Source organism: Poecilia formosa, unplaced genomic scaffold, assembly GCF_000485575.1.
Source record: "Poecilia formosa unplaced genomic scaffold, Poecilia_formosa-5.1.2 Scaffold112, whole genome shotgun sequence".
Classification (NCBI taxonomy): Eukaryota; Metazoa; Chordata; class Actinopteri; order Cyprinodontiformes; family Poeciliidae; genus Poecilia; species Poecilia formosa.
This window is the reverse complement of record NW_006800051.1, coordinates 598,955-665,963: the sequence shown is the minus strand read 5'-3', so window position 1 is coordinate 665,963 and position 67,009 is coordinate 598,955. Positions and strand designations below refer to the sequence as shown.

General features: G+C 38.9%; 1 protein-coding gene across 1 annotated transcript; it reads right to left on the bottom strand.

Annotated features, from left to right (window-relative positions):
• Positions 1–8,604: 8,604 nt before the first annotated feature.
• On the bottom strand, positions 8,605–51,481 carry erf (Ets2 repressor factor). The gene is made up of 5 exons (XM_007559986.2): positions 50,797–51,481; positions 23,279–23,513; positions 16,143–16,258; positions 12,238–13,109; positions 8,605–11,919 (listed from the first exon to the last, which is right to left on the bottom strand). Exons 1-5 carry the CDS (start codon positions 50,816–50,818, stop codon positions 11,326–11,328), a joined length of 1,839 nt encoding a protein of 612 aa, XP_007560048.1. The 5' UTR covers positions 50,819–51,481; the 3' UTR covers positions 8,605–11,325.
• Positions 51,482–67,009: the final 15,528 nt, after the last annotated feature.

Genomic DNA, 67,009 nt, shown 5'->3' with positions numbered 1-67,009 from the left:
GGTCATTAAGCTTGTTGCCATCAGTTTAACCAAACAGCGGAGAGTAGTATGGCAAGTCCAGTTACCATATTATATTAAGGCTCAGAAACGGACATCCACAATTCAAATTATATCATACATAAACTTTGAGCTTTGTAGTATCTACTAGTTACATAAGATAAGATAAAATAAGATAAGATAAGATTTTTTTTATTTGTTGGTGCTGCACGTTAGCTGGACTAATGTTTATGATAAGTTCTTTTTATTTTACCTAACTTTTTAGCTAGCAGTGCCCACCACTGGTGAGACTTTATTAAAAACAAATACTAATGCCAGGATGACTTAAATTTCCTAGAACGTATAAATAGAACAGCAGAAATCAAACTGATGTTCAAGTTCACCTAGTGTTAGCATTAGCATCTACTAATAACTAGAAATTTAGAAAATCAGAATTTTCATAACTTATGTGATTGTATCTGTTTCATTTGCCACTTAGGAACCATTTTGGCTAAAAACAGTTGTAGTGAGTATGTCTAGCAGTTTTACCAAACTGGACTCGATTCACTTTGCTAGATTTAGCAGTTTAGCATAACCATACTATGCTGATACGGTATGGTAACGATAATGGAACTAATGCTAATGATTACTTCTTTAGGGTTAGTGCAGCTAACTTTGTAGCTAGCTGTGCTCACCACAGGCTATAATCTATTATGAGCAAAAATGTTAAGGTGTCAGGATGAATAAAAAAATCCAACTGTTTTTTCAACATGGAATTTGATGTTATTGCATTTCAACTCCTTTCCAAGAAAGCTACAAATATCTAACTGATGTCCATGTTCACTTGTAGATAGCGTTAGCGTCTCAGCACAGCGAGATTTTACTGGAAGATAGAAAAGCAGACATTAACTCTACATATGATAGTTTTTGATCTGGGAACGATTTTGGATTAAAACTCTTGTTGCGAGTAAGTCTAGTACTTTTTCCAAACTACACTCAAAGGTTGGTGTGTAAAGCTATAATGGAAAAGCTGTAACTTGGCAGCACTCGCTTTAGAGACTGCAATGAGTTTTCTAAAAACAAGTGATTACTCACTTATTTGTTATGTAACTCAGATTATGTAAGTATATTGTATGGTGTACATTAGGAAGGAGTTGGTAATTATTCTGATGCTGTATGTCTGATTATTTGAAATTGTCATTATTACTCCTATAATTATTATGGGTTGGTCAATTTTCTTGTCCTATAATGACAATGTCCTGTAATAATTTTGTTGTATATAATATAAATTATTTGAAGGTTCTGTAGCTCAGTAAATTGAACAGGCATATGAACACAACAGCATAAATTACTTGTTGTTCTAGGAATGCGCCGATATAAAAATTGTGGGTCGATATCCGATATTAATATTGCTGTTATGGCCAATAACCAATATTTACAGATTATTATATATATTCTCTTCTTTTTTTGACACTTTTAGAAAAAAACAACAACCAGGAACAAATATCAACAAGATAAAGCAAATAGCAGTTGTTAGTATCGGCCTGGTTTTCCTTATCGGACTGAAACTGATATGTTAAAAGACTGATCAATACTGATGTTAGTGCTGATATATCGTGCATCACTGACATGTTTTCTCTTGTCTGTCTGGTTACTTGTTTTGTTAGTTTTTAAAAACTTGTTTGAAATAAATAAATAAATGAAATAAACAAATAGGAGTGAAGTTTGATTATATGTTACAAAGCTTGCCGTAAACTGGGGTTTTTGGTTTCTGAAAAAGTTAAACATCAACATTGCGGATCCTCCAGACATTTGTACTCCTGCCTGTAGGGCTGGGCGTTTACTGTATCGTTTATCATTTACCGGGAGGAATTTCTTGTCATGATAAGAATTCTGATTTATTTATTTCTGATAAATTCTAATTAATATTTGAAACTCCCCAAAACGTTTTTTGATTATGATTGAAAAAAGTATTTTATATTTTACTTTTACTTGCTAAATAAACAAAGAAACACAATATTTTAATGAAATAAGCAAAGCAGTCACATTTCTGTAGTTCTTTGTAGATCTAAAACAAAAAAGGTCTTGCAGTTTTGCCAGATAAAAAACAAAACAAAACAAAAACCCCAGCAAACTATATCCTAAATTTTTTCATCTTTGACTGGATTTTTATGTGTCTTTTTAAAGAGAAAGAGAGTTTATGCCCCACTCTTTGTTTATTTTCCAGGTTTATTAAATGGCCTGGATGTTTTTGGTCCCCATTATTGATTAATAAAATTTAAAGTGTGAATACTTTTGGAAATTCCCTTATTGTCACTATGCAAAAAAGCACAACAAACATAGCAATTCTGGAAGGCAATGCAAATAAATAAATAAGTATTTTCAATAAACATAAAAATAGAAACAGAAACAACCAGGATGTTAAGGAAAAAAATAAAAATCAATGGTGACCAGAGTTTGGATCAATTTGCAAACAGCTGTTTTTTGTTGCATGTTTCCATTTTAAGATATTAATCATCTGTACGTTTTCAAACCTGGCATGAGTAAAAATCTCACCAACACTGATTCTAAGATGTGGATCTGCATCAACAAGTCATTTTTTCTTGAACTGGCGATCAAGGACCACCCTAAAATTATTCAGAGGGCCACAAATGGCACGCGCACCACACTTTGGACACCGATGCACTATACAGAATACAACACAAACAGATGAAACACACCCTGCGCGTTGTTTTGTTTAGCTCACAGACGGTGAGTTTGCTCAGCGATGAAACAGAGCTGGCTGGTTGCAGCATTGCAGTCTGCACACACACACACACACACACACACACACACACACACACACACGCTGTAGTTATAACACGCCTGAGTGTTACATAAGCTGTACGTGTATCTGAGCACGCGCAGCCTTTCCTGCATACAGAGCAAGCAGACATGTTAGTCCGGCAATCACCCACTGAAAACATTTTAAATACCGTAAGAGAAATGTTAAATCTGTAAACACACACACACGCACGCACGCACGCACACACACACACACACACACACACACACACACACACACACACACACGCACAGAGTCTGACTGATCATTCATAACTGCATAGTTGAATGCATCAACAGTCAGAGTTGGGAAGTAACCACTTACATTTAATCAATTACTTTTACTTTGGGGAACTTTTTTTTAAATGTACTTTTAGAAGTATTTTTACTACTTTTACTTGAGTAATTTCATAATGAAGTATCTCTACTCTTACTTCAGTAAAATTTCTGGATCCTCTACCCACTGAATGAGAAACAAACATTTTTATTTTTTTTTACCAAAAACAGACACACCTGCAGTTTCTGTTAAAGTTTCATGAGATTTTTTTATTGAAAGTAACTGATTTGGAAAACAAATTATTTAGCCTGATTTTGTTAGTTTTTTGTTACTTACAAAATTATTGTAATTTTCATCTTTAAAAATTTCCAAAATTTCAATTAACCTTATGGTTTGGTAATTTTTAAATATTAAGTTATTAATAATTAAATGAGCTACTACTTATTACCAAATAAATTTTTTACTCTTAAGTAATTTCTTGGATGGCTACTTTTTTACTTTTATTTGAGTAAAAATAAAAGTAAAAAGTAGCCTTTTACTTTTTACTTTTATTGGTCTTAGTACAATATTAGGGTTTTATACCGGCCTCTGATAACGGTGAGGATGGAGGAAGCCGAGCCGTTTGTGAATGAGCTCTGTAAATCCGACTGGTATTAACACTTCCTAAGAATGAATCATGAAGCTGCAAGCTTTAATTCTCTCCCTCACACACACACACACACACACACACACACACACACACACACACACACACACACAGAGACAGAAACAATCCCAGTCACTTTACACTAAACCCATTACAGCCACTTAACTCCTGAACCGCTCCAGAGACCGCAGACTCCAAGGGGACTCATCGCTCTAAACGCGCTGATTGAAGTGTGTATTTAAAGACCTCACTGCTCTTCTCCAACATAAAATATATATTCAAATGGAAAAAATGAACAGTGGATTTGACAGCATAATAACATTCAAGACCCTTTTAACATCAGAGTTGGACCTAAATTAGTGATTAAGATGTAAGAACCAAAGGGCCACATTTCTGTTTTTTAATTGAAACTGGAATTATTTATTTCTAAAGTAAAGTTATTTTTATGTCCTCAATAGCATAATAAACATACTGAATAGTAAAGTAGTCTAGATTTTGTAGAAAATGACTGAAATATAAATAGTGTCTTACGACATTTTAGATAAAAAATAATAATTTTGCTAAAAAGTCTCCGTGGATTTCTCATTGTAGATCGAAAAAAGGGAGTAAATTTCTGCCAAAAAATATAAAAATTTCTAGAAAAATATGAGAAGAAGTTTTTGAAAGGTTTAGAATAATCTTTTAAATTTTCTTGAACAAAACTTGGAAAGTTCTGAGTTTCAAAAGTCAAAACGTTTTGACTTTTGAAACATTTTCAACTTTTCAAACTCAGAAATGAAAATGATCTGCCAATGAAACTAATACTTTAAAAAAAACAATATTAAGGAAAAATGTATAACAAGCTCCTATTTCTGGCTGAAAAGTTGGTTGTAAGTTCGTCTTTTATCAGGTGAGCTAATATATTTGCACTATTGAGATAAGTGAAGTAACTCATGATTATATCATTATTAGTCCACTGAATAATTATAGTTTCCAAAAAAATATACATATTAAAAAAAAAGAAAAGTAAAATCCAGGAAACCAGTGACTGCAATGATCATTACAGCTCAGCAGAGGGCGCTGTTTCACATCCCATAAACATCTGAGCTTTAAGTTTAGAAAAGAAACATTTTAAAAAGTTGGAAAATATAAATTTTAAGTCAAATCCTGACTCATTTGGTATGTTTACGGTTATGTTCATGTGGAATAAACACCTTAACAGAGCTGCTGCAGGTAAATCCTCCACTGATCTCACTCAACAAGTTGGCTTTAAAGCAACTCAGTTATTTTTAGCAAATATTTAAAACATCTTTGATATTTTTCGTGTGACAGCCTGTTTCTCAGACTGAAATAACCAAAAGTATTCAGATGATTGCATTTTGGTAATCTGTTAATTGCTAACTGAACTCTAAAACAGTCATTTGCTGAACCCCCCCCCCAACATATTCAGAGCAGAAATTAGGCCAAAACTGAACAAAATGTAAATACATTTTGCACTTAAGATGGAAGCACCTTTGTCTGTAAGTATATTTTACTCTAAAATACTTACAGGTGGCAGGTTTAGCTTCAGATTAGTTAAGAAGTAGCTTAAATACAGCAGATAGTCCCATAAAATATTTGTTATTTATCAAATAATAAATAACAGCCAATAAAACATAATAATCAGGAGGATGTCACCGGGTTTTAACTGAAGTTTCACTGCGACCTGTTGGTGAAAGCAAAAGGGTGAAGTCCCAGCAGGACTCCTGCAACAATACTTGATAATTAGCCTTCTGTTGTGATCCGCTTTGTGTCTCCAGACTGTGACCTCTGACCTCTGTTCTCAGCCAGACAACAACCCCTCTCTGCTGGAGGCCCAACAGGCTGTGAGTCGGCCTGCTGAACGGTTCAAACTGTCACAGCAGAGAGGAAGATGACAAAGAGGAGGAGGAGGAGGACTGGATGCTGATTTCATATAATCAGGAAGAGTAAAAGCAAGAGAAGAAAGTAAACAAAATACCAAACACAACACAAAATGAGTGGTTTGGAAACTTCTGCTAACTGCAGAACATTAAGCTAACACTCAGGTTTTGCCAAACTGATCCTCTCCAGAGTTTCTCTGGAGAGGATCCAGAGATCCTCTCTTATCTAGAGGATCTCTTAACCTGCAGATAAGAGATCAGATCTCCAACGAGGTTCTTAATAAATTTGGCTAAAAATTATAAAGGACAAGATAATAAGCTGTTGGCTAATTGAGTTGGACTAAAGCAGACCCAACCCAATAAATCAATGCTAACACTGATTACCAAAACTAACTTTGTTGAGCAGAAAAACTTGCACTCACAATGCTAATAATGTAGTTGAACTGTAAGATAGATTTTCAACTCCATCATGTAGACTAAAACATTCAGACCAAATGAGAATGCTAATGCTGATTCACAAAGTTAATTATTTTGAGCAGAACAAGTATGCTAACTTCTAAAACCAAATATTGTGATGCTAATGCTTATGTTCTGCGACAGACTGGCGACCTGTCCAGGATGTACCCCGCCTCTCGCCCGGAACGTTAGCTGGAGATAGGCACCAGCACCCCTCCCGCCCCCACTGAGGGACAAGGGTGTTCAGAAAATGGATGGATGGATGGATAATGCTTATGTTGTAGTAGTGTAGCAGTGTACCAAGCCACCACAAGTCAAAATAGAGCCAGATTATCAGAATATGCTTTAGCCAACTTCCAAGGCTGTGTGATTAGAAACTCTAATGCTAACATGCTTAGCCTAACCTCTGAAGCAAACTACTGTGAAAAAAAAGCTAATGAGGTTTTCAACTCCTTCAGGTAGACTGAAACAGGTCCAACGGACCAAAAGAGAATGCTAATGCTAATTCCCAAAGCTAATTACGGTATTTCGAGCAGAACAAGCATGCTAACTCTCAAAGCTAATTGTTATAAGACAGCCGTTTCTGCTACTACGTTTTAGTGTCTAAGAGACATTTTAGTGTATAGATGTTGTACAGTACATGACATAAAAAACTATAATTGATCAATTTAATTAATGAGAAATCTTCTGGACTGCTCTTACCTCTCAGTTACGTATCAAATATTTGTCTTGCTTTGCGTCATAGCTTGTTTTTTTGTTTTTTTTGTTTTAGCAAATTTCTGGAATCAGAATGTTTACCATTTCAAACTCATTTTTTCTTTGAGGATTTATCTTCTAACTTAGGCCTAATTTGTTTTTACAGCCAATTTTCTGGATAGATATAACTACAAGAAGGGATTGGTCTTTTCATCTTTGTCAACTCTATCTAGTAAAGTAATTTTAGGGAACTTTGATCATAAAGCTTCAAAACTGAAAAGTTTCCTTCCCAAAGCTGACATATTTAAAAAGCTGCCGTGGTCAGCATCTCAAGTTTCCAGCTTCAGATGGGAGGCAGATGTCAAAAATCTCATCTGAATTTATGTAAATTACATCTAAAGTTCACATGGATACACTAATATTAAAGAGCCTTTTTATTTTCCCCCACACCCTCCCACAGCGAGGCTTTCCCTCGTCCAAGTTTCCAGACGAGCTGAACGGCCGGTCTAGACTCAAACTCGTGTTTACAGTTTTATGTAAACAATCTCCAGGAAAAGTCAATTATAAAACCATTCTGCGTTCACGAGCCAGATTCCCCCTCCATCCCCACCAAAGCCAACAGAGCCGCTTGGCAAAGCTTGGGAAACTGAGCTGTAGTACCCAGAGATGGCAGCAGGAGGCGCCAAAGATGTAATTAAACAAGACATCAGAAACCGAGTAAGAAGCTTTGAAACTTTAGACTAGAGTCAGAGACATTTGAGTTAAAAAAAAAACCTCACTACATCAATTACTGGAAGTTTTTAGTGTGTGTGTTTGCGTTTTAAAACTTAAATTAAATATAAAAAATATCATAAAGCCCTTTTACCTTTTAACCCTTTTCTTGAATGACTGATTATTTTAGTCTGTAAACTAAATTTAGGGCTTCAGAAACATTTATTTAAAAAGAGCCTATAAACATGTTACTTCTTTGAAAACAGATTGTTCTAAGTGAAATGATCTACTAGAACATATCTTAGCATAAATACATGATGCAGGTTTTAATGTGTTACATATAGCATAAGTAAAAATAAGTAGAAATCTGCTTGAGACCAAGTTTGAAAGGATTAAATGTAATCTAATCTCCTTGTTAACTGATAAATTGCAAGAAATAATCTCAACATCCCCCTCTGTAGCTGCTCATCAGGATCTCAAGATGTTTCCAGGTAAGAACGGACAGATGGCTCAATCTTGACAGGTTTTGTCACTACTCAGTGCTCCTTTGGGATAATGAAGACCTTTTACTATTGAGAAGCAGTGACTCTACTTCAAACTTCAATGGGGTAAAATGGACTTTTTGACGCAAAGGAGCAGTGCCTCTACTTCCTCAACAGGAGCCCCTTCGATGTTGAAAAGCAGTGACTCTACCTAGAGCTTTAATAGGATATGATGCACTCGTCCATGTAGAGGACGGACCAGAGCCCATTCAATGTTGAGAAGCAAACTTCCTTGGATAACGGAGCCCTTTTGATGTTGAGAATCAGTGACTTCTCAGTGCATCACTTGGACAACGGAGACCTTTCAATGTAGAGAAACAGCAGCTCTACTTTGAATAGATAAAGTAGCTATTAGACCTTTTGATGCAGAGGAGCAGCAGCTCTAGTCCAAACTTTCCTATGATAATGGAGCACTTTCAGTACAGAGGAACAGTGACTGTACTTAGAGGTTCCTAGAGGCAATAGTCGCTTCAAAACAAAGGAAAAGGAGTGAAGCGGCATCTTCGTTGTTGGAAAATGTAAGACTTTGTTACTCTGTCCATTGCTCATTCCTGAAGAGGAAATCAAGATGTCAACATTAAATAAAGATAGAGGAAGTGACCATTTTCACCTTTTTAATGAACCCTGATTATTGTTTAATTACAAATGCAGATGAACAGATACAGAATGGAAACAGAAGCATGATAAAATAAAAAGCTCCGCCTCTCCTCCGGAGTGAAAATAACAAGAACATGAGAGGAGAGACGGAGAGGATAAGAAAAAAGGTGTCAAATAATACAAATGTTAAAAATGTTAAACAGTACAACACTCATTTTTTGTCCTTACAGAATCCACCATAATGAAAAATATATATACAAACAACTAAAAAAACAAAGTTAAAAAGACTTCTTCCCCCTGCTGTATGAGTTTTATCCAACCCTCCTCCTGCTGCTGTCTGCGGGTAGAAAGAGTGCAAACCAGTACAAGAACTCATAAACTGGGAATTCATGGGGAAGAGGTTGGGCCGCGGCACAAGGGTACGACATAATCATAAAGTAGTCATGTTAATAATATAAATCATTACAGGAGTAACAGTAATGCATGGAGGAAAGAGAAGAGGCTGTAAGGCAGCACAGGTCCAACAGTTCAGGTGGTTTAGTCCTGAAAACGTCTCCGAACGGTTTGGTGAAACAGGAATGAGGCGACGAACTATTTAAAAATGACAAATGTTGAGCCTTTTTCACAAAAAAGCTGGATGTTTGTAGACGGGGTAACCACAGAGCGCGCACACATGCAGAATGAGGGATTATGGGAAGTCCCTTGTCGCTCTGAGGTTTCCTCTGTGTGTGTGTGTGTTTGGGTGTAGTTTCTGCGACTGCGTAGGCGTCTAATGTCAGATGTGATGTCATGTTTCCCTTTATTGTAACCGCACTAACCAGGACGCTGCATGGTGTAGCTGCTCAAGTCTCAAACCAAACTCCCGACCGTCCAATCAGAGCGAGCCGCCGGATCTGGGTCGCCGCAGCTGCATCAGAATATATATTTATATACACATCTTTGCTATTAAAAATAGGAGGATTTAGCTAATTCGTATCAAATGACCATATTGAAATAGAATATCTGATTCTAATATATATTTGAATAAAATATATACGTTTAGTTTTACAAAAAGCCGAAGGCATGGTGGTTTTCTGAGAGATAATACATGTTCCTGGGGGAGAAAACTGACAAAAAGGCACAATTTTTTTTAAATCTGATTGATAAAATGGGCACAATCTCTTTTTATATGTTAAAAATATACTTTTTTTTTCATATCTCAGTGAAGGTTTGCCTGAGTTAGCCTTGATGCTCCACATTCATTATGTTTCCCTCCCTCCCCCAAAAGACAGTAATCAGTTTATCGTCTCTGCAAATGCCCGAAAAATACTGTCCATTTAAATCCAGAGGAAAAAATAAGTCTTTTTATTTTATATATATGTTTATATATATATATAAAAAAGATAGGAGAAGCTGATGATGGGTAAGGTTGAAGGCAACAACGCTGAAAATGCCCTCGTTGGCGAAACTGGAGAGGAAGATATAGTCTCTTCCAGACCAAACCAATCGATGCGTCTTTTCTTCTTCTGCATTTATAATCTGCAGTGACGGGGCGTCTTCCAGGCACTTCTAGAATCTCTGTACAGGCGGCTGATCTTCAGTAACATCAGGATCTGTCGGCTCCATGTTGGGTTAAAGAAGAAACATACAAGAACCGGAGGCGACTCCCAACGTCCGGTCGCCTACGTCGAACATTTATCGACTGGATTTGGGCACAATTGTGATCAGAAGTGGACCGAGAAAACTCTGTAGTTGGGTTAAAGTCTGAGTTTTAGTGTTAAAGAAGTGATGATGTGTCCCAGAGCCGGTCCGGCTGGATTCACCAAGCAAACACCATGATTTCTACATGATTCTGTGCCAACAGCTCGTTTTGTTCCCTGCTTTTCTCCGAACGGGTCGCTGCGTCACACGGAGGAAGATGATTTGTTCATTTAGCTCAATTAAAAACTTTTACCTAAACTGTCAAGTTAAAAGTAATTGAGGGCCATGAGATTGAGTTTTAAAACATTTTAAATTAGAATTATTTTAAATACTGCTAAATGTTAAATTTTTATCTGTGGGCAGATTTTGTATTTCTGCAGTGAACACAAAATTTATTAAAATAAAGAAATCTGATTTAATAGAAGAGGGAACTGCGACTTATTGTAGATCTGAAACATGAAATCTATTTTAAAAAATGTAAATTTTAAATGATTGTTTTTCTATTATCTTTGGATTTTTTGTTTATTCTGAGCAATGAAAACAGAAAACAGGTTCTCAGTCTTTAAAAATGTTTGCATTAAAGTGTTCAGTAAAAATCGCTAAATATTTGTGGTTCTATTTACCATAACTTTAATTAAATGCATACTTTGTGTTGCACCTTCCATATTTAGGAGACTTTAAATATCTTTTTAAAAATGATTTGTTTAACTGCATGAACCTCCAACACTGAGCTGGAATATCAAGTTTGTGCGATTTTTTTGTATTTTGGTTGAGGGCCACACAGAATCACTTTGCGTGCCACAAACGGCCCTCGGGCCACACTTGAGACACCTGATTGGGCTAACTGAGGCCAGAATTTGTGAATTATTGCATGAATCTTCCTGCAAACGACCCAAACGAGTTCAGACAAAAGCAAAGAACAAAACAGTTGGTTCTGGTTTTTTAAAACATGATATGAAACCTGCTACGTTTACCAACGCCAGACTTTCAGATCGGTCCGAACGTCTAGATCTGCAGAACCTGCCATGTTGGGATTGTTTTTCAGCAGCCGGCGTTTTCCAGCGACAGCTGCGCCGTAGCTCTCTGCAGCTCGGAGCTTGCTCTGCGTTGGGTCGGCGCCGGCGGCAGCATCAGGCCCAGGATCACTCCTCTTCCTCCTCCGTTCTCCTCCTCTCCCTCTCTCTTCCCGTCTTCCTGCTCCTCCCCCTCTCCTCTCACTTTCTTGTCCTCTGCTTCTTCCCGGTCTCCGTCCGCCTCCATCCGCTGGTCTTCGCTCCAGCGGCGTTTGAAGCGCAGTTTGAGCGGGATGCAGCGGGTTCCTCCGGGACTGACGGGCGCCACCGCCTGGCCCGGCTCAGTCTTCAGGCCCATCAGCGGGAAGGCGCCGCCGCCGCCGGGAGGTGGAGTGGCGGGAGTTTTGAACACCTCTTCGTCATCGTCGGGGTCTTCCTCTGGATGAGGAGCGGATGGGCTGATGCCGCTCCCGTTCTTCAGATGGTGATGATGATGACGGCTGTGAGGAAGAGGGGGAAACATGTCTCCCTCCTCATCCTCGCTGTTGGGGTTCAGCTCATCTTCTTCGCTTATGTCGGTCACCTCCACGTCTTCCTCGGACAGGTCGGAGACCGGCTCCACCTGCAGGCGAACGACAGATCAGCGATAAAAACAGAATCTCAGAGTTTTTGATTACAGAACCGATTTTAATAAAACTTTTTATCCATTTGTAGCTTGGCCCTAGTATCGTGTTGTGACCTCAAAATCCAAATAAACAGAAGCTGTAAAACATGTTTGCGAAACAAGATGGCTGCCCTGGGCGTGCTGACATCACTCTGAGCTACGGAAACACGAGGTGTGCATCAGTTAAAAAAGTGTCTTCATTTGTATAAATTACAAAAACTAATAATTGTATTAATATTCCAGCATTACTCTGAGATGCAACCAAAGCCGACTCACCTTGATCTTCGGCGGCGCTCCACCCACAGCAGGCCCGACGTTCGGACCAGCGCCGGTAAACGAGGAAGCGTGGTTGGAGGAGGAGGCGGCGGCGGCCAGAGAGCTCCCTGCCTCCCTCTGCTTGCGGCCGAGCGGCGGCGGCTGCAGCTTGAACTTGAACGGCGAGGCGTGCGCGTCGTCGGCCTGCTGCTGGCTGAGCGGCAGCGGCATAGGCGGGGCCTGCAGGTGGTGGGGGGCAGGTTTCTCCGGGGTGGGGCGGTGTGGCTGGGGGACGACGATGTTGGGGTAGTGCAGGAAGGCCCGGGGGCTGAGGTGGTAGTTGTAAACGGACTGGGTGTGGGCCTGCAGGTAGTGCTTCATGTCCTCCGGGTTGAAGGAGAAGTGGGAGCCCATCATGGGGGACGACAGGGAGGGGGACGGGGTGTAGGCCAGGTGGGGGGTGGGGGTCATGGACAGGGCGGGGGACAGCAGCCCTCCAGGCCCGGGCAGGGGGGACACGGGGAACGGGGACAGAGGGTCGGCGTGGACCCTGGGCGCGGGCCTGGGTAACCCCGCTGGGGTCGGGTGACCCCCGTAGAACCTGAACAGGGACTCGTGAGGCAGGCGGGGGGCGAGGAGCCCCCGGAAGGCCCGGTCGGGCCCGATGGCGCGCTCGTCTGCCGCCGCCGCCTCCTCTAGCTCGGAGTTGGTGGAGGTGCCGTCGCTGCAGTCGCTGACGGAGCCGCGGGCCATGCGGCGCGCCACGGTGCTGAACACGCCGGGGCTGCGCAGCTCCTCGCTGGAGGACAGAACCTCCGACGGGGTGGAGGGCGGGAAGCGGAAATGTGTTCCTCCGGTCGGGACAGGGGGCGCGCTCTGAGGGACTCCACGACCTGCGACGAACAAGAGAACAGTTCAGACTCACTTCCTGTAGCGGTGGACGTTTATAAGCAGTAAACTGTCCCATAACTTATCACGATAAATCATAATGTTGTTGTTTTGAGACCACAAGATACGGCCATGGTAATAACAGTAATGGTATAATAACCATTATCGTTATATTAACGGTAATAGTTGTTACCGTTCTCAGAGATCAATAAACTTTAAATTCAAATTAACATTTGACACCGGAACTGGAAGACATTTTAAATATCCAAAATAAATAAAACAAGACAACAAAATGAATAAAATAAAATGAATTATGAAGTCTCAGTAAACAAAATTGTCCTTCAAAAGAAGTTTTAGTTGAGATCAAAGCACCAGACTGATTCCTTCCTCGTTTTCCCAAGACATGGAGAGGATGGTCAGGGTTGTCCATAGTTTTCTTAATTTTATGAAGAATCTGCCTTTGCATCATCATGTCCAGAAATACGGTTTAATTTCCACAGTCGTCTCCAGAACAGAACCGGCTTCTATATCAGGTTGTTGAGACTTTTTAGGTCCCTTGCTCTGATGCTGTGGCAGAAGAAATGACGTTCTCAACAACAAACTTGTGGAAGATCTGCAGCATCTTGCTGCAAACCTCGACGGGTCTTGGCTTCCTCCAGACGCTCCGTTTCTTCTTACAGACGCTTCTCTGCTGCGTTTCCAGTCCAACCTGTTGTCCAGATGAACACCGAGGTATTCATCTTCCTCAACCACCTCCACTTCTTCTCCCATGATGGAAATAAGGTTTGATTTAACCGTCTTTCTTCTGAAATCTACAATCCTCTCCTTTGATTTGTTTACATTCAAGATGAGAGGAAGAGGATTCTTATGTTTTCTCTTTGACTATAAGCCTTAGAAGCTGAGAGGAACCAAGAGTTTAGGCCGAGTCCTGATGAGCTCCTCATGCCTCCCCATTCTGAGCCTGTGGCACTGCAATAAATTCTTGGCATCTGAGCACATGCCGGGATTAAATATTGGAAAAGTCGACCCGACTGCCATTACAAACATGGGCTGGGTTCCTCAGTTTTTTTTTCCAGCGCCTGTCGTTTAAAAAAAGAAAAACACATCTGTGCCATGTGTGTCAGGAATGACGGCTGGAGGAGAAGCTGCAAGCGCGTACGAAACCATCGTATCACAACATGTCAGTGTGTGGGCCACATCACACAGAGGCTATAATTAAAGTTTCGTGCTTCGCTTATGTCACCCGGTCTCCAACGCTCCATATGGGCCGTGTTTACGCTGGGTGGCCGGACCCAAAGCGGCTGCGCCCCACGGAGGAGGGGAAAAGCGCAGACGTGGCGCTGGGGTCTGGAGACGCACGCGGTCGGTTACCGGGCAGATTAAGACGAATGTCAGAGAGCAGCACAAACGCCTCCACACCATCAACATGTTTCTGATTTGTCCCACTAATGAAACAACATCTTCAGGGGGGATTTTTTTCTGGCAAACTGAGCCTGTGGAGAAAAAAGCTGCTCAACAGCTACCTCTAAAGGTTGTTGGAAACAAGAAATAAAACTTAAAACCTGAAATCTGAGTCAGTTTTGACAAAAATGAAGCTTAACATCCACTAAAAAAAAACTTTTTATTTAGCTCCTCATTGGCTCGTATTTTCTCTCCTATTACAGCAGAAAGGTCCAACAACGGTGAAGCTGAAACGAGAATATTTCAGCTAAAACAAAAAAGGTCTTTATAACTCTACCTATTAGAGTAATAAAGGTTGTGACCCCTGCCGTTAGACGACGGAGTGAGATTTATTTGTCCCATTAGCTGTAATTGAATAACATGCTTGCTTCTCTTTTCCATGTTTAAGAGTGGTTAAGAGAAAAGTGACATCATGTTTATGTCCAGGTTGTCATCCCTTCTTGAATTACATCCTGACCTGTAGCCTGAGCTCCAACCATTATACCATTTAAATTGAAAAAGCGTTTGTATTTTATTTTTACATACAATAATTAAAAAATGTTTCAGAAATGTGAAACTTTGAAAGAATTTCTCTTTCGTGTAAAACATTTAAGCTCATGTTTGATGAGCGTAATGGCGGTGCTCAAAGTCAGTTTTGATTTATTACAAACGGTAAAATATCTCTTTACAGTAATTTATTTCAGTGCTTATTCTGTACACATCTGTGGGTGGCTACTTCCAATTCAGTAGACAAATAAATAAATAAAATCAGTAGCTGGGCCACCCCCAGTGATACGCTACCCTGGGCAATGAGCCACATCAGAAACCACCAATGTTATCATGTAAGGGAAAATGGGACTCATGGATGTAAAAAACTCTGAGTGGCTTAAATAAAAATTAAAAGAGGCATCAATTATTCCTAACTACTGTGGGTATTTCACATTCTACTCTCATCTACTCTTCTTACAGTTTTTGTTTTTAAACTGCAGCAGTAAACTTGCTTTAAAGACTTTTATGTGTCTTTGCCAGAGGTGCCAATAAATGTACAGTAAAGGGTGTAGTAAATGCAATGTAAAGGCAATTAAAAACAACAAAGCCAGTCTGCAGTTTTTTTTTTTAACTGGATTTTATATGATCCAAAAGTTCCAAACTATTTAAAATATGCATACAATAATAAAAGTTATGCCATTTTCAAAAACAGGGTTAGAAAATGAATCAAAAAGAAGAAATAATCTTATTTTTGTGTCATCTGTAACCATAAGTACTCTGAATCCTTTGCATCCATTTCCCCAATAAAAGTAGCAGATGTTGGAATATAAAATAATAAAAACGTGCATAAAAACAAGAAAGCTTAAAAGATTAAAATGAAACTGAATAATCTATAAAACCTGAAAGATCACGAAGTTGAACATCGGATGAGTAGAAGGTCCAACAGCTGGATCTCGTTTTTCATGTTTCATATTAAAATCCGACACAAACCAACAGAACCTTCCCCAGAAGGAGGTGCAAAACTTCCCTTCCTCGCTGTGTAAATCACCTCAGCGCCCTTTAACACCGAGCGGCCAGCAGTTTTCACGTTGCTGCGAATGTGTACCTACCAGAGCTGCCCATGTCGATGAAGGGGTAATTGACGAGCACCAGTTTGTTGAAGTTGAACTTGTAGGTGAACCTCTTCCCTTTGGTCTTGTGGAGGATCCGCTTGTTGTAGTAGTATCTGTGCAGAGAGAGGAGGACAGGAACGTGTCATCACCTGCAGGTTATGCACTATGGAGCCAGATTTACTGAAGTTAGCTGCAGTTTAAATTCATCATGTGGAAATGGAAACCTTAGGAGAGACTTTCAAGCTTATGCAACACATTGGACATATTGGAAATTAAATGCAGACTTAGAAGCTACTCTCAATGCTACTTGACACACCATTTCCTGGTGTTTGTAAATGCCAATCCAGCAGCTTTATTTATTTTCTTTGAAGCTGATTGGCTGTACCCCCCAAGAGTGGGGATAACTTAGTCTGAATTAATTAGCTTCTACAATATCAAACCAATCAATCGAAATTTTATTTTTCTAGCACATTTCAGCAACAAACTGCTTCACATCATAAAAACACAAAAAATCTTGGTCAGCGTTTCATTTATATTGTTTCAAAAGCAACTCTAGTTTTTAGTCTAGGAACTCAGCGTTTCGGCTGTTTTACAGTTTTCTGGACGTTTGTTCCAGATTTGTGGTTCATAGAAGCTGAATGCTACTTCTCCATGTTTGGTTCTGGTTCTGGGGATGCAGAGCAGAACCAGAACCAGAGCGGTCTGGAAAGTTCGTACAACACCAGCAGATCCTTAATGTATTTTGATGCTGCACCATTCAGTGATTCATAAACTAACAGCATTTTAAAGTTTATGCAATAATGCCAAGATGGTTTCTAATATGTGTATTTATGCATGCTGAGTGTTTGAATTATTAAAATAAGCAGTTATAATTTTTTTTTTTTTAAAGTTTTGCTGTGTCAGCAGCTGTTGGTCTCCAACTCTCATGAATACTTGAGGTCCACTGTAAAAATTTAAACATTTTTATTAACATATTGTGACAAATTTGTCACAATATGTCCTCTTTAATATTTATATTTAAGAGGACATATTATGCTTCCTTTTAAGTAAGTTAGGAAATGTCTGTGGGTTATAAAAACACAGTCATTCTCATACAATGAGATTTTAGCTCCTCAGTTCTGCTGTTTATGAACTTCCAGAATGAGCCGTTTTAGGGCTCTGTCACTTTTATGCAAATAAGCTGTTGCTGGCCACGCCCCCAAGAGCCCTTTAGACTCTTGAAAATGGCTGCAAATGGCTGTAAAACCACACGTTGATGCTGAAGAGGCACAACCATCAAGGATGCAGCAGAGGTTTCTGAATGTTAAGCAGTAAAACCAACTGACCAATCGGGCTCGTCTTCAAATATTGAAGTGGGCGGAGCTCCGCTTTGGTTGCTAGGTAACTGGGCTCTAACCAGTTACCTAGCAACTGGACTTAATCAATGGGTTTTTGAAACGGCTTGTTTTCAGACAACAAAACCCATCAACTTATTGGTAGGAAATGGTTACATGGAGTTGTTTTTAGTGTTGAATGGTTTCTAGAAGCAGTAAAGACCAGGATAGAAGTATAAAAACAAGCAAAAAGTGAATTTTCCACATAGATCCTGCAATAAACTAAATTATTTTTTCTTAATAGAGTCCCACCACAACTTAAAACCTAATTAGAAATTCACTAAAAATGACCAGTTGTCATTTTTTCCAAAAGGTCATGTGATATTTGTGGCTGTAAGCAATTTATAAATCTGGATTGAGGGTAAAAGTGACTCTTTGGATCGTAAAGGTTGTGAACCCCTGATTAGAGGCTCGACACTTTGCTTTTCTCCACGTGCATGAAAGCACAGACTTATAAAACATCGTCAAAGGTTCTTTGATGCATAAATAGGAATAATAATTCCTTCCTTCCGTTGTATTCAAAACTACAGCCTCCATCAACGATACTGCAGAACATTTCTTTTCTCTTTTATGCTACAATCCTTAGAATAAAACCCCACACAGACCATCAGGTGGGTCAGCTCTCAAAGAAATAAGCCAGGAAAAGCCTGTTTGGTGCAGAAAAGAGCAAACACACCAAACAAAATGGGTAAAGATACAATGATGCACAATGAGACTGATCAATACAGCTTAAAGAAACAAAATGCTGTCAAAGGAGGGGAGTTCTTGATGGAAAGAGTGATGTAAACCTCCATAAACAGGCCGCTTCCTGACTGAACACAACGCTTCAATTCAAAGCCTCACTGTGAGCCTGAAGGAGGTGAGACATCCATTCAGATTTAGTCTTATCCAGGCGGCTCCATTAGTAGGAGTGCATTAGTCATCGTCAGCACACAGAATGATGCAAAGTGTGAATAGGCAGCTGCTGACAGCTCCTCCAAAAGACAAGAAAATGGCTCAGTGTGACTCACCAACAGCCACATTCATACTTCTTTACACAAAAACAAGTAAATCGTAGAGCCTCATTCAGCAGGGACCGGCGACTTCATTCTGGGAAATGTAATACGCATCATTTCCAGTTACATGAAGCACAGAGGAGCTCGGTGGGTGAATCTGCACATGGATTTAAGGATGGATATCTGGTTCACACTGCAAAAACACAAAATCTTACCAAGTATTTTCTAGTGCAAATGTTTTATTAAACTTGAAATAAGATAAAACTGACCAACATTTCAGCAAGATAAAGGGGCTTGTTTCAGATCAATAATTCCTTATTATTGATTAAAAAAATGCTACTCCACTGGCAGGTTATACAACTGAAAATATCTGCAGTGGAACTAATACTTTTTATTAGGACTGGATTAATTGTGATTAATCGATTATTGAAATAATTGTCAACTAATTTAGTAAGTGATTAATCGTTAACAGACTTGAAAAATGGCTATTTGCTGGGAAACAACATACAAAATATTACATTTTGCATTTAATATGAAAAATATGTAAACCTGTTCAACCCAGAACTCCTCAAATGCCTTTTTTCCCCACTTTGCATGGAAAAATATCTCCCATTATGCCAATTCAAATATTAATCCCAAAAGAAACAAATTAGTAGACAGTATTTTTATTTTTTGCAGTGCAGGCTGAAAGAGATTATAAAAGCTTGTACAACTGCGCCCTATGCACCAATCAATTCATTTTTACACATCCATCCATCCATAAAGATCAATACTATTATTTACGGACACATGCGTAACAAATATTCATTCTGGCACAGGAAGAGGGATGATTCATCTTCAGGAAACTGAAGGTAAACATGAAGAAACGACACAACTTGAGGTGATCGGTCACATTAGGAGCGACGGTTACAGAAATCACACAATGGTGGGGATATGAGTCATTCTGCTCAGGCTGAATCCAGCGTGGACACGATATTCGTCACGGGAGTTTTTCACAAAGGAGGGAGAAAGCAGGGGCTTGTCGAGCCCCTCGGTGACTCAAAGAGTGAAGGGCCTCTTCTGAAAGAAACGGCTGCAATGAACTCCCACACTCTCGCATGGAGAGCGGCCGCACAAAGCGGCAAACGGAGAAAACCGGCAGGAACTGTGAGCAGGGGAAGTAATCAGATCATGAAGAGCTGAGGTCATTTAATCACTCAGGAACAAACAGGTGGGTACAGCAGGCAGGCCGCCTTCATCAGTACTGATCAATAATAATGGACAATATGAATCCTGATGATTGCAGGTGTGGATCTTCCTTCCTAGATGATTCCAAGCACAAATGTCTGACTTTATAATCTTAGAGAAGATCTTGGAATCAATATCGTACATTGACACTTTAAAGTTGTTTTGTTTTGTTCTTTTTTGCAAATTTCAACATTTTGACAAAGATTAATCTTGAAATCTAGAGTTTTTTTTTAATTCAGTTTGAAATGTACTCCTTTGTGACTATATTGTTTCTTTTTTCTTTTATCTAGAATAATCTAAAAACTATTGCTGACATGATAAATCTGAACTAATTGTCAGCTAATTTTGTAATCAATTAATAGTTAACTAGGGAATGGAGACTCAAAAAGAGACAATTTGATGGAAAAACAAGAAATTAAGAAATTCTCTTTACAAAGTTCAAGTCTTCATCAGAAAAATGGCTTGAATGTAGTGAAATGTTTAGTTTGAGATGTTCAGCAACGTTAAAACATTTAGGGCTGAAATGATGAGTCCGATTAATTGTGATGAATCAGTTATTGAAATAATTGTCAACTTATGGTATTGATCAAAATGTGAATTGTGAGTCTTTTTATAGAACGGTGATCAGGCAGAAGATTGCAATCTGTACACTCCTACATACTTGCACAGACTGCACTCCTAGTAGGTTGTCAACAGGTAGTAGGTAGTTGTTAACAAAATCAGAAAGATTTGTAAACTTCTGGATGAAGTAAATATTCCAGCTGGGACGTGGTGAATCACTCAATGTGAATCTAAGCAGAGCACATGGAGGACATGTGGTGAATCCTTTCCAAACAGTAAACATCTGTGTTTTTAGCAAAGGTGCAAACCGGAGCAGAGCTGTGAAAGAAGCAAACACCAGGAGGAAGAAGGCGAGTTTAAAATGCATTGACACATGCCTCTTCTTATCAAATACCTTTGTTTAAAATAGACAGAGGAGTCATATTTCATCCATAAAATGCAGTAACATAGCAACACGTGCATACTGTACATGCATGAATGAAAGCACACGTGTGCACCACTGCTAGCTCACTTCAAAAGACGAAGAGAAGCATCAAAGATTAAAGGAAGTTTCTTCAAACGACGTCAGAATCAATTAACGGCCTGCGGTTCGTATAAAAGCTCCAGAAACCACAAGAAAGAAACTCACAGAGTTCGGTTCCAGCTTGTCGTTGATGTGAAACGCTCAGATCAGAGAGAAAGTAAGACTTCATCTTTAAAACCGATTGTTTACGTGCTGATAAAACTTTAGACGTTCTGAAGAGTCTAGGACAGACTGACTTTCCAAATACAAGCACTGACACTAAATACCACCTTAATGTCCTGCAATCAGTGCTCCAAAGCACCAATTAATTAGGAATTTATTGTAAGTGGCCAATTTTCCCAGTGACCAGCAATCAGCAGGTCAAATACAAAGAGACGTTAGATCCCATCCAAAACTGAAACATTTCACTTCTTCCTGCACCTTAAAACAGCCTGCATCTTGTTTCAGTCAGACAGATTGTCTAGCAATTTATGGCGCATTTGTGTTAATAGATGCCAGACATGTTTGCTTATTCAAACTATCCATTAAGGTGAAGCTTTGTTTCTATATCTGAAATGTGCTATATAAATAAAATTAGACTGATTGATTGATCTGTGCTATATGTAAAAACGCCCCACCAGGTTCATGGAAGTGCCTGAAACCTGAACATCTCTGCTCTTCATTCATGCATCGCGTGGTTTCAGATCAGTCCAGATAGTTTAATTTTTGATGCTAAATCAGTGCATCATGAATTGCTTAAATTTAGAATCACATGTATGATAAATTATGTTTTTTATAAATATTTAAATGGCATAAAATACAATTTTCTTGCAAGAAGAAAGTTCATAAGCAGACAGGACAGATGGGCTGGAGGAGGACTGACACGGAGCAGGGTGTTAAGAGTGTCTGTGTGTGTGTGTGTGTGTGTGTGTGTGTGTGTGCGTGACTGTGCGTGTGTGTGTGTAAATAAGGATGAGAACATACTGGTGGCTAAATAAAACCCAGCAGCATCCCACATGTGCTCCGCAGTGGGTGAAGGTGTGTGTTTCTAAATTGGCCGTCACCCTGGAGCTTCGGCGCGGAGAGCAGAGGCTGCTTCAAAACATGACAGGCCCTTTTAATTACACAACACAAACAGCCAACACCACGACCCAACACAACGAGAAAAGATGGAGAACAAACCTGAAAACCACTCCTGTCTTTCCCAGATGGCCTGCAGTTTTCAGGTCAAAGTTTCATCAAAGTTTCGTCCTTTCATTACCACAAATTTCTGGAGTTTTCTGTCCTTTTAGTCAATTTTTAACAATAAAAGTGTAGCATGGACCAATGGAAGATGTTTCTACAGACACAAATGTAAAAGAGACCAGAGGAAGAGTGAGGGTGAATAATGAAAGGTTAAAAAAGGAAAGATGAAGGGATGACTAGACAAAGAGACACACGGATAGACTGATAATTGGACGGACCGAGAGATAAATGGACCAAGGGGTTAGGTTGTGAATGGATGGATGGAGATAGACTGACAGATACACATAAAGAGTTACGGAGAAACTGATAGGTAGATGGATGGATGGATGGATGGATGGATGGATGGATGGATGGATGGATGGACATGTGGATGGATAGGTAAAGAGATGGATGGAAGGATGAAGGGATGATGCCTGAATGGCAGAACAGATTTAGACAAAGTCTTATCTCGATCTGGAAAACACTTCAGCTAAATCCCAGGCTGAAGCTTCTTCACTTTCACGTAAACATATGCACTTCTTTTTATTTTCTACAGTTTGAAGAGTAATACTGAAATATAGATCTTGAAATAAAGATCAGGATCTGATTTCTGCATGAAGGACAGGTGTGCTGAGGGAGGATCTATGAAAAGGTGTCCATCTCAAAGCAGGCTTGTCTAAACACTGACTTAGCCGCATTTTAAAACAACCTAAGCACTAAAAATAAACAGCCTGTTTTTTGGCAGTAAATGGATGTTTTTTTGGTGTCTGGAAAATGAGCTGTTTCAAAAATGTACCAATTGTTCAGTGGCATTGTGCCTTTACCTAGCAACCCCAACCCGTTACCTAGCAACCCCTGCCCGTTACCTAGCAACCCAAGCAGAGCTGCAGGACATTTGCTCAGCAGGTTTTATGGCTGTTAGAAAGGACAAGTGTTTAGTTTTTGACTTACCATCCAGAAACCACTTGCTGAATTCTTGCTGAGTATGCAGGAGGCTCCACTCCTCCTTTTCAAAGATGTACGGTTGTAAAATTGTACATCTAATTACAGTCATTTTCACGTAAAATTGTAAATGTTGAATTGGGGGGAGGGGACACATAAGTGGCCACCTTTAATTTAAAAAAATTATTTAAAACCTTACTGGAGAGGAGAGAAAACTATCTAAACATGCCTGGAGAGTAAAGTCGAGTCTGAACTTCTTAACCAACCCGAGTTCTGGTGAATTAAAGAAGAAAAGGCAGAAAGCTTCACCTCAGAGCCCGACTCAGCTTGTCATAGTTCATCTGCGGTTTGCACTTCCGGGCCCCCCACAGGCGGGCCACCTCGTCCGGGTCCTTGATGACGAACTCGCCGTAGTCGCCCTGCCAGGCGATCACATCGTTGTACTCCTGCTTCCTCAGCAGTTCCAGGATGAAGTGCCACAGCTGGATCTGCCTGGAGCCTGGGCTCGACTCCGGCTTGTAGGCCCACTCCGGGAAGGCGAACCCTGCCGGAAAAACACAGAAAAAAAACATCTTAGTGATGTTTCACCACAGAAAACACTTCATGTTCAGTTGCAGGGCTGGACGATAAATCCAGTTTTGGGTTTTTGAAGTTTTTATTTTTGGAAAATCTGGATTCCCTCCCCATCAATGTTGTTTGGTTTCCATAGTTTAGAGTGAAGTCAGCACATCCATGGCGGCCATCTTGTTAGACAAGCATGTTTTACAGTTTCTGTTAATTTGAACTTTGAATTCAGGTCAACAATGACGATGAAAAGGAGAATAAAGTGGTAATTTTATGAGAACATAAAATTAAAATGAGGAATGTTGAGCATATTGTGAAGTTCTACAAGTTTCACAAATAATTCTGAGTAGAAATACTTCCTCTGTTATCACATCAGCATCAAATCATTATCAGGACTTTGAAATGATTATGTAAAACAGACCATTTCGAAGAAAGAACCACAAACTGAGCTGGTCATGTCAAACTTTTTTTTCTTGTAATTTTTTTTCCTATACATTTTTTTTTTTTGCCAATATTGTGCCTATATTCTTGTTAATTAAGTGAACTGGCTCTGATACTCCACTGTATAAAACAGAAAGAACGATTGAAAAACTACTTTTCTGTCATCTGTAATTTCTTTCTTAGAAAACTAGCAAAATGTAAACCCCAATCATTGTCGCCTCAAGCTGCAGCTGATGATCACTCCGCTTGAATCCGTTCCCACAGACGGCCGATGTATCAAACCACTGCCCCTATCAGCATCAAAGCTGGAAAATCAACACTGTTTTAAGAGATTATCAGGCCTTGAAACACGAGCAGACTAAATATGAGATACGGCCTGATAACTACTATCAGGACACACTCTGCGAGCCACACACTATTATGCAAAGGTTAAAAGTATGGGCTTCATGCTGCAAGCGCAGTAAAAGACTCAACACTACTTGTGCAGAAGGCCAGACTGAAAGGCTGGAGAGCGGAGCTGTAGTGACACACACACACACACACACACACACACACACACACACACACACACACACACACCGTGTTTCTTTTGAGGAGATGTGCCTTGGCAATCAGGCTGAGAAAACTCAGGCTGGGAAACATATGGGCACAATATAACAAAGCTTAATTCTCTCTCTCTCTTTCTGTGTGTGTGTTTATGCAACTGCTGTAAAAAATCTTGCTCGTCTAAATACCAAGATTACAATTTGTTTCCCACACTTTAAAGCCCCTTGTATGTGTGCAGCGGCGGCGTACATGGTCACGGCCGCCACCGCCACGCCGTCGTTCTGCGTCCGATTGATCACAGCAGGATGATGCAACACGACACGCCTCAATGTATGCGGTCTTTACCCGAACACGCCATATGATGCAACTGTACTTTTTACTCCTTTTATCCTTTACTGCTTTCTGCGTTTGATAGGAGGAACTTTATTAAGTTGTGGAAGATCCACAAAAAAAACGTAGACGAAAAACAGACGTGAGCTCCTAACTCTGTATTTTACAGGAAGTCTGGACTGTTTAACACACGTTTTAGGAATATTTACTTTTCTCGAGCTCTTCTTAAAATAAAATTCACTTTTTTAGTCCGACATAAAGAAGTGGAGCTTTCAATTAAAAACGAAACCTTGAAAAGTGGGGTATATATTCATATGTTGCCACCAAAATAATATCCAGTGCAAACAATCGCCTTCAAAGCCAGCCAATTAGTAAATGGGCCCAGCTGTGTCTTAATTGAATCTCAGAATAAATCCAGATTTTCTGGTTCTGGTCTCAGAGGTTCTTTAGCATCATAAAGACCAAAATTCAGCAGACACTCCTGGAGAACAGGAATCCAAGCAGAACAAAATAATATATATATTTTTTGTATTGGGGTTTGTGTAACTGTACCATGCTGTCACAGTCATACAATTACACTAAAAAATAAAAGTAACAGTTCATTTCATCACTTTCAATTGCTATCCAAACATTACCACAAAATAATGTGATAAAACTTTAAGTCAACATCGACTCCCTCTCAAACGGCACCACTCCCTCCCTGCATCCTCCATTTTGGTTTTACAAAGCGTCATGAAGAGAGCGCCACCTTTCTGCAAATAACCTCCTCCGTGGATGACAACATTGCAATTTACATTCACTGTGTGCAAATATTGCAAGCAGTGATGCCCAGTCTTCCCTGGTATTCGGTAAAAATCAAAATTGAGTCCAAATGTTTGCCTTCAACACAGATTGAGCCAGATGAATCTCTCTCTCTTTTTTGTTTTCGCTTTATTGTGTACAATTAATCAAAATATGATTAATTCTCGACAAATGGTTTATAAGATTAAAATTACTTCCAATTGATTGATTAATATCCTATGCTTAGACCTTTTTTAATGTTGTAATCTGGCTGCCAGTTAATACAGAAATAAAGGTGGCGGGGTCATACCAGAATGGGATGCGAATGCACTTTATGCAGTTCTGTTCTGAAATATAAACACTCAACAACCTCCTTAAGTTTCACTTTAACACAACTCAAGCAGTGTCAACATATGGAAAGTTTTACCCTTTACGTTACGGAAAGGCGGTTGGCCCTCTAGATACAAAAGAAACTCAGGTTTTTTAAGTAAATGGCCACTTATCAACTTTAGATTAACTGATAATTTGCACCCCTAATTATATATGTACTTCCCAGTAACGTCAGATGTCCAGCGTAGCAACAAAATGGCGGTTGACAAACAGCGAATTTGTTTTATTTTTTAATTAATTCTGAATCATAGTAAATGAGAATCTGAATTCTTTTGTGAAATAGGAGTGTGCTTTTCTTGGCACACTCCTATTTTTAGTGTTAGGATGGTCAAGTCAAAGTCCAAACCTAAACACAATTAAGAATCTGCAGCAAGACTTGACTACTGACCCTCACTAGATGCTCTCCATCCAATCTGAGGTCGAAAACATCTCTACCTGTAGAGACACCATAAAAGACGTACAGGAGAGGCGGCTCTACAAACCAGAATGAGCTGAGTCACCTCAGAAGGCAACTGGCTGATTTTTTATAGGACAATGAGAGTAAAGTATCACTTCACTTCAAGGTTGTACTAATTTGTGTCGTTTTATTACATAAAACACACAAAAGCTTTTGCTTGCAAAAAGATAAAGTACAAAAAAGTTTAAATTGCAGACCTAGTTTTTCATTAGAAATGAGTTTGTGTTGCCAATTAGATTTTTAAAAAAAAAATATACAATAAACCAAATGGGTAGTAAAAGGAGCTGTTTGGTTGTTTATTTACAAATCTGCACGTGCTCATTGGTTAATTTAACGCACACTTTCTCTAATCTCCACCCAGACTGACAGCATTTACACCTGCTGATAAAACCCAAAGTGAGTCATGCAAAAAGAGAGCTGGGGAGAACACCACCAAAGTCCAGCCCTGAATCTGTGAAACGCAGCAAAGTTCAGCGCATGCAGCCGGCAGAGACCTGGCAACAATCCGGGTTTTAATAGCAGCTCCTGTCAAAGTAACACATTAAACAGAAGCCTGTCATTAAACTAGAAACCCACTCAGACAGGAACAAACTATTCAGTCAGATTTTAGTGTGGCTGCTAGTGAACAGCGTTGCCACATTATAGCCAAAGGTCAAGTTCAAGGCTGTGGATCTACACTGTATCAATATTCATCAATATAGTTACACAATTTAGAGGTTAAAGACTAACTATTGAACTCTTTGGTTGCCTTTGAAGTTGAACAGAAATAAACACTGACTTTAAAAAACACCACAGTACTGAACTTAATAGCTTCAAACTGATGTTTTCCTGCAATACCAATGATCCTTTCTTATTCTGGCCTTTAAAAATCATTAAATAATTTGAACCTTGGAAAACTTGAGTTTCATATGAAAAGCAAAACTAAGCAAACGCATGCCTAGAAAGTAAGCTCGTTGCAATAAGCAATGAATCAAATAATAATCTAAAAAGAGTTCAAGTGAATTTCCATTCTGATGATTAATGTATTTTGAAAGGCAACTTTATGTACGTTTGTAATCCAGTTTTATTTATGGTTTCAGTTGGTGTGGTTTTTACTTCCTTTGTATTAATCATTTGTTGTTTTATTTTATTTTGAGTATTTAAAATATCTTCCAGTTCCAATGTGGATTGTTTTGTAAGAAATTAAAGTTTACTAGACTATGAGAGGGTGTATTTGCATTATTATCCCATTGATTATGATTATAATAATATACAGACTCTTAAAAAGCTTATTAAAAGAACAGCTCAGCCAGAGTGGTAATTAAGACAAAACTAAAATATATGTATTTTGAATTTCAGATTACAAACTCTTCTTTGTCTGCAAATCTTTTCTACTTTAAGCTCAAGTTGCATTTTTAGCGTCACCTGGTTCAGATTGTGTGAATAAAAATCTACTATATCAATCTATTTCTTAATCCAAAAAAATGATCAGTAGATTGTATTTTTCCTTTGCTACAAATGACTAAATGTTCACTAAAGGAATGCTGACATTGCATTTAAGCAATAAACTCTTTATTTTCTTATTTTTTCAAAAACTAAATTAATTATTTGCATAAATGTGTAAAAAAAAAAGCTTGAGTAGTTAAATAAAAAAATCTACAGAAGGTGCCAATTTGTAATTAACTAATCGTCAGAGTAATCATTTACTATAATAATCGTTTGTTGCAATCCGAGTTAGATTTATAAAAAGAAAAAAAAATTAGAAGGAAAGTTTTGAATAGAAACATGTGGTGATGCAAAGCCAACAGCTGCACAACATCCTGCAACACATTTCCAAAAATTCAGAGCATGGAGAAAAACTTGTGTCTGGAAAACTGGAAAAACTTTATACTACACATAAACCCTGAATACATCCTTTATATATGATAACAATGCAACTTTCTTGCTTCCCTTCATGTTAATCTAATGGTCAAAAGCATCAGATGCAGCAACTTTGTGTTTTAACCAATAAAGATTTGAGAAACGGCGTCATAAATCCAGGAAAACCGAATCGTTCCTGATGACTAATGGACCACATGCTGCATTCAGACCTCCTGTGGAGCTCAGAGGGAACGCCAACTGAGACAGACAAGCTGGCTGAGATAGCTAGCAGGCAGATTACTAATTTGGTCTGAGCATATGATTCATACTTCAGACAATAAACCGGGTGTCACTGGGGACAGGTGAGGCGCCATGACACAAAAAACGCTGCTGCTAAACGACGGGGCGTGTAGGAAAGTTCGATGTGTACAGTCAGGGTGTTTTAAACTAAAGTAGGTGAGCTAATATTTCACCAGCACAAAGTACAAAGATACACGAGACAGGTTAGTGAGGAGGTAAGTGGGTTCATGCGTGGGTGCGCAGAGCACACAGACAGAACGCAGGAATAGCAACCATGCCCACTGCGTGTGCGCTGCAGATGTCCCCGCTGACTCATAGCTCGTTCGTTTGTCGTTAAGCTTTCACAGATTTCGCCTTTCTCCCCCTCAACGCTGCTGCCGTTTCTTTCTTTTTTCCCTTTTCATACGGGTCCCTCCCTCGCTCAGCCTCTCCTAAGACAAACCGTGTCCTAGCAACCGGAGCTTTCAGCGCCGAAAATAAACAGCAGAGTCACGACAAACGAGACAAAATGAGATTCTGTAACGGAAAAAGTTGCCACGGGAGTTTGAAGTTTTGGGCCGCCTGGGTCCAGATAAATGGCAGTGGTGGTATTATCGGTTTATTGCTGCATGATGCTGGCAAACATAAATGATGCTGCTGCGGTTCCGAAATCCTGTCTTGGAAACATTAACGGAGAGAATCTAGAAGGACAGGTGATGCTGCAGCTAAGTTATTAACGTTTGTCGTTTGATCTTGTGTACTACAGCTGCTCTAAAGTTTGCATTAACTTTATAATCTGATGCACCAGATACAGATGGCATCACCCAATATAAATTATGGCTGGTTTTTATGTTCCTAGTGGACTGGGCCGATGGTCACAGATGTTGAAGATCTGACTGCAGCAATAGTCTGCTACTTAAAGATGGGAATGAAACTAGAAGAAACCAGAAGTACACCACCCAGCTTCCTGGCATCTGTGCTGTTATTTTAGCTTGTACTGGTCTGGAAAATAATTTATTTTATTTAGCTAGTTAAAAAAAGAGAGAGAGAGAGAGAGAGAGAAACTGGACTGTTCAGATCTAATATACAGGACAAGTTTAATCCCTTGTCCTTTTCTGCTACAAGAAATGTTCAGAAAGCGATTCAGGCTGCTTCCACACCTAATAGACTTGGTTTGATTAGGAACTAAAATTGAAACATTTGTTACATTTTCAGCTGCTGTGGTTCTAAAAACTTTGAAAAACTTATTCCCCTCCTCGCCTGTGAGGGCGCAGCACCAAAAAAAGCCACTGAAGGAAGCACCACCAAAACCTCTGAAGAAGACACTGAGCACAACTTTCTTCACGAGATGTAAACAAAAACGGAGTGGCATTGGATTTTAGCGGTTGTAGGATTTCTGTTTTGTGTTTGGTGAAGGATTATGAGTCATTTCTGCTGCTAGTGCTAACATGCGCGTTTGTGTTGGTTAGATTTGCCCAGAATGCCCTGGGCTGTAGTCTACATGATGTTCACACATGCATTTGAAACGGACCAGAGTTCACTTTAACCAAACAGAGGCTGAGGTTTGTAAGTGGACCAAGTTTGCTTCTTTGGTCTGAATCAGAGTTTGGTTTTGCATTCACAGCTCCCTGGACTTTCTAGGCAAACAAACAAGAGTTTGATTAAAGTGAACTTTATTTTTAAATCGCTCTCAGAAGAAGTTTTAGCGCTACAACAGAATGTATGAATGGATCCTTTAAGTGACTTTTACTCAGCCTCAACACAGCAGCAAATGACTAATTTCAGTGAGGAACCAGTCTATATTTAAACACAAAGCGCGACCTTGTCCGTGTGTTTATTAGTCTTTATTGAAGGAAAAATGATTTTAGGCCCTGTCATTTCCACCAATAGTAACACCCGGCTGTTGATCACGTGACGACTGTGATGTGAGTAAAGTGAACCACCTCAGCCTAGCACAAAAAAGTATAAAAAAAACAAGTTTTTGCAAAATTGCCGTGTTTCCATTAAGCAAATTTATTTTTGTAATTTCACTTTGCACAATTTTGTGATTAATGGAGTGTTGTACAGTTTGTTCTGGTGGCTAGAACTGTCAACTGACTAGGGTTTGAAAACATTTGCAAACTTCAAAAATTTGTAACAAGAAAAAGAGGCATCTATTTATCACTTTCTGAGAAAGACACTACATGGAGTGAAACTTTCTGGTTTGATAGAATTGATTAAGAAGCACCACCAAATAATAAAGCTAACGAATCATAATCATCTTTGTTAAAGATTATTTTAGTCAAATTAGTCTTTAAAGACAGCTGTGCCCCTCAGTGATCAGGTAATTTTCAGGAAGTGTACAAGCAAACACTCAGTTCTCACGGGACAAAAGCCTTTGTACAATAAAACAAACTCCGCTCCAGACAGGAAGAGGTGAAACGCAGCATTTCAGACCTCGGCTGAGTCTAAATATAGAAAAAGAGCAAAGCAGAATTCCCCATTAGCCTGCAGAACCGAGCCACCTGCGTTCTCCTTTCCAAGAGAAACACGGCAGCAATCAGTGAGTGTGCAGGTTCGACACGCAGCTCGGCTTTCCTCGGGGAATCTGACGTCACGGACGTTGGACCGCTGCTCATAATAACAGATTAACATCACTGGAGTATTGTTAGAGGGGGTAAGAGCAAACAGAGCCTCCAATAGAAAACTGTTTTCTCTAACAGAAAGAAAAAAGTTTCTGCAGCACGCTACTTCATCTATCCATCTATCCCCCGTTTATTTTTCCCTCCCTTCCTCTCATTCTTTGCCGGATCTAAATTTAGCCTGTGGAAAGGTCGGTGTGCGTTGCAGGGGCACGCAGAGCAACGCGCGGAGGTAACAGGCCGGCTGGGATCTGAATCGGGTTTATCGGCGCCGGGATCAGGACAGCGCAGAAAAGCAGGAAATAAATGGGTACAGAGCAGGAAACGGGGAATCTCTGCTGGGCGGGTTATATTCTGGGGGGGAAAAAACACAAATAAACACCCTGCTGCAAGCTAGGAAATCCAAAATAACAAACAGTTTACAATGATCAACTTATGGTCATCTTCATCAAACTGTCTGGTTTCCATGTTTACTTTACAATAACCATCCCTCTGCCACACTGGAATCACAAAAAGACAGCCTAACGCCGCTTTAATGAGGAGGTCTGAGCCTCAAACTGCTGTTTAAAAACAATCTTCTCCTCACTGAACTGAGCTCATAATTGCCCTTAAAGGATGGAGTTCAGATGCGAGGAGCCAGGGGCTTACAGCAGGGAGGAGTCGGAGGCGGCACGAGGAGGAACTCAGGTGGAAACATAGAGATGAGGATGAGACGGAGAAAGAGACAAAAAAAAGATCAAAGAGAAACGAGGACAGCGTGAACCCTCAGGTTTCACATGATCACTTCGGCTTAAAGACACACATCCTAGGTTAGAGGATACCAGCTAAAGAGAACTGAGAATAATCTCCAACCAGGATGCAGACAGAAGCTTTTAAAGGTGAGCTAGAGTTACCTTTTCAGCCGCAAGACAAACGACATGAGACAGAAGGGCATGAAGAGAGACGGGAAACGTTCCAGGAAAAGCAATAACTGTACAAAGAAAAGCTTGAACACAAAAATCTGATGACATTTTTCTGATCTATTAAAATAAAGTTGTTGGAAAGAGACTAGATGAAGATTTTAAATTGTATTTTAGGGTTTTTTCCCACCTGATAATGCAGTAGACTCAATTTATTTCTTACATTTTCAGCTGGTATGGTTTGCTTTCACACTGCACTGCATCAATCTAAACCAATTGAAAAACTTGTTCCCCTTCTCGCCTGTGGGGGCGCTGCACCAAGAACCACTGAAGGAAACGACACAAAATCTCCAAAAAAAGACATGAACGCAACTCTCTTCTTCATAAAATGTCAACGAAAATAGAGTGGAGTCTGATGTTAGCAGCTGAAGGATTTCTTTGTTATCTTTGGTAAAAGACCATAAGCCATTTCTCTTGTAAGCGCTAGACACGTGCATTTGTTTTGGTTGTATTTACCCAGAATGCCCTGCACAGTAGTTCACTTCCTGCCTTTGAATCAGTCTCTGGTCCACTTGGCGTTCACATGTGCACTTCCAGTGAAACCAGATCAAAGTTTGTAGGTGGACCAGAGTTTGCTTTTTGGTTTCAATCAGAGTTTGATTCACACCTCCTCAAACAAACTTTCCAGAAAAACGGACCGGGGTTTGACTGAAGTGGACTAACAGTGCTGGTGTGAATGCATTCATTCAGGTGCACTCATTCATTCGAGGGAAAAAAAAAACACATTAGACTCATATTCTGGTCTAAACCAAACTGAAGTAGTGAAGTGTGGGAACCCCAAAGTGAGGGTGCGGTGAGACCGATGTCGGCGCATACACCGATGTGAACAAACAATTTATGGTGCATGTATAGCATGCGCTCGACTCTGACTCAAATGCTCCATAAATATTGATAAACATCCCCTATTTCAAAGTGAAATGCTAAAAAAAAAAAGTACAAAGCATCTAGAAAACATGCTATCAGAGTCCCTTCCTCAGATCTCAGAGCTAAAATCTGGCTTCTATGTCCTTGATACTTCCTGCACTCTGAAACCAAATAATTCAACAATGTTTCACCGTTTAGGGATGGGCAGTTTCAGAGCAGGCAGTCACATTACTGTCATGTGCAGAATGATAAAGAAAATGTATTTTGTCATTACAAATCTTGCTTTGTTGCTTAATAAATGTAAAGTTCAAACACTCTCCTGTCTTTTTTTTTTTACTCTATATTTACACAACAAAATGTTTCTTGCTGCTGACTGCCTCCACATTTCAAATGTGCTGGAAAAGCAACAAAAGGAATGTTTGCAGGGAAAAAAGATTTATCTATCACAGATCTTTCTAATTAGATCAAACTGAGTTCAGTCAGAGGAAAAAGCAGAAAAGTGACTTCCTGGCTGCTTCTGAAACCTTCCCGCAGGTCCCAAGTCCACAGTCAGAGGCAGGAAGTTGGCACCCAAACTTTTTCTTCTTACACGTTTTGTTGCAAAGATACCTTGAAACTTCTCCACATTCTTCTTCTTTGATTCAGTCAGATTAGATGGAGAGCATCAAAAGATACATTGTAAACTCCTTCCACACATTTCCAATTGAGTTTAGGTCATTCTAACCTTTGACTATACAGTAGTATGTAAATTAGCTTAATGTTGTTATGTGAACCTCCATTTTTTAACTCAATCTCCCACTTGAGTGTGAATCTCTGCAGCTCCTCCAGAGTAACTATGAGCCTTATGGCTGATTTTCTTATTAATATTCTCCTCCTTTAGGTTCCAGTTTGTTACACTGGATTTCATTTGGGGGTAACAAAGAGAAAGGAGGCTTAAAAATCAACCAATACTGTATCATTTACTTTCAAATAAGAGCAACTGCAGAAAAAGAAAAATACAGTTTTTTAATGTTTATGCACACTTTTTAAAACTACAGAGTTGAAATACGAACATCAGGTACTATAATAATATCTGCATCTGTCCTGGTATTAAAAAAAATTCTAGATTGTGTATCGTGACGATTTGTCTGATCCATAAGGACAAATCTATTCAGTCTAATTCTATGCTTGTCAGTATCAGTTTTTTTATTTATTTTTACATTGGCTGTTATACTACTGATCTAAAAAAAAAATCTAAAAACATCATTTTTAGATGTTTGACCAAGTTTGCAAAGCTATTTAAGTGTGCGGTACTGGAGCAGAGTTATCAAATAAATTTGTAATTCAGTACATTTTATGTATCGGCTTAAAAAATTTTATTTAATTTAGTCAATTTAATTTAGCTAAATTGACTAAATTAAGTAAATTTAGCTCCGTTTTTCTGTATCGGATCGGAAGTGAAAAAGCGGATCGGTGTTGGATCAGTTTCAATGTGCGCCTCTTCATGTTCAGTCAGTCATTATGATGTGATACAACCAGCGAAGTCTTCATTGTTACACAGCTGTTTTGATTTTTCATAATTCCAATCCAATTAAAGCTCGTAATTAGGTCCTGGCAGCATGAGTGGGTGGAATAAAACTCTTCATGGGAACGCATCATTAGTCGAGCGTTAATGAGAAACAAAATCCTTCAGCAATTGCATCGGTGATGATCTCACAGCTCAGGACTCTATCTGCTAATCTGGAGCGCCTGAGCCAAGGTTGAAGCCTTATCAGTTTTCCCAGCGAAGGAACACATACATGCATGTACACGTGCTGCCGAACGCGTTGGAGCATGCTTTCCCTTCCAGAAAATGACAACCCTGTAGAACATTCACCTGTAATGAGCTGCTGGCTGCGTGACTACCCTGCAGGAGATCTGCAGTGCATCCTGCCACCGTCGGGGCACGAGGATGAACTTAGTTTAAATGATTGAAAGAAAAAAAAAAAGAAAGAGTGAAAGTTTTAAAGTTTGCATCTGTCTGTGCGCAGGAAGTGAGCGAAGCAGACACCCTGCAGAGTGAAGTCAACCAAACCAGACATCTCCACAGTCGGGCAGGTTCTTCGCTGATTAGGCGAATCAAACTGGGCATTCGGTCGGCGGGATGAAAAAGAGAAACTTTTTTACTAGAAAAGCTTGTTAAAAACCTGAAAACCTTTAGAAGTGGTTCCCGTGGCTCGTAAAGAATGATCAAACGAGATGAAATACAAAGCGTGAGGAGAAGGAGGCAAAGAAATAAAAGGGAAATTTTGTTTTTTACCGACTTAGATATGGCAGAAAATCCAAAATAAAATAAATTTTATAGTTTTTTGTGGGTAAATCAATTGTTGTCTTTCCATATCAGATATAAAAATATGCAAAAAAGTAAGCAATGACTTACAAAGTAAGGTGACATTAAAGTTGAAAAACCAACTCTGACATTAATACACACCATTTCCACCAAACACAGCAGGAATAAATTCTCCACCTTAAATTTTAATTTATTAAGAGAAGATTTATATGACCAATCATCCAGTAAGGAAGAAGGCAGTCAGGAGAAATGTTTTCTGGGTGAACTAACTTGAAGACTTAACAAACCAGGACTCAATAGAAGGATTTAAAAGCTCAACATGTCTCATATTTACTACAGATATGTGAAAACCCAAAGTTCTGGCAGTTTAAACAATCTATTCTGGTTCTGACCTAAATTTTCACTCTGTTGTGTAAAAGCATAAATTAAAATGACACAAAAGTTGGTTGTGAAGGTCACATTTCTCAAATGCTTTAAGTGAGTTTACCTTCTCTGAGTTTTTCTGCTGTTAATATTCTCACAACCAGTCAATAGTCCGCCATACATAAATTCAAACTTTTACAAGATAATTGCTGTTTTGGTTTTATCTTGACTCTACAGTATAAAGAAAGAATGCAACTGCGATAAGATTGCTAAATACTGTGATGTTGATTATGACCTGCCTATATTTTCGCTGACTTCAGGAAACATTAACATCTCACTACCCAAATATTTTATTTGCATGCAGAGTGAATGCATGTCACTCGAATATGATATATTGCTTCAAAGTACTTATTTGTAATTGCAAACATTTACATTACAATGATAACTGATGCAATCCATTGTGCAGCCCTGTTTCTGGAGTCAACAGGTTAAGAACAGCAATCAGAAACCCAACTAATGTAAATAAGATGAAACAATTTTTCAAAAGCAAGAGTTTATCAGATATACATGTAACATATATTAATGATTATTTATCTTCATAATCATGAGAACTTTTTCCAAAAACTAAGAAACAGTGGTTCACGTATATGGGTATGACATAAAAGTAAGGTGATTATTATAGTAATCGATAATTCTTACAATTTATTGACAAATGGGGTAGAAAAAAAAACAAACTGCCACATTCTGCAGATTATATAGCATTAGAAATACAAAGACGCAAATATACAATTCTTACTTAGAAATAAGAAAAAATATATATTTTTTTCTTATTATACTATATATATATATATATATTTATATTTGTAGTTTTGATTTAATCACTACTCTGTTCTGTCAGCAAAATAATTTTTTTTGAGTCTATATACTCTAGTTAACGATTAATCAATTGCTAAATTAGTCTAGGATTATTTGAATAATCGACTAATCATGATTAATCGTTTCAGCACTGTATGAAAGTCGACTCAACCATGTTACCCCAAAAACATTTACATAAAAATTTTATTCAAAGTATACTGGTCCTTTATTACTTTACCTAAATATTTAGCATTAGAAACACGACTTGTGACTGGATTAATGCAGAGCTGTGGTTTAGCACAGGGATGACATCTGAGGAAAGCGATTTCTGCTTTTAAATCTCATATCTGCCTTCTGTGTTGTGGTTTGTTCAGCAGACTACTCTCATTTTACTCCCAATACACACACAGACACAGTAGCAAACCCAGCACCGCTTACTGAGTGACTTCAGATATCAGATTTAGCCGTCTGAACACTAGTGTGCATGCATACACGCACAAAACCACGCGCATACATGTGCCACCACAGCCCTGAATAGATCTATAGCTCTGAATCCGACGAGCTACATGAATGAGTCACTCTCACTCTCTCTGCCAATCAAATGTCATCTTCTCATTTCGCTTCTTTCCAATAAGGCAGTTTTTCCTTTCAGCGCATTTTCCAACAGACGGAAAGGCTCCAGCGTTGATTAAGACAACTGCATACAAGCAGTTGGGAGATGCGACAGAGGAAGGATGAAACGGCATCCATCCATCTATCTGAAATTAGCAACGACGGTGTCATAATTCCCCCTGAAGTCACAAAACCTCCCGACCCCGCCGAGGAGACATCACAGCGACTTTTATTACTACACGGTGCCAAACTCATAACACACAATATTCATATCTGGTACTGATTAACTCTCATTCCAAGGGTTTTTAAAGTGCTTTTAAAAAGTTAGCCTACATTCTAATGTATTAAGAATCAATATAAAAACCTTTTCACATCTGTTTAGGATGAGAACAACAACCACTGGGAGCTTTAAGACAAAAATAAGAAAACTAGCAAATAAATTACTGTGTTATTGACAGATTTAGCTGCAGCTTCACACACAAGTTAAGCAAAAAATAAAGTAACATCCATAAAATACTGTTTCCATAATAATTAAAAAAAGAAAACAAAGTCTGGAACTCTGGATTAGACAGGTGTTCTAATACAACGCCAAGCTGGAAAGACATCAGCAATGGCCTTGAGAAAGAAACATCCTGCTCCGCTTAGATGCATCCCTGCTACAACACACCTGAATTTATAGCCTGAATTACCTCCTTGACACGTCAGCAAAGTCCTGCACTCGAGGACTGGAGTTGCACGCCCCCGCTCCATGGTGAAAAAGATTTGCAAGTGGAATTTCACCCCAAGGTCAGATCGAAAAAATGCTCAGATAAAATGCAGCAAAACCTGTAGCTCCATGTCAGGCCTCGGTTAACATGCAAGGATCAAGAATCAAGGGGTGGGGTGGTCTAGTCAAAGCTCAGACCTCAACCTGACCAACCAATACCTTCACTTAGAGCCAATCAAACCTATTTAAAACTTAGATAGATTCATTTGATTTAATTTCATTGTACAGTAAACTGCACAGTGAAATTAGTAGTACAGCTGTTCTTATGGCATTTATAAACAGTCAAAGCACATAAAACTGGTGTGATCTGGGGAAAAAGTCTCTGTGGTGGGCAGGACTTGAAGGACAGACTATCGGGAGCTGGAGATTTCAAGGAGCTGCTCTTCATGCAGCCTGTTGATGGTTGAGCCAATAATGTCTCTAAAACAAATTCACATCAAACTGGGGCTCCAGCTAACAATTATTTGTAGTAATCAATTATTTTAGGGCTGAAACGATTAATTGGATAAATTGTGATAATTGAAATAAATAATTATTTTCTTAATCTTACATAAGAAAATAATCATTTTACTGCCTAAAATGAAATTACACAGCATTCCCTTAATTTGCACTTAATCATTTGTAGCAAAGATAAATCTGCAGCTAAATAAAACCAAGATGTGAAAAACATCAATACAGTGTAGGCTAATCTGCTTATTTTTTGGATAAACTGATTAATATTTGGACCGAAAGAAGCTGCTTGAGAGATTCTTTTAAAGCAGTTTTTCACAGCCAACAATTGGTTACTAATTTAGATTAATAATTTCAGCCCTGGATCAAATATCCATAAACAGCCTGTGGGTGAAGGAAAAGCCCCGTCCTGAAGGTGTTGTGGGAAAAAAGCCAGACTAAAGTGCTGTTAATCTTCTGATGCATGTTCTTCATGTCTGATTAACATTATCAGTCAGTGTTTGTGGGAAGTTTGTTGATTGGATCCATCTGGCCTCTCAGGCATTCCTGACTAATAGTTTTCAAGCCCCTCCTAAACAAAAGCACCTCATCAGCGCCGCATGCAGCGGGTCGTCACTTCTGCAGCTTCATCAAGACTGTAACATGAATATTTGTTTTCTCACCAGACGGCTGCGGTTCTGCCCCTGCCACTCTCCGGCGTTGGTTTGTGTAATTTATCTGCCATTTGAGACTTATAGAACAATCACAGCGACAGTGATCCGCTCTGGAGAAATGAGTCTGAACTTCTGAAAATCTTTAAAAAACGAGTGTCAGCAGACACGGGACTTTCAACATATGTGACGTCTGGGAGCGTTAGTCAGCCTTTCCTCAGAGGAAAAAGTCGCCGCACTCTTAATTCCTCCATTACATTAAATCTGGATCTTCCAGTCTGCAGACAAAGTGGCTCGCTCCGTTTGTAAAAACATGAAAGATTGGAGGCACGACGGCGTCACCGCAGGGAGATGGCAGCCCAAACGAGCGCAACACGCTCACGAGCTGCAGTGAGAAAATTAAAAGAGTGTGTGTGTGTGTGTGTAATACAAGACAGATATCGGCCGTTTTCATGGCACGTGGGGGGTCCAGACCCGTAATAAACGGAGCATGCTCAGAGTGGGCGAGGAGAATGAGTGGGAGTCTGAGAGATTAACGGGTTTTATGTTATGATTCTCGCTCATTCATCAATGTCACCGACTGGTGTTCACACAAACTACACAGACAGAAAACAAGTCAGATTATTAAAAAAACAACTGAAGTTCGCTCTTTACACTAAACTGCATCTTAAATGTTGTTTAACTGTTATTTTTATTAAGATTTGAGTCACGATCAGGTGATTAAGCAACAAAGATCACCATTCATTCCTGTAGCCATTACATTTAATGGTCTTTTTTTACTACTTTATGAAATAATTTTTAACATTTTATATGACTTTCCCCCAGTTATTATGCATCTACGCTTAATTACAATCTCCTACCTGCTAATACAGTATGTTTTGATCAAATTTGAGACCTTTCAAGGCTGTTTTAGTCTCATGTGCATATTGTTCTTCATATAAAACATTTTTAAAAACCCAGAAAAACACAAAATGGAATGGATAAACCAAGTAATAAACAGCCCTTCTATTTCTTTTCTGGTAGATTGTCTATTGCGTCTTAGACCAAAAAAGGAATCACATTACAGACGCATCAAACATTTTAAGGTCAATTTGTGACTTCAGATTTTATGAAATGCAGATTGGAATATCTCATTAAGACTAATAAATGTCATTGATTTATAGATGCCAACATTTTCCTATCCACCGTGTTTTTAATCACAGATCAAAGTAGGAAACTGAAGATAAAACAGAAACTTTGCTGTAGAATGCTTAGCCTTCCTGTTATCCCCTGAAGTTGCCCTCTCTAGCAGTCTAAATGAACAATAGCAGCTTAGGCCATATAGGGCTTCACATGTTTTTCAAAACCGTCAACATCATTAGTGAAAAAGCTTATTGCTAGTATGTCCTGTTAGCATTTAGCTACACTGAGTTTCCAGTAAAAAATTTTAAAAAATCCTCCATCCTGCTTTGAGTTGGGATGTTTTGCAGCATTTTACTGAGAGTCTATAAAGTTTGCTTCCGTCTCGTCTTTAAAGTAGGCGTTTGAGCTTTAGCGGTACGACACCTTCACACAGAGTCACAACAAACACACCACACACCGATTCCCAAGGCTGGCCCTGACGGCCATAAGAGAGAGACAAAGCTGTAGGATTCCCAGCGGAGTGATAACTGGAACAAACACGGTGTGAGCGCCGCTGAACCTGATCATCACCTGTTTGCTCCGTTCCCAGCAGAGATCCACACTCTGTACCTCTGAGGAACTTTCATACCTGAAGCCAATTTGGTACAATCAGCTGATGAGTTTGTTAGCTTGGTTCGGTTTCTAAATCTGTCGCAACAAACCAAATTAGTTCATTTATTGGTTTGATGTGTTCAGGGTTGGAATAACTAGTGTGAATACAGGTAAGCCTTACGCAATAATAAATAAATCAGTTAATTGCGTGATAAATTAAAACAAGCTCAATCATTTCCATTTGCATGATTGATCATTTCTCTTCTAAGTCCATTGATCTTTGATAATGTTTTCTTGTATTATTATGGCATTACCACTGACTTGAATGGTCTCAAAATAATATTATTGTTCATCGCAATAACTTCTAGCACAATTTATCAATAAAATTTTTTATTGTGACAGGCCTATAAGTGTCTGCCCCCCTCTTTTCTGGGTATTATTTTAGGCAACGTGAAATGAATAAAAGTGAGCTTTAAACAGATTCAACACCTCAGAGGTGAAAACGCGCTCATAAATATGCCAACCTTTCCTAAACTTTGTCTAAAAGCCAATCCCAGTACCACAGACATGGCCACTATGTGTGATAATAAAACCTCCTGTTAGATTTTTCAGACATTATCCTGTGGTTCAGTACCAGTTTCATGCCTCGCTGGATTTCAGAAGGAGCAAAGAGCTGCAGGAGGTTCAGGAAGCTCATGTTGGAGTAACTTTAACACTTCAAAAACCATCAAAAACAACAAACTTCAAGGCTTTTCAGCATTTACAGGTAGCGTGAGAGCTCCAGGTAAAAGTTTATGATTCATCTAGTTAAACTGTATTCAGAAATATCTTCTGAATAAAAGACATTTAATGCAGGAGAAAAAGGAAGCATTGTGTCTTCTGTGTGTTCCTGGTTTCTTTCACAGTGTTTGATTATGAAAAATAAGTTTTTAGTTCAGCATAAAACCTGGATTTAAGAAGGGTGGCCTGCAAATCAAAAGATCCTAGATGTTGAGAAGTGTGGACAAAGTGTCTCTGTCTGCCTTGCTGGGTCAATGTCTGTCCCAAAGGGATTCAAACAGAACCTTACTGTTGACATAAAGATCAATAAATTTATATTTCTACAGCTTTTGATCAAAACTCTTCTTTGCAGAGTTTATTTGTGGGGTTATTAATAAAATATAGATAGTTTTCTGACAGCTGGATGTTTTCTATAGAGCAGTGGGAGCTTTAAAATGCAGGTGCAAAGCCAACAGAGATGCAGGAAAAGTCTGGTCTGGATCAACCAAGTCCAAACAACCACAAACCGAGCCGCTGCCGCCAGTTGGCAGGTTTCCCCTCAGAGCCTCTTCAGGTGGTCTTCAGGCTTATTCTGCATCAATCCTAAACACTTTCTAAATTCAACAGGTTTGTTTTTACTATCAAAGACTTTCCACTGGTGAAGTAATGCACTGCTGATGAATGGATGGAAGTCATGTCAATACTCCCATTTTATTACGAATTAATGACAGTGCCACCCACAGTGGGTCACCCTAAATACTTGGACATAACCTGGCTGGCTCCAATCTACCGCTCATGTTTGCTGGATCCAACCTCACAAACATGGTGGAGGATTTGGCTTCGACAGGAACACTGGAACTACTTTACAGAGCCATAAAGGCCTGAAAAACATCAAATCCAGCAGGGAGCGTGCACCCTGTGAAAGCCTGTGTGTTTTTATACCACATCGGGAAAACATGGATTTGTTACATTAAAAACAAGACTGAAAAATGACAACATTATAAACAAGAATATGATGAAAATACCTTAATTTCTGCAAAAATTACTAAAATAAATATGTGAGGAATCAGGACAACCTTACAATTGTTGCTCCTTAAAATAGCTAAAATCACACACAGTGTTTGAGCAGCTTTGCCTCTAGTTAAACCTCAAATATATAGTTTGGAGATCTAGATCTTAGAAAGAATCTAAAATCTGTTGTTTCAATGTACAGAAAATAATCTAAAACTGAAGAACATTCGAACAACCGGCAACCGAAGCAAGTTTACTCTGAAAGCAGACCACAAGATGCTAAAATAAATCTCAAATAGGGAAGCAGAAGATATTAGAAATGTATACTTATCGCAATAAATCTGTACAAGTAGTGACTAAAGAAGGAAGAAAAGCACGCATGCATGATGATGATTGTTGGTTGATGTTGCACTTAGGTCTGTCGCGATATCAAATTTTGCTGGATGATAAATTGTCCCAGACGTTATTGCAATAAATGATAATATTGTTGTTTTGAGACCATTTTCAAGTAGCAAAATAATGCAAAAACACTCTTACGTATTAAAAAAGTGATTAAAAGTGTCAAAACCAATTAATCAAAATTAAGGCGTTAAAGTCCCGGGCCTGATTAAAATATCTTTCTGCGGGAAGCCCAGCATCCTGTCAGGTGTTTCAGAAACATCTGAGCTCCTCCTTATCTGATCGCTGAGGTGCATCATTGGTTCCACTCGACCTGTTCTGCTGTTTTATTGGCCTCACTGGAGGTCAAATGTCACAGAGATTCACTCAGTCATAAATACTTACAGATAGGACCAAGCCAACAGGTCAAGCTGACACAGGTCCTGGACACATTCTTTCACTTTACTTTTGTCGTGCAAAATAAAATACTAAAACAAATCCTTCAATCAGGCAGCAACACGGCAACCATTTTAGTTCCTTTAGGCAAGGCACTCTGAAAGCCTTCCTGTTTAGATAGATGTTTAAACGTGAAGTGAAGCGTGTAAAATCAGAGAACATCACAGCTCACTGCCTGGCAGCCTGATGGAAACGTTCATTTAAGATCCGCTGTGAGAAAACTTTACACCTCCAGGCTCTTACAGACCAGCTCAGAATAAAATGGATTTTCAGTAACCAGAATAATACCCTGTGCTGATTATTTAGGCTTTCTAATAATTTGCAAATCCTCTAAATTTGAAAAAAATTAACTTTACAGGAAATATTTTTCCATGTAATGATGACATAGTAAGGAGTAAAGAAGTGAATATTTTCCTTTAAACGCTCTTCAGGAGCAAAGGAATCGTTTCAGCCATGGATGATGAGCATTTCCACTCAGATCTAAGGGATAAAGTTGATAAAGCATCCTGTGCTGAAGAGTGATGGTTATCAGATGGAGGTAAACGCAAACAGAAAGTTCACTCAACCACAGCAGGTTGTGGTTTAGTTCTGTTTCCTCAGCTGATTGAAGCTGCTAAAAGATAAAAACACAACCTAAAATAACTTTTCCTGTAGTTCAACTTAAAGTTATGAGCTACAGTGAAACAAACAGGCAGAAATAACACATAGAAAATGGGACTAGGTGTTATTGTGTTAGGAAATCCTGTGATAATGTTGGTAAATATTGGAACCTTTAGCATTTTAAGTGACATCTTTAACATAAATACAAGTTTATAACATTTGGAATATAGTTTATAACATTTGGCATAGCAAAATCCCACAATATCTGTGCTACATTTTGGTTTCTACTAGCAGGAAAAAAAAACAACAAAAAAAAACTTTTTTTGATTGTTAACCAACTCTGGGCCTCCAGAACCGGTACGAGCCTAAACCCAGCCCTGAGGAATCTGATCAGCAAGTAATCTCAGCTGGAAGCAGATAAAGAATCCCTCTTGGCTGTTGTTTTAAATTAGCATTTTATCGCTCCTCTCTACACCCAACAGCAACATTTCATTGATCCATTTACTGTCAAAACACTTTAATTTGGCTTTTTACGTATAAATTCTTTAAATTTCTCAACTTGTGATTATACCATAACACAAACTCACCTTGTTTTTATTCATTTCTAAAACAATAGTAATTCTTCCACATGTAAATGGGCAAGGCACTTAACTCCAAGTTGCCCAACAGTCCAGCTATTAGATTATGAAAGCATCTGTTTGTCTGCTTTTAAACGCTTTAAAATTGTTGCTTTGATTGGAAAAACAACAGTAATAAACATTCATGAAGACTCCATGTTTATGACAGTATCATATCAGTCTTATGCAAATTAAGCTTTACCAAATTTCCTTTGTGGAAACATTATTTTGAAGCCTGACTTTACATATTTTAGTAATAAATAAAGATGTGGGTGCAGCTGCCAGACTTTCCTGTATGTGAGATTTCATTTGTTTAGCCAGCATGGTCGAGCTTTGAGCAACCTGTTGTCTGGAGTCGGCGCTTGCTACAGGTCACAGAGCCACTGTGCATACACACTTCCAGGAAAAGAGGCCCGCCATAACATCAGGAGACGATCGAAGCGGCGCTGACCCAGGCTGCCGCTCAACAGCACATCAGAGAGGCACTGACGTCACTCTGCGGAGGTTTTTCCAGGCCCTGCTTGCCCAGACTTGGCTCGCTAGCAATCAGGAATGTGATCAGGTCGACCTTTGTCGAACTAATCACTCACAGTAACCGCATAATGGGAGGAAAACCTGAGGAAAGTACAATCTATGAGTTTCTGTGTGGGTGTGGGGAAAAATACGTTTGGCTTTTTTCCAGTTGTCACGATTCTGCAGCTGCTGGATCAGCAAAAAGAAAAGAAAGACTTGTTTTATGGTCTGATGTTACGTCATCTGGCTGATCCTAACATGACCCCAGAGATTGCAAAAACAAATTGTTTCTACTTTTAGGATTTTAAACAAATAATAAAATATACTTCTAGAGCCATTTTATGCACCAAAATTTCCTCGTGTAGAGATTTGGAGAAAGGATGCATCTAAAAGTTGCAGGATCAGCTCAGGAAATCTGGTATTAAGCATCTCGGGTTTAGATCAAAGTGTATTTATATGCCAGGACGGCCTAGTCAAAGTACAGACCCAAATCTATTTGCTAATCTGTGGCAAGGCTATGAATCTGGTCCAATCCAAACTAAGGTTGAGTTACGTTCCAGTCGCAGGAGGGTTGGGGTGTAAAGCATGTCTTCAGGGGGCTTGGATACTTCTGCTGCTTCACTTTTCAGGTTTTTATTTGTAGACTTGTTGAAGACGAATTTGTTTTGACTTTGCAGCTCAGCACTACTTGGTGCAGGTTGACCCAATTTAGGGTTGTAGATAAGTCTGTCGCAATAAGCAATAAACCAATTAATAACATGATGATTAAAAACAAGCTTGATCATTTAAATCTGGATGACTGTTTTTCTTGTGTTTCTCTCTTTCTACCAACAACTGGATGATAAAAGTCTTCAGTCTGGTGCTTTGGTCTCAACTACCCCCTTTTTTTAAGGTAATGTTTTCTTAGAGAGACTTCATTTCATTTGTTTCTGTCTTCCAATTCTGTGTTAAATGCTCATTAGATATTAAAGTTTATTGTTCTTATACAGGGAATACTTATATTTTATGCCAATATCATATATTATTAATTTAAAATGGTCTAAAAACAACATTTTAGTATTAATTGGACAATTTAACGTCCAGCAAAGCTTGTAATTGTGAAAGGTGATAAACTAACAGAACAGGACGAGGTTTAAGGGTGTGAATACTGATCTGAGGCACTGTGTGGCTCCAATTAATAACTACCAAGTAATCGATTATTCCAAAAACTAATAAATAAAAGATCAAAATAAATAACAGATTTGGAAAAAAATGGTACATTCTACAAGTTTTTAATTTAACTTAAACATTTTTCCATACATTAAAAGACAATATAAATATTTAAAGTAAATAAACAAAACAACAGAAGGAACAAATACAATGAATTATGAAGTTTCTCGAACAAAACTGTCCTTCAAGTTGAGACCAAAACACCAGACTGAAGACTTCTATCACCAAGTTTTTGGTAGAAAGAGAGAAAAAGGAATTGTGCAACTGGAAATTATTGAGTTTGTTTTAATTTATCATGCGTTTATTTGATATATTGTTTATTGTGACAGGCTTGACCAGGATATGAATTTTATACCATACTGCACATCCCTTGCTGGTATATGTGATTTATTTTTATTACTCCAGGTTAAGCCGTGCGTCTAACAACTGTAGAGGTTCATGTTGGTGTTTGTTGATGTTTTAACAGACAGAATGTGGTTCATTAGCCAAATTTAAGGCAGGCTTATTAGCGCTTTCCACTTCCTGTAAATACGACTTCACTCATCAGCCCACAACCAAGCGGTCTTCCTGAAGCGTGACAGTAAAAACACTTGTTTTGTTGTGACCACATCAACATCAGGTGGAGCCACGCTGCGACAGACCAGCAGTCGTACACGTGTCTGCGCGCCTGTGCACGCACTCAATTAAGCCTCCCAGTCGTAAACAGCAGCTCTCTGCTAATGTATGGCTCCTTTCACATGCAACACGGCGCAGAGCGGGCGAGCGGGCGGTCCCGGCCGGCCGCAGCTGTGACGTCTCACATGTGGAGTGTTGTTGATATAAGGAGGAACACCAGTGGAAAATTGGAGCTGGAGCTGGTGGAGCCAGACTTGTGACTTCCTGATAGGAAGACAGTGCAGGCTGACCCATTATTTGTTTTGTTTAATGGAGATATTTATATCTGCAAAGGTCTGCAAGACCACAAAAGGGTTCCTAAAGTAAAAACTTTGGAGTAAAAGCGTCAACTGGAGTTATGAATTGTACTCCACTAAGTGTAGCACTACTTCAACATATCTTTACTCAAGTAAAAAATAGCCATCCAGGGAATTACTGAAAAAGTATTTGGTAAAAAGTCTACTCAAGTACTGAGTAACTGATCAAATTATAGATCAATTAATATTGAAAAATTACATCAACAGACAGACCAAATTTTAAAAATATGTGGAAATGATGGTATTTTTTGCACAAACAACAGCAAAATCAAACAAAATATTTATTTTCCAAATCAGTTTCTTTCAATAAAAAACTTATGAAACTTCAGCAAAAACTGCAGGTGTGTGAATTTTTGGTTAAAATGCGTTTTTTTTTTCTCTCTTTTTTTCAGTGGGTAGATAATGCAGAACTTTTACTCAAGTGAGAGTAGCAACACTTCATAATAAAATTACTCAAGTAAAAGTAAAATGTACAGTGTAGTGAAAAGTATATTTATTTATTTTTTATTTTATTTTATTTTTTTCAAAAAAAGTTACTTAACTAAAGGTAACTAGTTGCTACTCAACTCTGGCTTTAATCAACAGAAACTAATGGAACTGGGTTAACTTTCTTTAAGCTGCCACACAAACTCCTCTAAGCCTTTTGCAAGCTGCTACAAGCTGCACCAAACCAGAACTCGGGTCAAAAACACACAAAGGAGAGCGGCATGTGGGTTAAACTAGACGGTCTACTTTTAAAACCGAGCGGAAGTGTGACACAGCCCCTGGATGCTGGAAGTCATTAGGAGGGAATACAATGTTCAGGAGTCAGAAATAGGCGACGATGACCCGCTGGTCTGAGCCGTCCTCTAAAAATAAAGATGGAGTCATGAAAATAAGGAGGCTCGATTCAGAAAGATAAAGTTTTCACTCCTTCATGCGAAGATTGAGCTTCTTTTCGGCTCCTCCAGAGCAGTTTGGGATATAAAAAGGCACCTTCAGCTGCAACGAGATGGATGAAACCACATTTCTAATTACGACGTTGTGTTGCGGCGAGGCATTCCCCTCTTTAAGCGTCTATTATGGGCCGCTGGATCCCTGCCTGCCCGAGGTCACCGCAAAGCGCTCCTGACTAAACTGAATTTAAGAGCACCTAAATGCACAATGGGGGGAAAATTATAATCATTTCAGCAAAATCGGTGGTGTCACAGAAAAATGGGAGGAATGTTAACTGTAAGAGCCATAAGGTCTGCTTGAATCTCAGGTGGAAGGCGGCTCCTTTTTTTTTTTTTTCTTTTTTTTTTGAAAGCTCGTCTTTCTGGAAGTGGGATTCATTTGAAAGCTTTGTAAACAAACAGACAGCATTTTTCATTCCTCTTATTGCAACTATCTCCAAGTTTCCCTCTAGTTTCTGCAGGAGATCCTGTCTAACTTCAGGATTTTTAGTCATTCAGCTTTGATTAGTGGAACTAATGCAATTTGCATGGATCAATCAAAAGTTATATAGTAATAAAAATAGGATTTCAACTTAAAATGGTAAAATTTTATTGAAAATATAGTCATTTTGGCCCAGAAATCACACATTTGTTAGCAATCACACATCAATTCATATCCACTTTAACAACTAACATTTTTTTCTAAATGCATCTCATAGATTAATATGAATAAATGTAGTTATGTATTCACAATTAATACTATATACCAACTTAGAGTTGTTCTGGTTTGATCAGAGGGCACAGTCTCTGGTATTTCAAAGGAATCAGAACCAAAATAAACTGTTAAACATTGGTTAAATGGATGGATGTGAATTGATTTCAGGCAACAAAATGGGTGATGGATGTTCAGAAATCATATTCCTAATGACCAGAATGCTTAAAAATCTAAAATCTGAACCAAAAACTTGATTTAAACACCCTTCGTCAACCAGAGAATAAAGTTAGAGTAAGATTATCCCCCTTATCTTGGTCTGATTGCAGTTAAACTAAAAAGTGCAGAGGACAAGTTAATATTTAATGCACTTCTATACCAAGAATGATGTGAGATTAAAAATTTTATACAACGAGAGGGAAAACAGGGTGGAGAAACAACTATTTTCAGTATTTGAAGGGAATTTTCAATGAAAAATTGTCTGGTTATGATCTCTGGCAAACAGATTGGTGCATTGGTACTTTGCAAACAAATCTCAATGAATCTCCATATTGGTTTCATCATTTCTGATGTTACATTGAGCCAAAGTATCCACCTTAAATGCTTTTTCTTGTCATTTGATTGGACAGTTTTTACCCAAACATACTAATTATTGCCACTTCCTAAAGTTTCTGAAGCAACCATGTGACCGGCTTCAGTTTAATATAAAATCTCCAACATAAAGTGTGTCCTTTTGTAAAGTAGAAGGAGGATAATCACTTTAAATCCTCTTATTTCTCCTTCTCAACACCACTGAGTTCAAGGATTTTCACTGTAAAACTTTTTTTTTCTGCAAAACCAAGTAAATTATGTTTGCTGGGCTTCAACTTTTCACCTTATTTTCATATAAGTGGGTAAAAGTCTGCAACAATCACTATTTTTACATGTGGTTTGTAAGCTAAACTTTCTGCAATCAGTGATATTATAAAGGGAACTCATATTTTGTTTACAGTCAGTTATAAATCTTGAATGTTTCTCAAAATTGTCACAAAGTAACATATTGGATATGTTTAATTTATTATTTTTGGCTTCATTTGAAACATTTTTCTACAGATGGATGTTAAATTTTAAACTATGTGAGATTATAAAAATGAAATCTCCAACATTAAATTTGCCATTTTTGGTAACTAAAACCTGAATAATAACACTCAATTCTCTTAATTCTCCTTTCCAACAACTGTTTTGCTGCTAAAGTAAATTCAATGTATTCTTAAAAATGTATTTTGTTTTAATTACTTCGTGTGCTTTTTATGACAACTGTGTTGCAGTTTCTTTGTTTTGTTATGCTTTGTTGACATAATTTGTTTAATTAAGTTATGTGTATAGTCTGTTTTTAGTTGGACAAAATGAGCATTGTCCCGGGATAACAAATGAAAAATAGCATTTTGGCTAATTCTAGCGTATTATAGTAAAGTTAATTAATGTGCATTGCCCCTACCTAATATGTTCAATTAAATTTTCAAGTAAATCAAGACCGTGTTCAAATCACCCAGACTGTAAATAAACTGTACAGTCTATATTTGTTTACTTCGAGATCAAACTGTACTTTAAAATAGATTTCAATGATGTAAATACAGAGCTGTAATAGTGAACCGTGACTCCACAGTTTTTGTAAATATCTAAACATGGAGGTTTGTTTTGATACAAGAAGCCAGGCAGGTTTGGGCCATGTTGGTTCTGAGCTGGAAGCGATAGAAACTTTTTAACAGACGGATGGATCCTCTGCAGCGCCATAATTCAGTCACACTTTCCCTGGAGCTGTTGCTGCTAACAGGCTAACAACTGCTGCCGTTTTCACCGGGAACAACAAACACCAGAGTCTGTAAAAGTTGGTTGGAAAACCACAGAAATGTCCACTCACCCGTCTCTGCCGGGGTTTTCATCTTTGTCGAAATCTTCGGCGGCTCCCTCCGTCACCAATCCCGTCGACGGGTAACTTCAGACGGTAGCTTTTAGCTGAGTTAGCAGCGGCTCCGCACTCCTTCCACCCCCCGGTGTTGTTCTAGCCAAAAAAAGAGCCGAGAAAAAAAACCCCGAATGGAGTTTAAAACACACGGATTCACTGTGAAAGTTGCTGGTTTAAATCAGCAAAGTTGTCCCAAAGCCTCTGGAGCTGTGGGGGAGGAGGGGAAGAAATCCAGTCCGGTCCGGCTGAATGGTGAAAGTTTGGAGGAGTCAGTCCGTGCTGCCGTTGGCCGCTTCTGGAGCAACGGAATGTGGCGAGTTTAAATTTTCACTCCTATCGCTGCAGCAGCGGCGGCGGTGTCGCATGTTGGAGTCCTCCGGGGCAGCGGCAGCATCTTCCTCCTGACAACAGCCGCGCTTCGGGGAGGAACAAAAGTACCGAAGCCAACTCACTTCTTTCTCTGTGCCCCCTCTTTTTCTTCTTTTTCCACTCAGTCACTTCGTGTTCTCTCTCCAGCACCCCCTCCTCCTTCTTACACAGCCGGGGTGTCGTGTTTCGCTCTCCTCCTGCCACACGGGGCCGCCCACGCTGACCCACACAGGGAGGGAGGGAGCGAGGAACCGAACGCCCACTCTTCAAAGATCGTCTATGATATGCCAAGCATTATGATTATTAATGAAAAGATGGAAAATGTTTTGTTACAATAACCAGTTACATTTACTTGAGTAACTTTTAGGGGGGGGGGGGGGAATTAAGTATTTTTACTACGCTGTACTTTTTTACTTTTACTTGCGTAATTTCATTGTGAGGTATCACTACTCTTACTTGAGTAAGAGTTTCTGGACTTTCTACCCACTGTGTGTAACTTCACTGAATAAAGAACAAACTTGTCCTAACCAAAAATTCACCAGACAGCACAGTTTTTGTAATAAAATTCCATAAGTTCTGTATTAACAACACAAAAAAAAATTTGGATTTTTTTTTTCTTTGTCTGATTTTATTTCGTAGATACAGTGTTTATATGCATTACTCTCATTTTGTTCTTTAAAATACCAATATTTCCGCATACGTTTTTGTTTTGGTCTCTGTTGGTGTAATTTTTAAATATCAAATAATTTATGTTTTGATCAGTTGCTCAGTACTTGTGTACTGTTATACCAAATACTTTTTTTACTCTTATTTGAGTAATTTCTTGGATGGGTTCTTTTTACTTTTACTTGGGTAAAAATATGTTTAAGTAGTGCTACTGTTACTTGAGGACAATTTTTGACTACTATATCCTCAGCTACTTGTGTTTTAACCTGGTTTTGTGGGTGTTTTTCTCAAAACAAAGAGAAAGCCAGATTGTAATTATATGTTAATTTCTTTTTTTTAGGAATTAAGCAAAATTTCTTCTCATATTAAAAGAAAAAGTGGGGACAAAAACCCTCTGCTTACTAAGTTGTGAGCATGATCTCATTAATGTTAAGCTTCAACAATAAAGATTCACACCAGATACTGGTACCATATATTATCCACATATATGAAGGAATCAAAGCAAATTAGATTACTTTTAATGCAAAGTGGACAATCTGATATTTTAAAGCAAGTTTTAATGCATTTTTACTTTAAAAGTGTCATTATTTATCAATTATTTATCAAATAATGCAAAATTGATACTTTTAATGTAACCTTGCATTATTTATCAAATGATACTTCATGAAAACAGTCTGCTTCATGTTCATGACAGTTGCTGTGTTATGTTTATGACGGTGTCATGTCAGTCGTATGCTCAGTCCTTCAAATGAAATGTTATCACACTAACTTAATGGTTCCACCTCCGCTGCTTCCTCAGATTTACAAACAAACCCTATTTTCTTTAGTTTAAAATTAGGAAAAATAATTATCTACTTCACTTTGCTGATTTAATTACTGACAAAATAAATATATTTCTGTGTTTAGTACTTAACCCTGTTGCTTTTCTGTAACTCAAACAAGCAACAGATGATCCTTGAGATGATTATGAGGTAATGAACAATGGTGCCCCCATCATACTAATAGACGATCTTTGAGACAGACCCCGGTCGCTGCTTGCCGCTTCGCTTTTTGTCGCTCGCTCTCGTTTCGCGCGTCCAGGCGTTGCCATGGATACCGATTACAGCCGCGGGTGACGAGAGGCGCCCGTGTTTATCCGTAAACCGCGACATCTAGGCGGCCAATCGGCCATTTTTTTCGGCCGCTGCGGGACGGAAAGGTCTAATCAACAGGTGTCCTGTCCCTAAAGGAATGACTGGGCCATTTACATTGATTGTAATTACAAGAGGACAGCGCCTGCAGCTCATCAGGCTGTCATTAGCATTATGTGGCTCGAAGTTACTCCCACACGCCCTTTTTCCGGGCTAATGAAGGGCCCTTCAGCTCTCACAGCCGCTCTTGGAGGGAGAGGTGTTTGAAGAAAGGAGCAGTAATTACACAAAGGTGGGCCGAGGAAGGAGATGAAGTGCCAGCAGCACTAAAGTGTTGAATAGCTGCGGCTCTTTCCACCTTATTTCCGGCTCATTAGTCACAACCATCACAAACTTTAGCCTTGCTATGATTCACAATCCTAATCAGACTGAGTTCTGGTTCTTATAAAATCATATTGAGAAAAGTGATGACGTAACACCTACAAACAATGAAAAAGGCTCATTTCCGGCCTCTTTTCTACTCATTTCTACTCTTTAATTTCCCACCTTCTCCTGCTTGTACCCTCTTGAAAACAACCCACCTGTATGACTACTTACCTCCCCAGTAACAGCTAATATATTGATTATTGATTGTCATTTATGGAAAAAATACAACGTTCCTTGGCAAAGATTATTAGTTTACTGTCAGTTTACATTTAGGCCTGTTGCAATAAATCAATTGATTGACAATTTTGTTTACAGAGACTTCATAATTAATTTTATTTGTTGTTTCTGCTGTTTTGTTTATTTATTTTGCATATTTAAAATGTCTTCCAGTTCCAGTGTTAAATATTCATTATAATTTAAAGGTTATTGATCTTTGAGAATGTGTTCTTGCATTATTATGCCATTACGATTATATTACTGCTCCTTCACGTTGAGAGGAGCCAGCTGAGGTGGCTCGGGTGTCTGGATGCCTCCTGGACGCCTCCCTGGTGAGGTATTCTGGGTCCCACCGGGAGGAGACACCAGGGAAGACCCAGGACACGCTGGAGGGAATATGTCTCCCGGCTGGCCTGGGAACGCCTTGGGATTTCCCCGTAGGAGCTGGAACAAGTGGCTGGGGAGAGGGAAGTCTGGGCCTCCCTTCTTAGGCTGCTACCCCCGCGACCCGATCCCGTAAAAGTGGAAGAAAGGACAATAAGACAATTTTTAAGATATTGAGACTCAGAGAACCACACTGAAAATCTTTTTACACACATGGAAAAAATCTGGAACAGGGCTGAACCTTCCCAGGAGAGTCCAGTCTACTGAAATTAAAGCTGCAGTGCCTAACTTTATATAAACATTTTTTTTTTTACATATTTGTTAAATTTATTATATCATGACAGCATATGACAGATAATTTGTGAAAAAAATTGAGCTCCTCTGCTGTCTCCCAGTTACAAACAACCAATCACAGCCAGAAGGAGGATTTTAGCGTTGTTAATCACTATTGTGTATGTGCTTGCTGCTATGCTGCACAACATAGCCTGCCACAAATGCTGAAGGTAGTTAGCATAGCCACTGAAGTTGGCAGATTAATGGTTTTCCTGTACTGTCAAGTTGTTTCTCCGCATTTAGTATATTAAGCAGCTAGTATGAGAATGATTGACAGCGCAAAGACCCTCCTCCTGGCTCTGATTGGTTGTTTTTGACCGGGTTTCTGGGTTTATTTTTCTGAGTTAAGATCTCAACAACTTCCTGTTACTGTTACCATTAGCTTTCTACCAGAAAATCCTGCAGTAGAATGTGGGATTATCAGTTTGTGGTGCTAAACTCAGGAAGCCACACCCCCAAAAATAATTTTGGGAGTTTTCTAGTCAAAGTCTGCACTTAGATCTGATGGAGTGGCATGATTTTGAAAAAAGGGTTTCATAGTTAAAAAACCTTCAATGTAGGCAAATGAAAGCATGTCTGAAAGAAAAACTCTTCATAAGTGTCTTCAGTCAGAGGGCTGACTGTAATACAGACTGCTACAAAAGATCTTTCCTGCCAACAGTCATCACTACCTACAAAAACTCGTTGAAGAATCTGAATTAATTTGAGTTACAGCAACATTTAATTTCCCTTTTGGATCAAGAAGTATATTTTAGTTTGAATTTGAAAAATGGGGCAAAATTCCTCCATATTGAATAAACATTTTAGCTATCACATTTGGAGGTACTAAGGATGTTTTTAGGCGCAGGGATGTTTAGTTTTTCACACAGAGACAGGCGTCATGTTAGAATGTGACTGCAGATGTTCCCGATGTGGTTTTCAGCTCAGGATGAACTTTTGCTCCACCTGAGGACGCGCGAAGAGGAGCACCTCGAGGAAGAGGAGCGTGAACGTCTCTGTTGTGTCTGTTTTCTTTCCCCACGACAACCTCAAACTGAGAGGCGCCTGTGAAATCTAACAAAAGGCGCTTCAATTAAACCGTTAAAGATGAAACCAACTGTTTCCCTTTTCCATGTTTTTCTTTTTTTCAGTCTGGAGGTTGTGCTTTAAATATAGATTTGCGTACAAGAATCCACCTAGTTCAATGGAAATATCATAAATTATAATTAATGCAAATGAAACAAAATTCTGCTTTCTGTTTGTGAGTTTTTAGACAGCGAAACCGAGTGGCTGTGTGGGTGGGGAGATGCCACACAGCATCAGGAAAAGGCTTAAATCAAAAAGCCAACCTCCCACCACGCCTTCATTAAAAATCAGCTGTACTTATTCCACAATAAAAGCACATCTTAAAAGCTTACAGTGTCTGTGTGCATCCTGACAGAAATTAGAAACACAAAAACAAAACACATAGAAGGCTGTTTAAACGAGTTTTTATGATTTTTACATTGCCTTTATAGTCATTTTGTAGCACTTTGAGATTCATATGTAAATGCTTTATAAATAAAATGTTATTATTTAGAAGTTATGTGACACACAAAGTCACATTTAATGTTTAATTTGAGTGAATTGTGATTTAAAACATGTTTAAAATTTGCCAATTGAGATTAGTTTGGGCCGCACTTTTCTAACGTTTCTTTATAGCATAAAAACATACAGTTTTTCTCAGTCATAACTACAGCATTTTGTACAAACAGGAAAACTGTCTGGATTACTTGCAAAACTCAGTTTTTTTCTCTAAATCCTTAGATCATCTCTGAAAATTAAATATCTGTAAAATTAACAAGTCAGAGCCTCAGAATGTATTTTGTTTTTACATTTTGATCAACATGACAAAAGCAATTGAAAATGTATGAAAAAGCAGAGAATTGGACATAATCACCTGATGATGTACAAAAGCATATGCATTTTCTCAGAACAGGAAAATTATTTTTTTTATGTACACAAATCACTAAATTATTTTAGTAATTACATTTTTACTCTAACTTGAGTGATAATTAAGTAGTTTTGAGAATTTCAATTGTGTTCTGAGAAATGAACCATAGCAACGGAGAAAAACTGTGATAAAGTACATAAAGTTTCATGTTGTAAGATGGAAAAATGTGGAAAAGTTCAACGCATGTCAATCTTTTTCAAAAGCTTTGTGATTTACGTTAAATATAATCCTAATTGTGATTATTAACTCTAATATTTGATCTTCTTTTGAGGAGGCTTAAGTGAAAAATTGTGATATTTTCCATTTGAAAAGTCTGCAGAAGTAAAAATGAAAAGAATGTGGAAAATGTTCTGCAAATTAAATGTTTTGACTTTATGAAAAGGCTTCTGTGTTGAAAGCTCTGACCTATTAGCTTATTTCAGAAGTTTCCAATGATTTGTTATAGAGTCTTAGATATCCAATACAAAAGTCACAGATGCAGAGAAACGGCAGAGTTTTACTTTCTGCAGTCGGGGGATGAAGCTGCATGAGAAAGCTGCAGCAACAAAAGCCCAGCAGGGGGTCTGATGGTTCCACTGGTGTGGAGTGCTGGGGTAATCGGTCCTAAGTGATCACCAGAGTCACTCTGGGTTCATTACTGAGGTGGTAATGAGAGGAATCAGTAAACAGGGCAATCAATCAGCATTGATTGGTAAACAATAAAGAAGGATTTAACATACCTGTACGTTTGGTTGAAGATGGATTTAGTTTGGCTACAGATGGGAGGTAATTACATTTAGTTGACTAACATTTAGTATTACACTCCACTTTTTACTCTTACTTGAGTAACTTTATTATGGAGCGGTGCTGCTCTAACGTGAATAAAATGTCTGGATACTAACTGACAAGCTTGTTTTAAATATTCACCTGCATTTTTCATTAAAGTTTCACAAGTTTTATATTGAACTAAATTTATTTGGAAAAATGTTTATTTTGTTTGAAATCTGCTGGATTTACTTAGAAACCTTTTTAAAATGTAATTTGAATAACTAATTGAGCATGCTCCACTGTTTGATAACTAGAATCAATATGAATGTCTGTGATTGAATTCAAATAATTTCTTCTGTAAAGAGCTTTGAGAAATAAACTGAATAAACTGAACTGATTCTATTATTTCATAATTATATTATTTATATAAATTATTTTCACTTTGGTCTTTAAAATACCAAAGTTTCCACATAAATTTATATTTTGTTTAATCTGATGATGTAATTTTTAAATATTAAATGACTAACAGTTTGATCAGTTACTCAGTACTTGAGTGGATTTTTACGTTTACTTGAGTACAAATTTTACATCCAAGTCTAATTATTAACTTTTATTGACCTTTGTTGTTAGAAACAACATATAAAACTAAAATCTTCTTATGTTTTTCCAGTTATGAATTTTAAAAGTGCTGACTAAGTGTTTTTGGGTGAATACCGTGATGGTGGAAAAACGAAATGAAACCCCAGAGGAAATGTTCCGGACTGAACCGGGATTATTCCCCTATTTATTTTCATAAAAGTGAGCGATTTCTGCATGAGGAAATCTGGCTTGTTTTGAAAATGGAAAACCGGCCCGAGGGGGTCAAATGGCAGCCAGGCCACACCCAGAGAGCGACACGCACGGCCTCGACAGCGCGGCTTTCAACGGGAGAGACCTTTTCACGCCGGCCCATCTGCATGCATAAGAAAACACAGCCTCCAACTCCAAGGGCCAAAATGAGAAGCCTATTAGGTTGGTGAGAGTTTGTGCTGCTGTTTTTCTGCTAAAGATGGAGTGATGAGGACATTTTCCATGTCGTGTTGCTCTGCGCCAGCCCGACAGCGTGTTTGTGGAAGAAGGAGGCCCTTGTATGTTCCTCTCTGTCTGCCTGTCTGTCTGCCCTCTGGCTGGTCAGATGATGTCTGTCTGTCGCTGCTGCTCTTTGTCTTCTACTCAAAGCTGTCTTGCATGTGCAGATAAGCAAGAAAGATGTTGCAAATGGATGGAGGAAACACACAAGAGAGGGTTTTAAAGAAGGATAAAAAAACAGAGCTTGACAACTTCTACTTATTGAGGGTAAGTGGAGAGAAAGGAAGAGTGAGGCAGGGAGTGAATGGGTCCTTTGTGATCAAAAGGCTTGTTTATTTTCTTGGCGCTTGAACTCTTCAGGAGCCACATTGGGCCTGTCTGCGCTGCTTAACACGGGTCCTTATTGCCTGCCCGACATCCCAGCAACCGGACCTGGATCGCAGACGTGAGCCGGCTCAGCTCAGAACCAAAACAAGCAAACGAAGGATGGAAAGAAGATTTCTGGGCCACTTAAAGCGCAGGAAGAGGAGAAATATTCAGCTCAAAATCCATCTGAGTCCCACTTAAAACTGAAAGTTCATCTTATTTATTGTTGGTAAATATTTCATTGATGTGAAAGGAGGAAAAAAAACACAATTTTCAAAACTTTTTACCAGTAAAAAATGACTCAACGGTCAGTATTTAGAACCATGTTTGACTTCAGTTACAGTTTCAGGGAGTTTAACTACTTGGAGAAACTGACCTCTCTCCCTCTGTTGTAAAAAAACAAAAATAAAGCAGGATGGAAAACATCTTTGAACATCATTTTTCAAGTCATGCCACAAATTCTCCTCTGGATTTAGATCTGGACATTGATCTGTATTTAGCTCCATCCATCTTGTCGATTCTGGCATCTTCCCTCAGTGCAAAACACAAAATCTTACCTGATATTTTTGGCCTAGTTTCAGGTGCAAATATCTTACTAGATTAAACTAACTTAACTAATTTTTCAGCAAGACATAAAAGCATATTTTAAGTCTATAATCCTTTAGATATTTCACTTCTAAGAAGTAATTTTCCCTGTGTTATAAGAGAAAAAATACCTTTTATCAATATTAAAGAATTATTGACTTAAAACAAGCTCCTATCTTGATGAAGTTACATGTAAGTTAGTTTTTGTCTTATTTCAACTAGAAACTAGACAAAAATAGTTTGTGTTTTTGCAGTGCAGTCCCTGCACCAGCTTCCAGTCGGGTTTTTTTTTTTAAACATTAAGTAAGTCTAAACTTAAGGAAATTCAGTGGATTTTGTATAATATCAGGTCCTGTGTTTGAAGTATGTCCAGTCATTTTAACATGTAAACTGGGATAAAGGCTGTGCAGTTCACGGTGTTCTGCTGGGTTAGGTTACTGTTGCCATGACGTCCATATCATGTTTGATCATTCTTCCAAATCTATCAATCAATCAATCAATCAGTCAATCAATCATCTCTGACTTACACTTTAATGCTCTGAGTGACTCCAAATGGTCAGATAATTAGTAGCCTAATTAATCAGAAAGTAGGTTCTGCTGTCAGTTTCACTTACAGCTTAAATAATCTTTACATTTACATTTTTTAAGCAAATTTAAAAACCAAAATCAGAATAATCATCGCCCCACATATGTAGGCTGTTGGACCTTTGCTGCACGTCTTCCCTCCTTTTCTCTCAGTACATTTCCTGTCTGAATTCTGCATAAATAAAGTACCACAGAAAAGCCTTAAATAATTATTCACTACTTTGTGTAGATGTGTCATAAAATCCAGTTGAGGTATGTGGTTGTAATTTAACAAAATGAGGAAACGTTCAAAGGTTATGAGTAATTTTGAAAGGTGTTGTACAAGTAGTGCTCCCTTCACATATCTTCATATCAGGATTATGATTGCTTTATCTTTTTACAGCTTTGTCTTACTCCAATCTCTGGCTCTTATGCCTCATTCATGGAGGAAAGGTCTTTACAGTGGCTGTTAATTACCAAGATTATTAAATATATTAAATCTAAATTAAGTTGATAATATTAGTAACAGGATAATTAAAAATTAAAATAACAGAAATCCAAAACATCAGCTGTATCTGAGGCAGAATGAAGAAAGATGTTGGCTCTATTGGAAAAAATGACAGCAAATATGAGCGTTATTGTGTTTAAAAATCTTTTTCTCAACAAAACCTCTGTTTGCAGATGGATTAGAGGTCGAAACACTCCGTGTTAGTAGGGATGGGGCCTAAAATACTGATATGGAAATGTACAGGACACTGCAATGAGCATCTACAGATCACAACCATTCTCTCAGCTGCTACTTTCCTAGCTTCCTGTCTGCACCAGCTGTGCTGCAGCCAGCACCACCATTGTGGCGATTCAGCTTCCGCCATGTTCCTTAACCTTCTGGCCTTTTTTACAGCATTGCTATCAATGTCGGGTTCTGGTTGTGGTAGGATCTCAGCACACATTAACCAAAGGCTCTTAATGATGCAATAAAACCGACTTTCATGATTCATATGGGCACACAAAAACAAAAACAGCCAACCAATGGAAATCAGATGTTGGACTTAATTCAAAGTAATTGTGTCCCAACAGCAAAGAGGAACAGTGGGTTTTAATTAACTGTTGTGCTCAGTAACGAAGCAGATCAGAGCATTTCTAATATATTTAAAACAGAAGTGTCCAAACTTTTTGCCATGTGAGACCAAATTGTAGACTCAAAAGAAGTCAGGGGGGGAAAGAGCAAACTAAAAGTCAAGTGACCTGATATTTATTGTGTATCCAAAACTTGAAAGGGATTTTTACGACGGTGTATTAGGGGTACTGGAGACAGAACATAAGGAGTAAATTTAAGCTAAAAACTCAGAAATTTTGCGATTAATCTCTGAAATTTTTTAGAAAACTTGGAAATTTTCAAAAGAACAATTTTTGACATTTGAAATTCAGAAATTACCAAGTTTTGTGGACAGAATTTCTGATGTTAAAAATGTGATGTTTTTTGCTTGCTTTTTGTAGAAGATGTAGCAGATTTTGCCTGTTTTCTGTATTAAAATTATGTTGGTAACTATTTTTAGCCTGACTACAAATTAAAAACCATTTAATTTAAAATATACCCATCCATGGACCAAACTTGGGTCACTTTTGAATTGCAGTTGGGGGCCGCACACAATCAGTACCAGGACCACAAATTTGCCCCCGGGTCACAATTTGGACAGCCCTGATTTAAATGATGCAGCTTGGGAGGCTTCTTGCCTCCCCTCTGTCTCTCCCTCGTCCCTCCAGCTGGTATTCACACATCTATAATGGGATTAACACACTGCTGCATCAGGCAGAGGAGAAAAAACAAAAAAGAGAGAAAAGATGATGAAGAAACAGTGAAAGAGAGAGAGAAAAAGAAAGAGAGTGAAGCAGAGAGAGAGAGAGAGGTCCCAAAAAGGAAAACAAACGTTTAGTGGAAAGAAAAGTCTCTTTCCATCTGCGTGTTTTTAGGCCATGGGAGGTCACTGGGAACTTTTTACACTCATTTGAATTTCAGGAAAAACTGCGCCTGGCATTTGTTTTCTCTAAGTACATTAAAATCAGCAGGAGCAACGATTATAAATACAAATTAGACTCATAATCATCAGATCTGCTGTGAAGAAGTGAAAATACCTCAGTAATCCCAGAGAGGATTTTCTCTGCTAAATTAGTTTCTTCACACTTTTAGTATTTAATTATGTTAATAAAAACCTTTTTTTATTTCATTTATTTTGCTGCTTCTTAATAATTCCTAGAAATCATATTTCAGATCAACCTGAAGCGCCTCAAGATACTGGACAAAAAACAACAACAATTGAAAATGTTTGTTTTTCTGCTTATTTTTTTAAATTAAAGATCCTCAGAGTTAAGGAGGAACGTTTCATTTTATTTTGGGAGATGTAGATGTATAATCTATTCAATCTGCACCCATCCCTGCGGGTCATACTGGATGACGCGCAGGGCTCTCCTGAGTTTCGTTGTAAATATTTTTGGTTTATATTAAACCACCATGAAACTTCCAGTGGTGCTTTAGTGCGTCACTAAAAACATGACATCCACTCGCTGCTTCTGGCTTTGTCAATATCTCAAGACTAAGGAAGTCCAAGAAAGATCTTTCCTTTCTTTATCTTATTATCCTGAAATGTTTAATTATCAGTTTAGTTGCTGATCCAATGCTATACATAATTTTTCTCCCCATTCAGTTTCACAGGAAGCTCAGATCAGGAATGTGACGATGAAGGTTTAACCTACTAGTTGGGTAGTAATTAGTTATACTTATTTGGGTAACTTTCTTTGAAAAAGAAATACTTTTAGGAGTATTTTTACAACACTGTACTTTTTACTTTTACTTGAGTATTATTTATGAAGTATTTCGACTCTTACCTGAGTAATATTTCTGGATTTTCTACCCACTGAATGAAAAACAAACATGTTTAACCAAAAACTCACCAGACACAGACTCACACCTGCAGTTTTTGTTAAAGTTTCAAAAGTTTTGTTATTGAAAGAAACTGATTTGGAAACATTTCCTTTTCCCTAATTTTGTTAATTTTTTTATTACGTTTGTGAATTATTGTCATTTTAGTCTGATGATGTAATTTTTAAATATTAAATGACTAATTTGATCAGTTACTCAGGACTTGAGTAGACTTTTTACCAGATATTATTTTTTACTCTTGTGTAATTTCTTGTATACTTGAGTAAAAATATGTTGAAGTTGTGCTACTCTTACTTGAGTACAATTATTTTTGCGAACTCTGCTCACCCCTGCCTATTTGCAGACCTGAGCCAAGTCTGTGATAAAGAGGTGAGTAAGGGAAACCTGAGAGGACAGACAGGAGGGGGGAGAGTTGGCAGGATGAAGAGTGAGGAAGTGAGGATGAAGATGAGCAGCAGCCAGCGGACCGGGTCCGGCATGCGTGGAACGGTGTCGGTCTATCCTGAGCTCATGTGCTAACGGGCTCCTTGGACTATCTCTGGAGGAATTCCCTCTTCCTATTGGCACGCTGCTCCACTTCCTCCCTCCACACATCCACAAATACCCAGACCGCTCCGTCACGCATCGGTATAGGCTCGCCGAGCGCGGCGGGGTATTCTAGGACTGGATCTCTGGGTTTAAAGGGTTGATTTACGTTTCCTGGGACGGCTTCCTAAACTCCCGAGACCCATTGGGTTCTGTAAATCAGGATTCAACGAGTCTGACTTTCTTGTTTCATAGTCCTTAAGGCCTTCTGGTGATTTTCACACATTTCCAGTTGGACATTTAAATATTTTTAATGGTAAATGTAATATTTAGGCACTCTCTAACTGTGGTTTTGGCTTATTAATCATCTCATCCTCAGTTGAATTCCAGGCTCTGTCTTTCTGCTGCAGATTGCTTTCAGACAGAGTGGGGTAGTTATAGTTACATAAGCCGCTAATTAACTCTTCGTTGTGATGATAAGTGACTCGTTATTTGTTCATTTGATCAGTTTAGTAGTTTGACGTTTGCCGACGGCTCAGGGTGTCATATGAGAGCGCCGACGCCTGTAAAAGTCCTAACGAGGTGTTTGATTTGCTCCGGTGTTGATTTTAGTATCTCTTGTCGGGTTCCTGTTTGGCCCGCTTTGCCAGCGTTTATCTCCATGTCTCGTCTTTCTGTTCCTGAACTCCTTCAAGTTCAGTTCCTCCACCGTCTTCTCCTTTTCCCCAGCCTGGTTCTGGCCTTCGTCACCGTTTCCTCTTCTTCCCATTGCAGACGGTTAAACAGACCTGAGCTCTGGCGGTCTGTCTTTATGGTTTGAATGTGTTGTGTATGTTTAGCCTGACGTGTATAGTCTACTGCCTTGTGCTTTACAAGCCTGAGAGGCCCTGCTGTCCGTCGACACATGCCTCTACCTGCCGCCCTTCAGGCTAATAATACAGACTTCTGGAAGAGATTTAAAATAACACACACCAACACTTCTGAACGTTTAAAAAACAAAACTTTAACCGTAACAGAACTTCGTCTGTCATCATGTTGGTTCTGGTCCACTTTTCCTCCAAAGATTCTTCAGTTCAAAATTTACCAACTTTGATTTCTGAAGCCCACAGCATTTCAATCAGGGCTAGCTCTGGACTTTGACTAGGTCATTCTGTTCTAGATCTGCTGCTGTTTTTGGGATCATTGTGCCAAGCTTTAGCTGGACTCATTTGACTCTAAAAAACTTTGGGACAGAGAAAAGTTAATGTTTGACTCAACAGCTACAAGGTGCCCAGGTTCAGCGGCTCCTAAAACAAGCTCTAGCCATCACTCCTCCTCCTCTGTGCTTCAAAGTTAGATTAATATCTTGCTTGGTTTCTCCAAACATCTTTGGTCATTCAGATGCAGCTTTACAAACAATGTTTTCAGTGAGGAAGTTTTCTTCTTCAATCCTTCCAAACAAGTGAACCTTTATCAACCTTTTCCTGTTTGACCTGTCGTAACCTTTACCTGAGGCCTCTAGTCTCTGAGATGGAGCTCTTGGGAATGTCTGATATTAATCTTTGTATAAATTTAATGGGATGTCTTTTCCTGGATCAATTTGACTTCAAATTGTTTGAAAATGGCCTTCAAAATCGCTTCAAAATCTTCCCAGCAACAGTTGCTGATGTCTTTCCAGCCTGACGTTGGTTTGACCCCAGTCTCAATGCTCTGCAGCTGCTTTTAAAGAGATCCTAACACATGGGATCAAATAATTGATGCATTTGTTTAGAAGCAAGTAGCTGCTGTTTCTTTCTTTAATCTTCTGGAAACATCACAGATGATCTTAGTTTTTCCGTAACATGGATCAGTGGTATCCAAACTTTTTGTAATGGAAAGTTTTTAGTTTATTCTCAGCAACAAAAACAAGAACTTGCTTTGAAAACTCTTATCTTTCATAATTTATCTGTGGTTAGAGGTTTTGTCTCTCATTTAAGACAGAATTAGAGCTTGAAGAAGAAGTTTGCTCTTCATGGTCATCAGACATCGAAGTGATTGAGTTCCCTTCAGGGTGATCCAGCCACCCTGAGTTTGGGGGATTTCTCCCCTTCACTGCAGCTCTCTGTCGCCCTGGAGGCGGACTCCCGGCTAAATGATGTCTGGAACATAAAATATCAAATGTTAAGGCAGGGTGGAGAGCGGTGGGCTTGGCTGCACACAGTTACGTTTGGATGGGTTTGGATGGAGATGGAGTTCGTCTGGGTTGGGTTGAGATTGGCTGGATCTGTGTTTGTGTAGGTTTGGCTGGAAGCGGTGCAGCCTATAGGGTCCTGGAATATGCATGAGTCCTGCTCCTTTTTTTGGCTCTGGCTGAGAGCGCGATGGCAACAGACATCACACCAGGCCTGCTGCGATCAGCCAGCCAGACGACACCAGCCAGCCAGCCGACCGCAGCGGCCGGCCACCTACCGCACAACGTTTGGTTTCTACAGCGACAGAGTGACTGTCTGCATCACCGCGGCAGAATCTGGAGGAGTCTGGACCTCAGAGAGACACTCCAACATCAGGCGATGATGGGTTTTCACGTATGTTTATGTTATAGGCGTGCTGCCACGGGCTCTGATGCAGAAAGCTGAAAAACTGACGAGAATTCCCATCATCAGGAGTTTTATCTTTAGACATAAAAACCTCTGAAACTACAAACGTTTACATCCAAACTATTCACTTGGTTTATTATCATGACAACGTCTGATAGCTCCCAGTTAGTTCTCATTAAGAAAAAAACCTGTATGTTCAAAAACGTACATCACAAATTCAGTGTAAACTACTGGAAACTACCTTATTTTATAGGGACGTACAAGAAGGTATTCTGTATGTCTCAAAAAAATATTCCAGGAGTATCCATTTCTTGTAGGAAAGTAACCTGTATGTTCTAAAATGTATCCTATAAATTTCAAAGCGTAACCCAGAGGTTCCCAAACTGTGGGGCGCGCCACCTAGGGGGGGCGCCGTGTCATTGCAGGGGGGGCGCGGGAAGCCGTCTGGATGAAAAAAAACAAAACATGAACACTTTATGCGCTGGGTTTTTACCTTAGAATGGCCAACTCTCTGTTATTCCTCTGTCAATTTGATTCAGTAGAGGCTTCCACACTTCCCATATTTGTGTCCTCTGTCACTTTTATCAGCAGTTAAAACTGTTTAATCCGTTGTTAACATGTTGTAACCTGTTTTTCCGAGCCGCCTTTAAACACAACATGAGCGCTACGACGCTCGCGCTGGGTTTCCACCTGTGAAGGAGACCTGCTGCTGCTGGGCGGAGCTACGTAGGTTTGTGTTAGAATCACGGCAGCAAACCAGCAAAACGCAAAGAACTTTTCACAGTTTTTCCCTCCAAACTAACCGACTGAGTTGAGTAAAGCTGCTGGATGCAGGCAATGTTAGCTAAAAGATGACTAGCTAATATCAATACAGAACCTTAAGCTTAACAAGTACCATGTAGGCTACCGATGTTGGTGTCTATTTTCAGCTTCATTTTGCCCCCAAAAAAGTCTCGATACCCCCGCCCCCACCCCGTCACACGCGTCGTTTCAACCAGACAGCCATTTGTAATCCATGGGGTGTGTGCAGAAAATGTTTGGAAACCACTGGTGGGGCACAGAAGAAAAAGTTTGGGAACCACTGGCGTAACCAATATCACCTCTGGAAAGTATCCTGTTGGTATTCTGTTTATATATCGTATTTTTCCTGCAAGGTACCAGAAAGCACCATTTTAAGTTGTGAGAGAGTACCCTGCAAACTTATGAAGCTTAGGAAAGCATCCTGTAATTTCCATGAAAGCATCTTGAAAAGTACTGAAAAGTATCCTGTTTTTAAGAGAAGTTCAAGAAGTTACACTGTATGTCTCAAGAAAGTAACATTCAA

Bases quoted from the DNA above. Each gene is read 5' to 3' on its own strand.
- erf (XM_007559986.2), bottom strand. From the start codon at position 50,818: ATGAAAACCCCGGCAGAGACGG. The intron at 23,514-50,796 runs GTGAGTGGACAT...TTTTTCCGGCAG, and splicing joins GAAAACCCCGGCAGAGACGG to GGTTCGCCTTCCCGGAGTGG. The intron at 11,920-12,237 runs GTGAGTCGGCTT...GTTCGCCTGCAG, and splicing joins GAGCGCCGCCGAAGATCAAG to GTGGAGCCGGTCTCCGACCT.